Source organism: Clarias gariepinus, chromosome 23 (genome assembly GCF_024256425.1).
Source record: "Clarias gariepinus isolate MV-2021 ecotype Netherlands chromosome 23, CGAR_prim_01v2, whole genome shotgun sequence".
Taxonomy (NCBI): domain Eukaryota; kingdom Metazoa; phylum Chordata; class Actinopteri; order Siluriformes; family Clariidae; genus Clarias; species Clarias gariepinus.
This window is the reverse complement of record NC_071122.1, coordinates 2,864,901-2,936,188: the sequence shown is the minus strand read 5'-3', so window position 1 is coordinate 2,936,188 and position 71,288 is coordinate 2,864,901. Positions and strand designations below refer to the sequence as shown.

The 71,288-nt window shown below is 38.5% G+C and overlaps 6 protein-coding genes across 6 annotated transcripts in view; 4 read left to right on the top strand and 2 right to left on the bottom strand.

The window, feature by feature from the left end:
- sp1 (sp1 transcription factor) overlaps positions 1-1,515 on the top strand; it is a 5,748-nt gene extending 4,233 nt beyond the window's left edge. The window contains exons 5-7 of the mRNA XM_053483453.1: positions 373-566; positions 776-1,027; positions 1,118-1,515. Of these exons, the coding sequence (XP_053339428.1) occupies positions 373-566; positions 776-1,023 (442 nt within the window). The 3' untranslated portion in view covers positions 1,024-1,027; positions 1,118-1,515. The remainder of the gene's footprint in view (positions 1-372; positions 567-775; positions 1,028-1,117) is intronic.
- A 10,098-nt stretch (positions 1,516-11,613) lies between these two features.
- vps72a (vacuolar protein sorting 72 homolog a) lies at positions 11,614-16,340 on the top strand. Its single transcript, XM_053483459.1, has 6 exons — positions 11,614-11,884; positions 14,011-14,163; positions 15,062-15,173; positions 15,266-15,442; positions 15,610-15,748; positions 15,835-16,340. Exons 1-6 carry the CDS (start codon positions 11,768-11,770, stop codon positions 16,211-16,213), a joined length of 1,077 nt encoding a protein of 358 aa, XP_053339434.1. The 5' UTR covers positions 11,614-11,767; the 3' UTR covers positions 16,214-16,340.
- Positions 16,341-17,873: 1,533 nt separating this feature from the next.
- On the top strand, positions 17,874-30,821 carry ufl1 (UFM1-specific ligase 1). The gene is made up of 19 exons (XM_053484226.1): positions 17,874-18,113; positions 20,433-20,578; positions 20,670-20,698; positions 20,818-20,915; positions 20,988-21,102; positions 22,064-22,191; positions 22,315-22,373; positions 22,562-22,708; positions 22,897-23,072; positions 23,170-23,346; positions 23,441-23,561; positions 23,755-23,874; positions 24,007-24,121; positions 24,704-24,873; positions 24,945-25,075; positions 25,467-25,547; positions 29,854-29,939; positions 30,114-30,294; positions 30,405-30,821. The coding sequence occupies exons 1-19, from the start codon at positions 18,040-18,042 to the stop codon at positions 30,588-30,590; spliced, it is 2,340 nt and encodes a 779-aa protein (XP_053340201.1). The 5' UTR covers positions 17,874-18,039; the 3' UTR covers positions 30,591-30,821.
- A 2,328-nt stretch (positions 30,822-33,149) lies between these two features.
- On the top strand, positions 33,150-35,005 carry LOC128511721 (uncharacterized). Its single transcript, XM_053484700.1, has 2 exons — positions 33,150-33,458; positions 34,709-35,005. Exons 1-2 carry the CDS (start codon positions 33,150-33,152, stop codon positions 35,003-35,005), a joined length of 606 nt encoding a protein of 201 aa, XP_053340675.1.
- Positions 35,006-43,134: 8,129 nt separating this feature from the next.
- pla2g7 (phospholipase A2, group VII (platelet-activating factor acetylhydrolase, plasma)) lies at positions 43,135-54,390 on the bottom strand. The gene is made up of 11 exons (XM_053483575.1): positions 54,090-54,390; positions 52,242-52,377; positions 50,572-50,722; positions 49,739-49,832; positions 48,947-49,015; positions 48,313-48,484; positions 48,003-48,116; positions 47,778-47,869; positions 44,801-44,971; positions 44,521-44,669; positions 43,135-43,577 (listed from the first exon to the last, which is right to left on the bottom strand). The coding sequence occupies exons 2-11, from the start codon at positions 52,338-52,340 to the stop codon at positions 43,477-43,479; spliced, it is 1,212 nt and encodes a 403-aa protein (XP_053339550.1). The 5' UTR covers positions 52,341-52,377; positions 54,090-54,390; the 3' UTR covers positions 43,135-43,476.
- A 5,597-nt stretch (positions 54,391-59,987) lies between these two features.
- On the bottom strand, positions 59,988-70,057 carry adgrf3b (adhesion G protein-coupled receptor F3b). Its single transcript, XM_053484354.1, has 17 exons — positions 69,963-70,057; positions 67,497-67,557; positions 67,369-67,381; positions 66,866-66,997; positions 66,110-66,265; positions 65,953-66,005; positions 65,697-65,758; positions 65,462-65,580; positions 65,166-65,381; positions 64,348-64,566; positions 64,062-64,205; positions 63,760-63,947; positions 63,375-63,548; positions 61,243-62,556; positions 61,104-61,145; positions 60,979-61,011; positions 59,988-60,842 (listed from the first exon to the last, which is right to left on the bottom strand). Exons 1-17 carry the CDS (start codon positions 69,974-69,976, stop codon positions 60,795-60,797), a joined length of 2,988 nt encoding a protein of 995 aa, XP_053340329.1. The 5' UTR covers positions 69,977-70,057; the 3' UTR covers positions 59,988-60,794.
- Positions 70,058-71,288: the final 1,231 nt, after the last annotated feature.

The window sequence follows — 71,288 nt, the reverse complement described above, 5'->3', positions numbered from 1 at the left end:
TTATCATGTTTTCACAATCGCCCAAATCATAATTAAATGTAAAATTCGATTAAACACACAGCCCCACAAACAATCTGAGCAGTAACCTGGAGCATGTCCTGTCACCTTGTGCAGTCTGGGAGAAAATGTAAAACTTATGCAACATTCTATGTTTTATTGTAGACGAGTTATTTTTCAATAAAGAAAAGTTAAGAAAAAGTTTGTTTATTGTTAAAGTTAACAGAAAATTAGAATCGAATCAGCATCTCAGACTTAAATAAAAATCCGCTTCGGGCAAAAAACCTGCAGTATGTGTGTCTCTAGGATTACCTTGTGATACTGTCTCTGTGGAATGTTAACATACATTATTACTGTGTGTGTGTGCGCATACAGTACTGACCCCAGTAAGAAGAAGCAGCACATCTGCCACATCACTGGCTGCGGGAAGGTGTACGGGAAGACGTCTCACCTGCGAGCACACCTGCGCTGGCACTCGGGCGAGCGGCCGTTTTTCTGCACCTGGGCTCACTGTGGGAAACGATTCACTCGCTCAGATGAGCTGCAGAGACACCGGCGGACACACACTGGTATGCACACACACACACTCAGTTCAGTTCATATGAATTTTATTGTCCCTGCCGTCAGACTGGACTGTGTTTTCTGCAATATTTTTATATTTAGTTTTTAATAATATTCACTGTTGCAAAGCAGCTTTACAGAAACAGAAAAAAATTAGGGAAATGATTTACACACACACACACACACACACACTAAGTCTGTCTCTTTGTGTTTGAAGGTGAAAAGAAGTTTTCATGTCCAGAGTGTCCTAAGCGTTTTATGCGCAGTGATCACTTATCCAAACACATCCGCACTCACACCAAGAAGAAGCCGATGGGGAGCGCAGAGGGGACACAGGACCTTATCACCATGGATACACTGTCACCGGATGGCATGGCACGGTTAGCAAGCAGCGGCATCAGTGTGGTCCAAGTGGGAGACGGGCATGCCCTTAACCTCAACACTAACGGCTTCAACTGCCATTAACCAGGTAAGACGTCACACAGGAGTTACTACTACTACTACAGTTATTTACCTGTTTTTAACCCCCCCCCCCCCCCCCCATGGTCTCCTCTTGCAGGTTCCGATGGCTGTGAGACAGTTGTATATGGTTTTCCTTTTTAAACACACCCCTAAGCCATTAAGTAGTCAGTTATCTCTCATTAAGCCATGATGTCACAGGAATGTCAGAGTGAATAATTTAAACACTTATTGCTTTGTTTTTGTATATAAATTATATTTTTCTAAACTCTGTGCCTTTGTTGTGTATGATTTGATGCACAATCTTAAAATGTTTTATATCAAATTGATTAACTAGCATGAGAGCTTACTGCTGTGTGCATGTTTGTGCCTGTGTGTGCATGTGTGTTAGTGTGTGCGACCGCAGACACAAACAGAACACACGCTAATCTTACACACACACACACACACACACTGTATCATGCTAATTCTGAATAAATAATCTTTCTGTAATTAAAGATTAATGAATTGATTTTGTCCATTTCTGTTTACACACACACACACACACAAACACACACACAAACAGATTAGATATTTGCATAAACATGCAGCTGTTTAGGTGTTTAATAATAAAGTACTCAGTGAGTATAGCCTGTCTGGCCACAAAAGTACTATGTACTACAGTTACTATGGTTCAGCTGGAACAGGTTATTTTAACCCTAAATGATGAGTAAATGATTCTCATTTCTTAAACAACTATATCAGAAGACACATAACGTGTACCCTACTTTCTGGTGCAGTTCTACTCCTCGGTTAAAATTATTTAAAATAAATTGTCTGAGGCGATTTTTAAATAATCCCAATCATATCTGGAACAACAGAAACATTATTTATAAAAACATAAATAAAAAAAAATAAAAAAACAGTGGTCAATTTATACTTGTACTGAATTTTCTCTGTTTATTCCATTCCTGTATCTGTAAAGGAATGCTCCATCATGTTGGATGCCATTTCTGCCGGTGTGGTTATGTTGTTGAGAGGGTTTGTTTTCCGTTTCATCTTCTGTTGTTTGAGATATTCATCCAAACAAAACAGTTGTTGGCCAGATATGTTTTTCAGATGATCATCACAACAATAAGAGTTGGAACACTTTTTCAACAGCTGACGATCACTGTACCTTATGTGATGTTATATTATTATATTATATTATGGGATGGTTTTGTTTACAATATTCTGTGAAAAAGTCCAGACTTTACCTTATAAATATATTTTAACTAACGATATAATAATAATCTTATTTCGATTATTATTTAAATATTATCCTGTCATATATATATTTTTTTAGATTTAAAAAGGAAATCGACACCAGCTGCTCCTAAAACCATTGTGAATTTGTTTTGGACAAATTAAATCTTTATAATTGCTAAGTTTTTTTTATTTTATTTATAAATGTACATTTAATAATAGTACACCCTTTCTTGTATTGAAAAATGAAATTATGAGATACTTAAAGTATTAGCTTTGAATTTTTTTTCTTTAAACTTTTACAATTATTTGAGTTACATGATCTTAGCCAAGGCCACAGGAAAGTACTTTGCCCTGTTGTAGTCTAGCACCATCGCTTTGGCCACATTCTACCACTCATCTTTCATGTTATTCCTGGACATTGGGACTTTCAACACATTTTCCATTTGTGCATTTCAGTATAAATGTTTCCCAGTAATTACTCAAGGCAGTTTCTCAATTACCCCTTTTCAGCATTGCCATTTGAAAGGATCATCTCAATATCAAATTCAAATTTTATTTGTCTCATACACAGTACGATATGCAGTGAAATGCTTGTACGACCACCGGTGACCTTAAAAAGAAAATAAAAACTATATATAAGGAATAAATATTAATAAAAAGAAAGGAAATACAAAAGAAAATAAATGTAACTAGTAAAATAAACAAACTGTACAAATAAGGGCATAATAAAAATATTACAAAATATAGGCATATGGGGGGGAAATATATATATAAATTTTTTTTAAATGTTTTAAAGTGGCATTAAAATGTTTTTAAGTGGCAAAGTGTCATACAAAATGGCAGATATATATAAACGTATTGTATAAAGTGACTTATGAAAGTGACATGTGCAATGGTTTCAGATATGTAAATATGTATTGCATGAATGTGTCCATGATTGTCCAGTCAGTGTCGGTGTTTAAAAGACATTACTCCTGTGTGGTGTGATTGAGAGACCTTATCGCCTGCAGGAGGAAGCTCCTCCTCAGTCTCTCTGTGTTGGCCTTCAGGGAGCGGAATTGCTTCCCAGACCACAACAGAGAAAACAGTCCATTGTTGGGATGGCTGAGGTCCTTCAAGATCTTCCTGGCCTTGGTCCAGCACCGCTTGCTGTAGATCGAGTGCAGGTCAGGGAGCTCGGTGCAGATGGTGCACTCAGCTGATCGCACCACCCTCTGTAGAGCTCGTCTGTCCTGCATGGTGCTGTTTCCAAACCAGGTCGTGATGTTTCCCGTCAGGATGCTCTCTATGGTGCAGGAGTAGAAATTCCTGAGCACCTTAGAGGGCAGTCTAAAGTCTCTCAAGCGTCTGAGGTGGAAGAGACTCTGCCGGGTCTTTTTAATGTGACGGGGCCATGACAGGTCCTGCGTAATGTGAACACCGAGGTATCGGAAGCTGTCCATTCTCTCCACTGGGCTCCTGTTGATGACGGGGGTCTGGTAGTTCCTCTCCTGTTTTGTACTAAAGTCCACTATCAGCTCTTTTGTCTTGCTGACATTCAGGAGGAGATTGTTTCTCTGGCACCAGTTCTTCAGATTTACAATCTCCTCTAGGTAGGCCGACTCATCATTGTTGGTGATCAGGCCCACCACGACATGTCCGCCCATCCTTACTGCCTGTGGTCTGCCAGTCAGAAAATTGGAGATCCACTGACACATGGATGAGCTGAGTCCCAGGAGCTCCAACTTGGTGGTGAGTGTGGAGGGAATTATGGTATTAAATGCAGAGCTGTAGTCAATGAAGAGCATTTTAACATAATTCCCTTCCCTAGTGTCCAGGTGAGTAAGTGATGTGTGGAGAAGATGAGAGATTGCACTGTCTGTGGAACGGTTCTGGCGGTAAGCAAACTGTAGTGGGTCGAGTGTGTCTGGTGGTGAAGAAATGATGAAGTCTCTGACCAGGCGTTCAAAGCACTGAGTGAGGTGAGGGCTACAGGGCGATAGTCATTGAAAGAAGCAGGATGTGGTTTCTTCAGGACAGGAACAATGGTGGACTCTTTGAAGCATGTGGGGATCACCGACTGAGATAAAGAGATGTTTAATATCTCAGTGAACACAGGTGCTAGCTGGTCTGCGCGGGCTCTGAGGATACGACGTGAGATGCCATCTGGTCCTGCTGCTTTTCTGGTGTTCACTCTCTTGAAGGCTCTCCTCACGTCATGCTCGGTGATGATGAACGCGCTTCCGGTGCTGGCAGTGTCTTCCTTATATCCAGCAGCATGTCATGTACTGTTATCTGTCCATCCTTAAATGCAGCATTCATACACATGACAAGAAAATATAGAGTTTACGATGTGATGTCCTACTCCAAATTCCTTTTTTCTACTTTTATGCTACCTACATTTAACAAAACATCACAAATAATACAGTATAATGTGGGAACAGAGCAATATAAAAGGTCAATATAAGAGTTTGAAAACAATTTAAACATTTTTTGTAAAACCTTCTAATTGCGATGCACTTACCTTTTTGTTCACAAATATGGATATGATGCTCTGATCAAATCTATAAATCCCTCATCCATTCTGTGCAAAAAAGGCAAATACATACATGAAAAAGCACAAACTTTTCAGTCAGACTGCAAATCTGATTAATAACCTGCATTTTGCGCTACGCCATGCCATGGCCTGGAGCAACAGATGGGGTACAGGCCACTGTTTAAAAATATGCCACTTATCTACAAGCCATCAAGGCTTAGATAAAATGTTTAATTATTAAGTTAAAAGTTGATTACTAACCTAATGTTGTTGTGCTAGCTGTATCAACTCCTTCCTCTCCTATTTTTCATCCTAAATTAACTTTGATCCTGATTCCTACGAGTGATTCCTACGAGACACTTAGTAAACGAGACACTTAGTAAATACAGGCCAAGACCACTGAAAATGGTGGTCTTGGCCTGTCACCTACTATCAGTACTTTGTCAGAGTTAACAATTAGGTCTGATAGCAGATGTCCAAATTCTTTAAGAAAATCTGCATATGGCCCTGGGGGTCTGTACACAATGGCCACCGTGTACAGACCCCCAGGGCCATATGCAGATTTTCTTAAAGAATTTGGACATCTGCTATCAGACCTAATTGTTAACTCTGACAAAGTGCTGATAGTAGGTGACTTTAACATTCATGTAGATGATGCTAACGACACTTTAGCCCTCGCATTTATGGACTTACTAAATTCCTTTGGGGTTAAACAAAATATAAACGGATCAACTCACCGCTGTAATCATACACTAGATTTAATTATATCTCATGGTATAGATGTTTCTAATATAGAGATTTCACCTCAAAGTGATGATATCACAGATCATCACCTCCTGATATATACTCTACCCGTAGAACAGATTAGCTGTGTCTCTCCACGTTATCGATTTGTTAGAAATATGAATCCGACTACTAAAGACAGATTCACAAGTAATCTACCAGATCTGTCCCAAATTCTTATTAGACCCCTTAATGCAGACGATCTAGATGAGGTGACTAGCAGCATGGGTACTATTTTTACCAGTACATTAGACACTGTTGCTCCCATCAGATTAAAAAAAGTCAGAGATAAAACACTTGTTCCTTGGTACAATAGTCATACTCGCGCCCTAAAGAGAGCAACTCGTAACCTTGAGCGAAAATGGAGAAAAACTAAATTAGAAGTTTTTCGAATTGCGTTTAAAGACAGTATGTGCAGCTATAGACGGGCTCTAAAAACCGCTAGGACCGAGCATCTTAGCCAACTGATAGCAAGAAACCAAAACAATCCCAAGTTCTTATTTAGTACAGTAGCCCGCCTAACAAAACCTAAGATGCCTGCAGAGAGTACTCCACAACATTTTAGTAGTGAAGATTTTATGGACTTTTTTAATGAAAAAATCAATAGCATAAGGAAGAAAATAACAGAGGTTCAACCTCTAATAGCATCTCATGATCTAGTTCAGCCTAGAGCTTCACATTTAGATTTTCAGTGCTTTACAGGTATAGGACAGGAAGAGCTGTATAAACTTATCACCTCAGCTAAATCAACAACGTGCCTGTTAGACCCAATACCAACCAGATTTTTAAAAGAAGTGATGCTTACAGTTGGAGAGCCACTTCTAAACATTATTAATTCTTCATTATATCTAGGTCACGTCCCTAAACCTTTGAAGCTGGCAGTTATTAAGCCGCTTCTTAAAAAATCTAATTTGGACGCAAATGAAATAACAAACTACAGACCGATTTCAAACCTTCCGTTCATATCAAAAATATTAGAAAAAGTAGTATCAGCTCAAATATGCACATTCTTGCAGGAAAACAACATCCTAGAAGAATTTCAGTCAGGTTTCAGGCCCCATCATAGTACAGAAACTGCACTAGTTAAGATTGCAAACGACTTGTTTTTAGCCTCAGACCAAGGCTGCATCTCAATACTAGTCTTACTTGATCTAAGTGCTGCATTCGACACCATAGATCATAATATTCTCATAGATCGCCTACAAAATCATATAGGTATTCAGGGGCAGGCATTAAAATGGTTTAGATCATACCTGTCTGATCGATACCATTTTGTAGATCTAAATGGAGTACCGTCTGATGTAATGCCAGTGAAATATGGGGTCCCACAAGGGTCAGTTTTAGGACCTCTCCTGTTCTCAATTTACATGCTTCCCCTGGGAAACATCATTAGAAGGCATGGGATTAGTTTCCATTGTTATGCTGATGATACCCAATTATACATCTCAACAAAACCAGATGAAATACCCAAGTTGTCTAGACTAACCGAGTGTGTCCAGGACATAAAAGATTGGATGGCCAATAACTTTCTTTTACTAAATTCAGATAAGACAGAGATATTGCTCATCGGCCCGAAAACCAGCACACAACAGCTTTCACAATTCAGCCTGCGTTTAGAAGGATGTACTGTTACTACCAGCTCAACAGTAAAAGACCTGGGCGTGATATTAGACAGTAACTTGTCTTTTGAAAATCATATTTCCAATATCACAAAAACAGCCTTTTTCCATCTTAGAAATATTGCCAAACTTAGGAGTATCCTATCCGTATCTGATGCAGAAAAGCTAGTTCATGCATTCATGACCTCCAGACTGGACTATTGTAATGCATTACTAGGTGGTTGTCCTGCATCCTCAATAAACAAGCTACAGTTAGTCCAAAATGCAGCCGCCAGGGTTCTCACTAGATCCAGAAAATATGATCATATAACACCTATATTATCATCCCTGCACTGGCTACCTGTTCAATTTAGAATTAATTACAAAATAGTACTACTTACATACAAGGCTTTAAATGGTTTAGCTCCCACATACCTAACCAGTCTTTTGATACGCTATAATCCACCACGTCCCTTAAGATCACAAAACTCCGGACTTCTGATAATTCCCAGAATTTTAAAATCTACAAAAGGGGGCAGGGCATTTTCATATTTGGCTCCAAAGCTTTGGAATAGCCTTCCAGACACTGTTCGGGGAGCAGACATGGTTTCCCAATTCAAAAGTAGACTCAAGACGCATCTCTTTAATCTGGCATACGCGTAACTCATCCCATAACCACATACTCCACTACACCTATCCTGAATGGCAACTACGCTAATTCTCTAACTACGAAAATACTCTTTTCTGTATTTTTCTACCCATCCCGAGGCATCTGGAGATTGTGCCAGCTTTAGTAGACAAAGGCCAACCCTGCAAGGTTTCTAAGGCATCTTGAGAAGGACCTGCTCCAGCTAGATTCTGCTTTATGATGGCTGGAGCTACCATCCTGCTCCTGTGCTTCCAGTGATCCAGACCCCATCTGCCCTCTGCACCTACTGCTGAACTGAATCTACACAACTTCTGTTATATTGAACTTTCACCTGCACAACACACATGATGTTATTTCTATCTGTTATCACCCAGATGAGGATGGGTTCCCTGTTGAGTCTGGTTCCTCTCAAGGTTTCTTCCTATTGCCATCTCAGGGAGTTTTTCCTTGCCACTGTCGCCGTCACCCTTGGCTTGCTCATCAGAGACATTTCATTCATTTTCATTCATCATTCATTCATCATTCATTTCATTATTATTCATTCATTCATCATTCATTTCATTATTATCTTTTTTTTTTTTTTTTTTGTGAAGCTGCTTTGAGACAATGACCATTGTTAAAAGCGCTATATAAATAAAATTGAATTGAATTGAAAAAAAATCTTTAGGACGTGCTGAAGAAGACATTACATAGCGGTTCGACTCTCCTATCTTGAAGAGAAATTAATGTAAGGTTGCATAAGCTTATCAAAATGATGACATGGCTATAATCAAAGCAAAAGGCACTCTAATGAAATATTAGACTGTGTGACTTTTTGTGTGTCTGTGAGAGTCCTTTATGGATCTTGTTTACGGGATAATGGGAGTAGATAGTAAAAAAAAAAAAATATATATATATATATATATATATATATATATATATTTATTTATATAAAGTGACTCTAGTGAACATTAAGTCAGTAGGGATTCTGCCTGCATTTTCCTATGGTCCCTCCACTAGAGGACGCTCTACAAATCCACACAGAGTCCCTCGGATCCGGCCGTTTCACTCCATGCTATGAGTTCGACAGATTCGCTGCATCCCACGGTTTATATTAAACAATCAGGACACATATAATATTTTGAGTTTTTGACCATAAAAATACAAGTGACTGAAAATCAAGAATTATCATTACCAAATGTTTATTTCAATAACAAATGCAAATAGAAATTAGACAACAAATATAATAAAAAGTGCAAATCACTAAGAATCTAGCTTGTAAGCTATTATAAATATGCTAAATATTAAGATTATTAAAATTATTCATAAAAACCTTTCATTGTAAACGAATGTGCACTATTAATATAAAGAAAATTAATACAATAATTATAAATATATCAGATACCACCTAAACTTTCATGCACATAATACAGTTGTTATATCTGTTAAGCTAAATTCCACATTTTAGTGAAATTGTGTTGTGGAGTTAGAAACAGAGTTTCCAAGTTTGTCATAATACACAACTACATCACACCAACATGTAACAAATATGTGTGGTGTTTATAAAAGCAGATTATAGAGCACTACATCCAGCCACACAAGGTTGGAAAAGTGAAACAGCTGCAATTTTTTGCGTCATTTTGATACGGAATCTGCCTGCTTTTACCATGGTCCCTCCACTAGTGGTGCTCAACGATTCCTCAGAATCCACCAAATCCTTGGACTCGCCCGAGTCCGGCTGATCCGTTGAATCCCACATAGCCTTATTCAGTTAAATCGCTTTTTAGAGTCTCTTACGTCTCTGACCATGTAGGAAGCTTTCTTACTACATGTCTAACTTGCGAGTTGCGAGTAATGTGGTGTTGCGAGTGTATTTTTAATACATTTTGACTTGAAAAACTAACGTCTTGGTTTATAAGTATCGAGTATCATGTAGCACACCTGCACTTCTTGTTTTGACACCGAGCGTCACATGATCAGAACTGAGCCAATCGTTTCTCTCTCTCTCTCTATGTGTACTATAACACTGTGACCACGTGTGCATGTAAAATATATTTTATTTGGTGTTTGTATGTATGTATGTACAGTGCGCGTGTACTGTTTATTATAACACACATGCGTGCGTGTAAAGCAAAAGAAAGATCCATTTTCTCTCTCTCAGCCTGTACTTTGTCTGTGCGCGCATCATTGGACACCGTGCCCCTTCACACACACACAGAACTCGCCTACTTTCGCCTACTGAGTTTTTCTCACACACACACACACACACACAAACTTTAACAAGGAACATCGCTAATGACACTTGCGTGAGTGCATACTAACAATCACTGCTGTAAAGTAAAAATAAAACAAATTAACCTGCACTTTACCTGTGAAAAGAATCGCGACAGAGCAGCGAGAGAGGGTGTGTGTGGGGAAAGGCGAAAGGAGGAGGGTGTGTGTGTGTGTGTGTGAGAAAAACTCAAATAAGAGAGAAAGAAGGGTTATTGTGTAAGATGGTAAGAGGAAAAGGGGAGGGGCTGGTTCCTCCTCTCCTCTTCCTTCAGCTTTTTACACACACACACACACAATCACACAATGCCTGCAGGCTAAAACGGAAACACTTATCTGTCAGGATTTATTTTTACTTTTTTTTTTAAAAAGTGCAGGTTAATTTGTTTTATTTTTACTTATTTTGTTTTAATTGTTTTTATGTATTTATTTTTTGGGCTGTGAAACGAATATTTTGAGTTTTCATTATTTCTTACAGGAAAATTTAATTTGGTTTACGAGTTTTTTGAAATACGAGTCCGCATCCAGAACAAATTATGTTCGTAATCCAAGGTTCCTCTGTATTTATATAACTTTTAACTGATCTGAGTAAATGAAGAGAAGGATTAATGAGTCATATAAAGGATCGGGTTATTTAACTGGATGACTGCGGACTATCTCATCTCTAAACCCCTGGGTAAGATGGGACACTCTTATAGACTTTATTATTGATAAAACTCGTTCTTCTGAGTCACGTTGGAGACTCGTTCAAAAAGAACAAAAGGGTGATGGACAACCCATCACTAATTCTACTTAAATGGGCGTTTTGCGTTTTCATGTGGACAAAGATATTTTTAAAACGTTTATAAAAACAAAGTACAAAACTTTTGGTTTTTAAAAATACCCGGTTACGTGTGGACATGGCATTATTGTGCACTTGTTTCCTGTATACATGCATAAGACCATATGATTTCCCCCATGGGCGGCATGGTGGTGTAGCACTGTCGCCTTGCACGTCCAGGGTCCGGGTTCGATTCCCGTCTCTGTGTCCATAGAGTTTGCATGTTCCGTGCTTAGTGGGTTTCCTCCAGGTACTCCGGTTTACTCCCACAGTCTAAAGACCTGGGGATGAGGCTAATTGGTCTTCCCAAATTGTCCCTAGTGTGTATGCCCTGAGATGGATTGGTACCCTGTCCAGGGTGTACCCTGCCTCATACCCTAAGTCTCCTGGGATGGGCTCCAGGCCCCTTTGGCTTTGGTGCCAAAAGCCTTTCAGAAATCAATAAAACCAGCAAACATTTAAATGTTATTTTGAATAACATCTTTTTCGGTGAAGGTGTGTGGGGTGTAAATGTGATCAGCTGTGCTGTAGTTTGTAGACAGAAATCTGACCTGGGTTTCCGTGTAATTCATCTCCGCTCCACGCGGTGGCTTCAGTCTCTCAGCTTGGGACCTGTTTAACCTTTGACTCCGGAAGTATTTATTCTCTTCCAGCACTATCGGCGCGTTTCTTGTTAAGACGCGCTGCGATCTATTCGCATTTTAAACAGTAAAATAAACTTTAATGATTCTCTGTAACGGAAGTGGGAGTGTTTCCCCCGGCAGGTTGTTCTGCAGCGCGAAGCGGATGTCTGTTTGCGGTTGTTAGCCAGTTAGCTTAGCTTATGTTTGTGGCTGTGGGGAGGCGCTGAGTGTTATTGTTATTGTTATTGTAGTGTAATCGGTGATCAGTGAGAGATCGGACCGAAGATGAATTTAGCGAACAGCAGAGAGCAGAGGAGCACCGCGGGGAACCGCATGACCAAGATCCTGGAGGCGGAGGAGGAGGACGAGTTTTACAAAACCACTTACGGGGGATTTAATGACGTTAGTGTCTCTCTCTCTCTCTCTGTGTCTCTCTCTCTCTCTCTCTCTGTGTCTCTCTCTCTCTCTCTCTCTGTGTCTCTCTCTCTCTCTCTCTCTGTGTCTCTCTCTCTCTCTCTCTCTGTGTCTCTCTCTCTCTCTCTCTCTCTGTCTGTGTGTGTGTCTCTCTCTCTCTCTCTCTGTCTCTCTCTCTCTCTGTCTATCTGTCTGTCTCTTTGTCTGTCTCTCTCTGTCTCTGTGTGTGTGTCTCTCTTTCTCTGTCTCTCTCTGTCTCTTTGTCTGTCTGTCTCTCTCTCTTTCTGTGTGTCTCTCTCGTTCTCTCTCTCTCTCTCTCTCTCTCTCTTTCTGTGTGTGTCTCTCTTTCTCTGTCTCTCTCTCTCTGTCTTTCTGTCTGTCTCTTTGTCTCTCTCTCTCTCTTTGTGTCTTTCTCTCTCTCTCTCTCTCTCTCTCTCTCTCTCTCTCGATCTATCTGTCTGTCTCTTTGTCTGTCTCTCTCTCTCTTTCTGTGTGTGTCTCTCTTTCTCTCTCTCTCTGTCTTTCTGTCTGTCTCTTTGTCTCTCTCTCTCTGGGTCTTTCTCTCTCTCTCTCTCTCTGGGTCTTTCTCTCTCTCTCTCTCTCTGGGTCTTTCTCTCTCTCTCTCTCTCTCTGTGTCTTTCTCTCTCTCTCTCTCTCTCTCTCTCTCTCTCTCTCTCTCTCTCTGTGTCTTTCTCTCTCTCTCTCTCTCTCTCTCTCTCTCTCTCTCTCTCTCTCTCTGTGTCTTTCTCTCTCTCTCTCTCTCTCTCTCTCTCTCTGTGTCTTTCTCTCTCTCTCTCTCTCTCTCTCTCTCTCTCTCTGGGTCTTTCTCTCTCTCTCTCTCTCTCTCTCTGGGTCTTTCTCTCTCTCTCTCTCTCTCTCTGTGTCTCTCTCTCTCTCTCTCTCTCTCTGGGTCTTTCTCTCTCTCTCTCTCTCTCTCTCTGGGTCTCTCTCTCTCTCTCTCTCTCTGTGTCTTTCTCTCTCTCTCTCTCTCTCTCTCTGGGTCTTTCTCTCTCTCTCTCTCTCTCTCTCTGGGTCTTTCTCTCTCTCTCTCTCTCTCTGGGTCTTTCTCTCTCTCTCTCTCTCTCTGGGTCTTTCTCTCTCTCTCTCTCTCTCTCTGGGTCTTTCTCTCTCTCTCTCTCTCTCTGGGTCTTTCTCTCTCTCTCTCTCTCTCTCTCTCTGTGTCTTTCTCTCTCTCTCTCTCTCTCTCTCTCTGGGTCTTTCTCTCTCTTTCTCTCTCTCTTTGGGTCTCTCTCTCTTTCTTTCTTTCTCTGGGCCTTTTTTCCTCTCTCTCCTTGGGTCTTTCTTTCTGTCTATCTCTTTGGGTATTTCTTCCTTTCTGTCTATCTCTTCTCCTTCTGCGTCTCTCACTCAAAATGTATTAAATTAATTATTTTCCTCTAAATTCTACAAACAATACCCCATAATGACAATGTGAAAGAAAGTTCGTTTGAAATCTCAGATAGTCTGATAGTCCTTCTGGTGGCTTTTGGCAAACTCCGGGTGAGCTGTCGTGGGCCTTTTTACTGAGGAGTGGCTTCTGTCTGGCCACTCTACCATTGATGGGGTGCTGCAGAGATGGTTGTTCTCCTGGAAGTTTCTTCTGGTGGATTAGGGAGCAATGTCATCTGCTGGTGTTGGTCCATTGTGTTTCATCAGGTCCAAGGTCACTGCGCCCATCCAGGAGCAGTACAATTTAAGCCTTCATAAAAGTAATAAACTGTGGTTCTGCATGACATATGAGAAAACCCAAGGCCTTCCCCATAAGCGTTAAAAAAAATATATATTATTGGTCCAGCACTGTGTTGCCACACCAATCTGCACTGCTTGAGTTTTAATGGTTATTAAAGTATACTCTGTGTGTACTCTATACATTTCTCTTACGTTTTTTATGTTTCAGTACTTTTGACACTGTGTTCCAATAAACTAAACCGGATAATATTCAGGATCTTTATTCTAAATTGTTTCACAAAGTAAATATTAGGGTTAATCTAATAATATCTAGGGAGCCTAGGACCCTGGGAACACCAAAATGCTCTTCTCTAATTTAAATACTTAAAGTTAGATGTAATATTAACTTGGGCTGTCTGTACTGAATTGTGTGTGTCTGTGTGTAGGAGTCTGGTGATGATGAGTACCATGGTGATCACTCGGACACAGAGGACGAGGTGGACAGTGACTTTGATCTGGACGAAGGCGATGAACCGGACAGCGAACAGGAGGAGGAGACACCACGGCGCCGGAGCCGCATCCTCACTAAAGCCTACAGAGTGAGACATGGATGGGAGCAGTAACGATGGGGCTGGGGTCTGGGGGACTTCAGGAAACTCCAGAATCCATAAAAAAAAAAAAAAAAAATCTATATTTTTAATTCATATCTGATTACATTTAAGGTGGTAATATGTTGCAGTTCCTCAGTAACCCTACAGGTGGCAGGCATTGAACCATTTACAAACTGGCAGGCAGTGTCGTATGTTTTAGGAGAGACTTATTAACTGATCTTCTTTAGAGCTCTAATGTCACTCATCTACAGGTCAGCGGTTCCACTGAGTCTAAGTGGAACCTCTGACCTGAGTGCTAAATTAGTAACCGTGCCATCCCCAGGAGCAAATAATGTTGCACCTGTTCCACAGGTGTGTGTGATCAGGAGTAGTGACGATGAGGTGAAGCATCATTTATGTGTCTTAGCTTCCCAGCCAATAGTTTTACCTAAAGGTTCATTTCATGGAGCTTAATTAAAGGGCTCGTTGTACTTCTATCTAGTGGACAAATTTTGCTTAGCAGCTAGAATGCAACCTCGCAAGCCAAAAGATTTTGTGTGCATTTTCCTTCATACATAATATAAGAAGTAAATGTAAAGTTCATTGTGAAATGCAAAAAAAATGCTTTCTTGAATCTTGATTCATGAATTTAAATAACAAAAATCTCCAATGTAATGATGTCACATGACAAAACGCAATGCTTCGTTTGTCGTTGGTCACAGATCTCAGGGAACCGACACAAACCTCGAAGTGAGGTTTTATTTGGACACGGCCCCTTCAGCTCAATACAAGCTTCTTTGTCATAGTTATAACACTAATCAGAAGTACGGTTACACTCAATATATTTAAAGAAAGAAAGGTTACTGTACTGAAAACTTACTGACGTTTGTGTGTGTATGTGTGTCAGGAGCCTGTTAAGGTAATGAAGCCCAGGGTAAAACACCCGTCTGACGAGCCGAAGGCTGAGAAACCAAAAGCAGAAAAACGCTTAGTGCATGAGCTGCAGGAGATTGGAGAAAGTGTGTATACTCACACAAACAAACAGTTATGTATAAAAATGATTTTCTCTCACATTTGTGCCAATAAGGACTTTGATCTTCCCCCACTCCAGTGCGTAAGTCAGTGAGGAAGTCCACTAGTGAACACACCCGCAAGACCTTCGAGCGTCTGCAGGAGCGTCAACAGGAGGCACCGAGACGCCGCAAAGTTCACCGGGACAAACCCCTGAGTCAGGAGGAACTGCTGAGGGAAGCTGAGCATACTGCACAAAGCAACCTGGAGTCACTAGGTATATACACACGCACACACACACACACACACACACACACACACACACACACACACACACACACACACACACACACACACAGTGAAGGCTAGAAAGGTGTATGTATGGACTGTATGGGGTGGGAACATGAAGTGTCATTCTTTAATATAGGGGTAATGTGTGTGCAGAGAATTACGAGCGTCTTGAGGCTGATAAGAAGAAGCACGTGCAGAAGAAGCGGCGGTTTGAAGGGCCAACAATCCGTTATCACTCCATCCTGATGATGTCGGAGCCGCCACTCAAAGATGAAAACGTGGATGTAGAGGGGTACGTACACACACACACACACACACACACACACACACACAAGTATAATTTGGTTTGTGATGTCATCACCTGTTCTCCTTCTCTAGGCTGGACCAGGACACGCCTTTTTCAGTGCCTTCTTCCTGTCCCGCAGTACCAGGGGTCGGGGCTCTCTGCTCACGTACCTTCATCACCTTTAGCGATGACGATGCGTTTGAATCGGCATTCCCGCCATCGGCTAGCGTGAGCCCTGACCTCTCTGTTCAGGAAGTGTGTCCAGTTACCCATAATCCCGCTCTGTACCGTGACCCGGTCACTGACATCCCGTATGCTGATGCTCGCGCCTTCAGGATCATTCGCGAAGCTTACCGTAAATACGTTGCTGCACACGGCTTTCCCAACGACACGACACACACACCATCACACACAAACTCTGAGCCAGCAGGGGGCACCAAGAGCCTACGTCTGAAAGGACTGACTGTGTAAACACGCGCACATACACTCATACACACACAGACTAGACCATGGAGCAAAAAAAGACTAAAGTTACACACACACTGTGTTTTTATTGTTGATATTCTCACAGATTAAAGATGATCATACACACACTGCACTCCAGTTTCATTCTTTTATGTTCCTGTGTGTTCTGTGTTTTAGCAGCCACTTGTGTTTTAAGCAACATGTTTATAAAGGTGTGTATGACACACACTTCTTGTGAACAGATTAAGCACGTTTAGATTTTGCTTTTATTTGGTTTTGATTAATGTTTTCGTTATAAGAAATTAGTGAGGTGTGTGTTCAGTAAGAATGTAGCAGGGGAGGAAAAACAAATGGGTGGCACTGCTCACAAATAGAGGATGTGCCTATTATATATGAATAGTTTTTTTCTTAAACCATGCTAACTAATAACTATAACTAACATGCTATAACTGATCTGGAAGATGACCTTGGGTGACCAGAATATATACAGTAAATAAAATGCATTAATATTATTAGAGCTCACACTAACAGACAGCACCAGAGCAGTTTCTCACTGAAGTTAAAGTAAATATATTTCATTTGCTTATGGCACAATTAGTAGCTTGGTATTTGAGAAATACAGATGCTTTTGGACACGTTTGTTGTATTTAGCACCGCTAAGTTAAAGTAGCTGTTTTGCCAATAAATAATAATAATTATTGGTAGTACAAGTAATAGTTGTGATAGTGTTGAAACAGGCTGGCCCATCTCTGTTTATTCACCATTGTTTCTTCTGTAATAAATTAATGATTCGTGTTGTTTTAACTCATGGGTTTTAAGTGTTAAGTGCACATTGTACTGTTTTCTTTGTTCCCACATCTGATTTAACTAATCAGCCAAGCAATGGCACTGCCAGAGACTCTGATCCCCCAACCTTCACCATGCCAGTACGATTCCTATCTCCTTAACGGGCCGTTGAAATCATCCTTACTTACTCTCCTTTACTGCCCAAAGCAGGGCGTCGGACCAGGGTTGGGAACCATGTCTCTAGCATATTGATTCAAATGATGTATCAGTTAAAGTAGGTGGCGTGGTGGTGTAGTGGTTAGCACTGTGGCCTCACACATCCAGGTTGTGGGTTCGATTACCGCCTTGTTCTTCCTGTGTGCTTGGGGGGTTTCCTCCTGGTTCTCCCTAAACATGTAGATTAGGCTATTTGGTGTTTCCAAATTGCCTGTGGTGTGTAATTGAGAGACTGTGTCCAGTGTGTACCCCGTCACTCACCCTGTATACAGGATGAACAGTATAAACGATGAGTGAATGACTTCTCAACGAAGTAATGGCCTTGTTATTTCCACACAGATCTGAGGCACTGGTATCCCGATTATATTCCCTTACACACTATAAAGAGTGAAGTGGGGTCCAGTGATTGTGGGACAATTGTGCAGAGAAGATCCTCAGAGATGATCTCCCTTTACGTCTCATTTTTATATCTCTGCTTCAGGTGAGCTTTCTCTCAGGTCGGAATTATCTTTCTTCATGTGTTTTCCTGTCAGTGTGTGAGGTGCTCAGTGATGCCAAGTGGGTTCATCTCAACACATTTCACTGAAAGCAGAAGCAGAATCCAGACACTGAGTTACCGAAGCGCGTTTTGTCCCTCACGAGGTTCCGTACTGCACTGTGGGGACGCTGACGTGTGCTCGTGACAGTTAGCTTAGCATAGCCGAGCCTAGTGTAGCCGAGCTTAGCTCAGACAGCTGTATCAGACCTGATACAGTAAATTATACAGTAAATACAAGCACAGGGGTAATATTAGAGTGTTTTATGAGGTAAAGTGTGGTAAAGTCAGTGAAATGGCGGACTGGGAGGAAATCCGGCGGCTGGCGGCTGATTTTCAGAGGGTCCAGTTCACAGAGTCTGTGCAGAGGCGAGTGTTGGTTTATTATTCACTTTATTAAACTCTAAAGCGGGTATAAAACCTGTGTGTCTCACACACTAACACAGCTTCACTGCTCAGAGTCATCTACTGTTACATGTTCATAATTATACGTCTTAAACTCGTACATATTCAGATTTAACTGTCCTTAAACTCCTATAATACATATTCATACAGTAAGTAACGGGAAAGTGTGTAAGAGTTTAAAGGTTAAAGCTACAAATAAGCTGATCATGTTTTATATAATCAGTGATATTATTGTAAGTCCTTGTACACGTCTGTGTGTCTTTCTGCAGGAAAACTCTCTGTCTAACTTATTAATACTGAGAAATAACACTTTGTAAAGGTTGAGTATTTTACACCTTGTTTACACTAAGTTGTAATTCACTGAATCACAGATGAGTGATGGAAAAGGTAGATTGGATAAAGATTAAAACAATTCCAACCTGTTTAAATTCACTTCAGCGCTGATGTTTTAGTGGTGAAAATTATAAGTAATCCCAGTAAAAATACTGGAATTCTGTTTAGATTTTCTAATTAATATCTATTGGTGCAGGTGATTTATTAGTAGCTACTTAGTAGCTTATTTTAAAGCAAATTTCTGCAGTTCTTAAATCCGCCACATAGGGCTGGACGATATGGACAAAATTTATATCGCGATATATATTTCTTAATTTTGGTCGATACAATATAATTCCCATATCGATATGGACAATATTAAAAAGCCTCAGGAAAAAAACTGCCGAGGACACACACAATGGATGTCTGCAAACTGAATTTGCAAAGTCTATAATACCTCCAGACTCCTCCTATTTAAATTTTATATTTATATATATATATATATATATATATATATATATATATATATATATAACCCACACATATGGTTTTTACACAAACACTGGACATTCTGGACATTCGTTTACACTAGTGGCCACTGCACAACTACACCTGGTGGTCATCATATCACTCTGTCACTAGTCACTTTAAATAAATCACTTTTTAAGCATATTTTGCACCGCACTAGACACTTTAAATATGTGGATTGCACAAACGTTGGACATTACCATTCTTTCATTACTATTTATTTTAACACCATTCCACACAAAAATTACATAAATATATACCTACCCGTTCAGCTGCTCTTATTGTTTTATATTTCTTCATACATTCTTCAAATATTTTCTATATTGTGTATTTTTGTCGTACAGTTATTTATTTTTTAAACTTTAGTTTTTATATTTTTATATATTTTTATAATTTCTTTCCTAGTTTTATTTACCCTATATTTTAATTTTCATATTTATTTCCTATTACTATTCATAGTCTTCTATTTTAGGTCACAAGCAGTTGTCTAAGCATTTCACTGCATATCGTACTGTGTATGACTGTGTATGTGACAAATAAAATTTGAATTTGAAAATTTTAATTTGATATGATATATATAATTTTTTAAATAAAAAAAAAACAGTACAAAAAAAATAAGGTTCACTTTTTATTCGTATTTAGTCTTTACAAACAAGAAATGTGAAATAAACTATCAAATAATTAAAACTCTCAGACTCAGCTTATTAGTAGAATTAGCAGAAGCGCGCACACACACACACATGCACACATATACAAACTCGCCTTTACAGCCCCCACCCCCAACACCTTTCGGGTAAAGGTGAGTGTGTGTCTATGTGTGCGCGAAGCGCACACACACACACACACACACACTCAGCCCCCACCCACTCCCAACTCCTTTCGGCTTCGCACGCACATTGACACACACACTCTCTGCCTTACACACAAACTCCGCTCTGTCGCGAAACACGAGAGGAGAGGAAAATGGATTTTTGCTTTTGCTTTTGCTTTATACGCTAACAAACACAAAATCAAATATGTTTTAATTATGAGAGACGAGTACTAAGACCTAGCAGGGGAGGTGATTACCTACAATTCCACAGCGCAAGAGAGAGAAAAACCGTTGGCTCATATATTTAAATGTATATCGAAATATCGGAAATGTTTTTAAAAATCATATCACCGTTATTGAAAAAAATTCTATTGCGATATATATTGATATCGAATTATTGTCCAGCCCTACCACCACATAACTGTCATAGCATTTTGATTTCACTCCTGGTGTAGGTTAAACTTTAGGCAGATGTCGAAGTACTGTAAATTTCATCCAGACAGTTGCGAGATGCTGTGAACAAATCTGGCTAAACAGACGGAACGTTTTCGAGTCCTCCGGTGTATTGAACATTAAAGATATAGTTCTAACAATCATACAATGGTTGTGAAATTAATTGTGTGTGTATTCAGGCTGTCAGAAAGGAACTGTATTGAGATAATCACTAAGCTGGTGGAGGAGAAGAAGCTGGACGTGGTTCACACACTCGATGGGAAAGAGTTCATCACTCCGTCACAGATCAGCCGAGAGATTCGAGATGAGCTTTACACACATGGAGGTGCGTGTTTGCATGTGTGAGATAGATAGATAGAGCTCTAGTTCTGAATTAATCTAGTCCTGACTGTGTGTGTGTGTTTGTTTTATTTCAGGAAGAATTAATGTAGTGGATCTACAGAAGGTAAGTGTGTGCTCATTATGTCATCTCTGTAAATCAGACGCTCTCAGCTAATAGAAATCTTCCTTGATATCTTTGTGCTTATTGTGTGTGTGTGTGTGTGTGTGTGTGTGTACACATAGATCATTAACGTGGATCTGGTCCATGTGGAGAGTCGAGCGAATGAAGTGGCGAGATCAGAGAAAGGAACTCGGATCATACTGGGACAACTAATTACTGAGTGAGACACTCAAAACACACACACACACACACACACACACACAGTCTCTGACTCTCTGTCTCTGATGTTTAGACATTACCTGGAACAGATGTGTGAAGAGGTAAATGATAAACTGCAGGAGGCAGGACAGGTAAACATCACTGAGCTGAGCAAAACACACCAGCTACCTGCAGACTTCCTTACACAGGTAAGAAACACTCACTCTCACACACACACACACACACACACACACACACACACACACACACACACACGCACACACGCGGAGAGAGAATTTAAGCAGTTCTTGCACTACTGCCACCTAGTGGACAACAATGTGGCCCTCAAGATGGATAGATAAGTAGATAGCCAGTAGATACCAGACCTCGTCCCAGGTCATAAGCAGAAGATTTGAGAGCGCTACAGTCCTCAGGCACATTGTTAAACACACCTGCTACAGCTTTGCTAACGTGTGAACTCTGAATCTGCTTTGTCTGTTAATCTTTCTAGTGTGTGTTGTTTTTTTTTTTTTTTACTCCTAAACTTACCACTTAAAATTTTGTAATATTTTTATTACATTGGGCAGGAAATCACCTCTTCTTTATTACATAAACAACATAATGTCATAATGGTATTGCTGAAAGTAAAAAAGTATTTTATCTTGCACATTTTGAGGAAAAAAAAACTTGCATAAAAAATTCAATAAATAATTCAGTCTGTTTTTAAAGTGCGTTTAAATGCTGAAGCAGATTAAAGTGGAAGTGTCTGACAGCCTGATCACAGGCTGCACTGGAGGATTATGCATCTTCTTAACTCATGCTGACCTGATTGCTGTTTCAACAGACTGGTTCCCTCAGTTCCCTCAGGTTTATTTATTTTTTAAGATCAGAAACATAGCATCAACTTCAGCCTCTGACAGAATTTATCAACACTGACACTTGCTTTGACTCATGTGACTAAGACAAATGGTCAGACTCTGACCAGAAAGTGGTATCAGTGCAGCAGAATCAGAACAGAGTTACCTGTACATGAGTGCGGTATCAGTCTGTTGTATAAGTCTCTGCAGCCCTGATATATTACATTAGTAGTTCTACATTTGTTTCACACTGACATGTATCATACCTGTGTGTGTGTGTGTGTGTGTGTGTGTGTGTGTGCACGCAAAACAGGAGCTCAGTGCACGGTTAGGCCGGCTGGTCGACGGTCACATGGATCAGTTCAATGGGCTAATCTTCACCCAGAACTTCATCAACAGACAGAAAGCAAAAATACGAGGATTATTTAGTTCCATCACCAGGTAACACACACACACACACACACTGAAAAAATACTCACCTCTTATGTTAAGTAGTTAACTCTGTACATGAGAATGTTTTTGTGTGTGTGTGTGTGTGTGTGTGCGCGTGCTTGCACTTTTTAGGCCAACTCTAGTGAATAACCTGATCAATCAGTACGGTTTACAAGACAATCTGTTGTACTGTGAGTATATTGTCTTTGCTGCAAACTTTGCTTTCTGATCAGTGACCCAGTAACCTACGGTCTTAACCGTTTGAGACACCACTGTGCTAAATCAGTATGGTGTATGTGGTGTATAGGTTTTGTGATGAAACAGTGTGGGATGTGTGTTTTCTTGTAACAAAGCTGTGTGTGTGTGTGTGTGTGTGTAGCTCTGTTGGAAGAGTTGGTGAACTCAGGCCGAGTCCTTGGCTCAGTGGTTGGAGGTCGTCAGGATAAAGCTGTGTTTGTTCCTGATGTTTACTGCAGAGCTCAAAATGCCTGGGTCGAGTCCTTCCTGACACACAACTCCTACCTTGGTAATTCTGTAGAATAAGCAAAGTGTTTGGGAATAAGACATGTGGGGTGGGAGCGGAGGGGCTGCATGTGGGGCAGGAGAGTGCATAGTAAAGGGTTAAAGGAATAGAGAGAGATTTCAGATTGGGCAGTTGGGTTTGGATTTAGGAAAGCGTCCTGATGTCAGTCCTTTTGTGTCCTAATTCTTCAGAGTTTGAGTCTCTGTCCCGACTGGGGATTCCTGATCCGGTCAGCTACATTAAGAAGCGTTTTAAGGACAGAAAATTGCTGTTCCTGCAGTCGGTGTGTGTGGATGCGGCCATATTGGATCAGCTGGAGGCATCAGTGGAGGAAGCCATCAACTCTGAAACCTGGATCGACTTGCAGGTATGAAAATTTCAGATATGAGTATAGCTCTAGATCATGGGAGTAACACCCGTCAGAGTGTAATCAGTTAACCAGTGTATGCCTGCCCTCCTCCCAGCTGCTGCTGCCGAGCTGCCTCTCACTGGATGATTCAGCCACGTTGATAAGTCACGTGATTCACTCGGTGCGTGCTCAGTCCAGCGCTCGGGTGCTTGGCACTGCTGTCGTCAGCGAGAAGTTCATTAGCAGCTGCTTGGCGCTTTTTGATGACATCATGCAGCAGAAAGCTCAGGCGGTAAGAACACCCTCAAGCGGACATTATTATGGCCCACGCTACTCTTACAAAGCTCTGCTAATGTGTGTGTTTGTGTGTGTGTTTGTGTGTGCAGGAAGTGAAAAGTGATCCTGTGCTGTTAATAACTGAGGATGACATGAAAATGGCGCCAACATTGGCAGAGAACTCGAGCTCTAAGCGAGACAAACGAGAGGAGCGGAGGAAGAAGGCATCAGGTGATCTATAACTTTACATCTGATTGACCTTAAAGAAGCGCCGCCCTAAACTCATGGACGCACATTGCCAAAGCCACCAAATGTTGTACTTGTGTGGAGATGTGGTGGGCGGCACCCGGAGTACGGCTTTACACTCTCACAAACCTGACTCAAATTTGTATATTTTTTTGTGTGTGTACGTGTGCATACACAGAGGGCAGTGGCAGTGTGCGAGCAGGTGGAGGAGGAAATGCCAGAGAGGTCAGAATTCGAAAAACCAAAAAGAAGAACAAGAGGGAAGAAGAGAGTGATGATGAGACTGCTGCTGCACAGAGTAGAAACACACACACACACACACACACACACACACACCCTGCTCATTTTCTATACATACTCAGTGTTTCTGTATAATGCATTAATCCTGTTTGTCAGTATTGTAACTGTGTGTGTGTGTGTGTGTGTGTAGGTAAGCCTACAGAGCCGGTGTTCCTGTCAGTGCAGAAGATCGTGGAGGTGTTGGAGAAGCGAGTGTGTGACTGTCCTATGGAAACACTGGAGCTCCTTGCACAGGAACTGGTCAGGTACTGATTGACACAGGAGCAGGTTCTCTCCACTTGTATCATGTAATACAAGTCACCATGGCAACATCAATGATAACATGGCCGTGATAAGCTCCACCAGTAAACACTATGTTTGTAATGGTTTTGTTAGTGGGAGGAGCCTAATATCCAGGCTTATTCGGTACGGTACAGGTCCAGGAGGGTTTACCGCTCTGGATCTTGGTCGGTTTAAAGAGAGTGTAGTCACCTGCACGGCCATGTCCTTCACTTCCTGATGCAGACTGTGTGTGTGTGTGTGTCAGATAAATCACAGCACTTCCTTACAGGGTGAGAAGGTCTGTGGCCTTCTTTGGCACTGATAGTGTTTAGGTCTGTCCTTCTCCAGAAAGCAGCCAGTCTTTCGTTATCAGGGCAGGTTGCAGTAAGGTTAAGCGGAGACGTCCTTCTCCTCCATGGCCTCTTTTCTCTTTTTGTCCTCCACGCAAGATAGTACAGAAGGGTTTGAAGGAGCTGGGGTCAGTGTGGTGGCCATGATGTTCCGACCTGGAGAGGAGCCGCGGGATTGTTCTGGAATAGTATGTGTGTGTTTGTGTGTTTCTCCAGGCCACTATCACGGGTGTACCAGGAAGTGGTGCGCTCAGTTCTCCTGTCCTCTACTTCCACTTCCCCTTCAGCTGGGAAACGCAGACACACAGCCAAGGAGCTGCAAGAGGAAATTAACACCTTGTATGCGAACGTCCGAGCACTAGAGAAGGGAACCAAATACTTCTCAGGTGTGTATAACACACACCACATATTTCTTGCAGAAAAGACCCAAATGTTAAATTTGTATTTGTGTGTGTAGACGATGATCAACTCCACATGGCGAAGCACATCCTGAAATCTGTGTGTTCAGATCTAACCAATGCAATCATCGCCTTCCTGTCAGATGATCAGAGGAATTTCCTGGATAGTTCTAGCTCCATCACCCCAGAGGTCAGCAATGCTGTTTTGATGTTGAGAGGATGAATAAAGTTACACCAGAGTTCAGGAAATAAAGTTGCTGTTGATGGGAGAACAGTACCGTTAGAGCCATGTGTCAGTCTCTCCAAAGATATGTAACTAAATCAAGGAACAGCTTCCTCTGTCAGCAGTTCTGTCTGTGAAGTGTGTGTCTTGTGTGTAAATGTTTTAATAAGAGATATCGATTACTGAAATGACTGTAACCTCAATCACTCTATGGAGCTATTATGGTTGAGCAGTGGTCAAGTAAGCTCATATTACTTATTAATGTTACTCTTATTACTCATATATAAGCTCAGTGTTTCTATGAATCTGTTAGATGAGTTTAAAGGGCTGCTGTCTGTGTGTTTTCCCCAATATCTAGGTGAGGACAAAGATTCTGGCAAAGCTCCCTGATGAGATTAAAACTCCCCTGATGAAACTGAACACCAGCCTCAATGGAAAAGTCAGTGGATGCTAACAGATCACAACCACATTGTCACCATGTCACATCCTGACCCTGTCCCACCCTCAAACTATCACCCTGTCACTTTGTCACACTATCACTATTACCCTAACACAGTCTCTCTCTCACACCATTCACACTATTGCCCTATCAGCCTGTTACATTGTCACACATTCACTCTCTCACATTCACACTTTCAATTTTCAATTCAATTCAATTCAATTTTATTTGTATAGCGCTTTTAGCAATTTTCATTGCCGCAAAGCAGCTTTACATAGTCAAAAGAATTATTTAGGTTTGTATGAAATGTGAATTTGTATGAATCAAAATGGTCAGTTTGTCCCTGGTGAGCAAGCCGAGGGCGACAGTGGCAAGGAAAAACTCCCTGAGATGGTAATAGGAAGAAACCTTGAGAGGAACCAGACTCAACAGGGAACCCATCCTCATTTGGGTGAAACAGAAAGCAGTAAATGATCTGCATTTATACAGTGTGTAGGGTGGGAGGCAGTTCAGCTATAATAGCTGATGTTAATTGATGTTAATATGGAGTCCAGGTAGTTATTGAAGACCCAGGTAGACTTGTAAGAAGTTCCAGTCATGAACTATCGAACTGTCAAGTCCCCAGAGAAACAGTTGCCAACACCAGTCAAGGCCAGAACCATTTTCTAGGTAGAGAGAATCATTCCCAGACACCAGACGCATCCCAGAGAGACACACGGGGCAACCATGTGACGAGATCTTCAGCCAGAAGCGGGGCACCAGGATGGGTCAGAACAGGTCCGGAGGGCAGAGGGAGTCTGGATCACTGGCAGCTCAGGAACGACATGTGTAGCTCGACAGAGAGAGAGAGAAAGAGTGAAAGGGGGGGACAGGAGGAGAGAGGAAAAAGAAAGAGGAGGGGGAAGAGAAGAAGAGGAGAGATGGCAGTTAGGTATGGTCACAGTCACACAATGTATAATGTGAATGTATATTAACTGTAGAGTGCAAGCAGAGACTCCGGCAGGACTAACTATGACAGCATAACTAAAAGGGAGAGCCAGAAGGAAACACAAACATGAGGGCTTCCTGAGATGTAAAGCAAACAATCACCTCACCGTCAGCAAACCTGAGTGATCAATGAGAGTGAGGAAGACAGCATCCAAACATACCAGTTCACCATAATACTCTACGTCCATGAGTCCCCCAGATCTGCTCCTTTACCTATGGCAAATCTATTTATAAAAATGCTTGGCTAAATAAATAGGTTTTTAGCCTGGACTTAAACACTGAGCCTGTGTCTGAGTCCCGAACACTATTTGGAAGACTATTCCATAACTTTGGGGCTTTGTAAGAAAAAGCTCTGCCCCCAGCTGTATTTTTCATAATACGCGGTACTGACAAGCAGCCTGCATCCTTTGATCGAAGTAGGCGTGGCGGATCGTAAGACACTAGCAGTTCGCTCAGGTACTGCGGCGCGAGACCATTTAATGCTTTATATGTCAAGAGTAGTATTTTAAAATCAATGCGAAATTTCACAGGGAGCCAATGGAGTGAAGATAAGATAGGGGTGATGTGCTCATATCTTCTGGTTCTGGTGAGGACTCTCGCTGCTGCATTCTGGACTAGCTGAAGCTTATTTATGCATCTAGCTGAACAACCAGACAGTAAGGCATTACAATAGTCCAACCTAGAGGTGATAAAAGCATGAACTAGTTTTTCTGCGTCGTTTAGCGACAATAAATTTCTTATTCTGGCAATATTTCTGAGGTGAAAGAATGCTATCCTGGTAATATTATCTACATGTGCTTCAAATGAAAGGCTGGAATCAATAATCACACCAAGGTCTTTCACTGTTGCATTTGATGGAACAAAAAGGCCATCTAAAGTTACGGTGTGATCTAAAATTTTACTCCTAGCTGTATGCGGTCCTATGACTAGAACTTCTGTCTTATCCGGATTTAGCAGAAGGAAGTTAATTAGCATCCAATTTCTTATGTCCTGCACACATTGCTCAATTTTAGTAAGCTGTTTTTTCTCATCAGGTTTTGCTGAGACATATAACTGTGTATCGTCAGCATAACAATGAAAACTAATACCATGCTTACGGATTATGTTGCCCAGAGGAAGCATGTAAAGGGAAAAAAGCAGTGGACCTAAAACTGAACCCTGCGGAACGCCAAACTCCACTAGAGAACATGCAGAATAATCACCATTTAAGTCTACATACTGATAACGATGGGTCAGATAGGATCTGAGCCAGGAGAGTGCTGTACCCTTAATTCCCACTACATTTTCTAATCTGTGAAGAAGAATAGCGTGATCAACAGTGTCAAAAGCTGCACTGAGGTCAAGTAATACAAGCATAGTTACACAACCCTGATCAGAGGCCAATAGAATGTCATTTACTACTTTAACGAGCGCTGTCTCTGTACTGTGATGAGGCCTAAATCCTGACTGATACAGTTCATGTATGCCATTTCTATGTATATATGAGCATAGCTGCTCCGCTACTATCTTTTCCAGGATCTTAGAGATAAAGGGGAGGTTTGATATTGGTCTGTAACTGGACAGCTGACAGGGGTCGAGGTCAGGTTTCTTAATTATTGGTTTGATAACTGCTAATTTAAAAGATTTTGGAACATATCCAATGCTGAGTGAAGAATTAATTATTCTCAACAGGGGTTCTATTATTGCTGGTACTATCTGTTTAAGAAAATGTGTCGGTACAGGATCTAATATACAGGTTGATGAATTTGAAGAAGAGATGAGTGAAATTAGTTCATTCTCTTCAAGGGGAGTAAAGTATTCTAGGTTCTGGTTTGACATGGCTAGATTAACATCTGCATCAATTACATTGTTCGGTTTCAAAACCTCAATTTTATGCCTAATATTTACAATTTTATTAATAAAAAAGTTCATGAAGTCCTCACTATTGCATGATGTTGTTGTGGAGATTTCTGCAGTGGTCTTATTTCTGGTTAATTTGGCTACAGCATTAAATAAGAATCTAGGATTATTTTTGTTATTTTCTATAAGAGTGGAGAGATATGTTGATCTAGCTACACTAAGAGCTTTTCTATAGTTCAGGATGCTCTCCTTCCATGCTATTTGAAATACTAGTAATTTAGTTTGACGCCATTTACGTTCTAATTTACGTCTGTTTTAAAGTGCGCGTGTGATCGTTATACCAGGGAGCAAGTTTTTTATCTCTAATAATTTTTCTTTTGACTGGAGCTACATTATCTAGGGTATAGCGAAATGTCGACTCTAAATATTCAGTCGCCTGATCGAGTTCTGTGGGGTCAGACGGTGATCTAATCGAAGTTGGGAACTCTGGGAGATTACTGATAAAACTCTGTTTGGTAGTTGATGTGAATGTACGTTTCATACGGTAGCGCGGTGCTGTGCGTACATTATTACTGTGACACACTTTAATTGAGACAAGATAGTGATCTGAGATAACTTCAGATAGTGGTATTGTGAATAAATTTCTTATACTTAATCCAAATAATATTATTAAATCTAAAGTGTGACCTGCTTTATGAGTGGGTCCTACTACACGCTGATTTACTCCTACCAAGTCCAGTATAGACATAAATGCAGTTCTCAGAGGGTCTTCTGGGTTTTCAAAATGAATATTAAAATCTCCAGCAATTAACACTTTGTCTACAGAAACGACTAGGTTTGAGAGGAAATCTGCAAATTCACTAAGAAATTCCGAGTACGGCCCTGGAGGTCTGTAAATGACAATTAGCGGGATCGACTGAGCTGACTTAATATAGTTAAATACACTTATGTTACTATAAAGAATTTCAAATGAATTAAATTTGTGTCCGTGTTTTTGTACAATAGTCAAATTATCATTGTGAATAACTGCGACGCCTCCTCCTCTACCAGTTAACCGAGGCTGGTGTATGTAGCTGTATCCAGGAGGACTAGCTTCATTTAGAGCTACATACTCGTCCTGTTTAATCCAGGTTTCTGTTAAACAGAGTATATCAAACTTTCACCATGTCACACCATCACCCTGTCACCCTGTTATACAATCACCCTGTTTATTCACACTATAAATACATTGCATATGTATTTAGTCGTCTATCACACTCTCATCCTGTCACCTGATCAGACTCTCACCCTATTACCTTGTAACCTTGTCAACCAGTCAAACTGTCACCCTACCGTACTGCTACAGTATCACCCTGTCACATTTCCAGACCCTCACATTGTCACACACATCGCTATTCTGTCACTCCAACACTCTGTCACTGCATCACACTGTCATGCGGTCGTCTTTTTACCTGGCTCCTTGTCTGACTCTGTGTTTCAGAGCATTGAGGAATTCCTCTGCAGTGTGGAAGCTGCTGCTGAGGAGTGTGGCATCCTGCTTAAGAAAGGAGACAAAAAAAAAGAGAAGTATGTATACATACAGTGATGCACTATACAAACAATAATACAATAAACTATACAAATGCACAGACACACACTACTTACAAAACCACACACAGTGATACACTGCACTTATTCCACATACACACAGGTTCTCTCCATCAATTAACTCTCTTGTGTTTGTGTGTGCGTGCGTTACAGACTGGTTCTCTCTGTACATAAACAGTCTCTGATGGAGCAGCTGGAGGCAGCAAGTGATGAGGCACTTGTTCTGCATCTCACTGTTTTGCTGCTGTTTCAGCAACACACACACTGCATGCTGCTTGCTCCGGGGCGGTGTGTGTCAAGCATCATATACACACTGCATAGTAAACTTCCGCAGGTAGGCACACACGAACACACCCACTGTACTGACTGATCAATTTAATATTTGTGACCTGTTAAGTTTTTAAACAAAGTGTGTGTGTGTGTGTGTGCGTGTGTGCGCGTCAGGATCATTACGAGCTATTGATGCAATATCACACTTTGGTGGTAAAGCGGTTGGTGAAGAAGAAAGCTGAGCAGATGGATGTAGAGAATGAAGGATTAGCTGAAGAATTGAAAGAACCGACAGATCTCACAATGGACATTAAAAAGCTTGTCTTCTCACCCCGGAAAACTTCGACCTCAGAGCAATGAAATAGTGGAAGGGGCGGAGCCTTGAGGTGGGGAAAGAGGGAGGTAGATGGAGAAAAGGCCATGGCTGAGGGCGTGGTTGAAAAATGTAAAAATCTCTAGAAAAGTTTTGATGTGTAGCTGCTCAAATGTATCTTCACATTTTAATCTTCTCCACTGACTGTTGTGTTTATGTCTGATCCTGAGGATTAAACATGGGATTAAAAATAAACCCGCAAATGTGGGAGTGTGTAATTCAGTACAAATCTTTATAATTTACTGTAAACATTCTCTGGTCGTTAAAAAAAACATTGCATATGTATTTAATCAAAGAGGTCAAACGTAATCATTGCTGGGGTTGGATTCTCTGTGAATCATGTTTCTTATGATCTGTAGTCCATGAGCTGGACCTCTGATCTCAGTCTTCATGACATTTTTTTTGTAAAGCAACTTTAAAACCATATTTGATGTAGAAAGAGAGAGAGAGAGTGTATATACAGTGGTGTGAAAAAGTGTTTGCCCTTACTGATTTCCTATTTTTTTGCATGTTTGTCACACTTTAATGTTTCAGAGCATCAAACTAATTTAAACATAAGTCAAAATTAACACAAGTAAACACATCATGCAGTATTTAAATGAAGGTTTTTATTATTAAGGGGAAACAAAATCCAAACATAACTCTGGTTTATCACACCTGAGTTCTATTTCTCTAGTCACACCCAGGCCTAATTACTGCCACACCTGTTCGCAATCAAGAAATTACTTAAATATGACCTGCCTGACAAAGTGAAGTAGACCAAAAGATCCTCAAAAGCTGGACATCATGCTGAGATCCAAAGAAATTCAAAAACAAATAAGAGAAAATAATTAAGATCTATCAGTCTAAAAAGGTTATAAAGCTATTTCTAAAGCTTTGGGACTGCAGTGAGAGAGAGTCATTATCTACAAATGGCAAAAACATGGAACACTGGAGAACCTTCCCAGGAGTGACCTGCCGACCAAAATTACCCCAAGAGCGCAGAGACAACTCATCCAAAGTCACAAGAACATCCAAAGAACTGCAGGCCTTACTTGCCTCAGTTAAGGTAATTGTTCATGACTCCACCATAAGATAGAGAGACTGGGCAAAAATGGTTTGCATGGCAGAGTTTCGAGACGAAAACCACTGCTGAGCAAAAAGAACATAAAGGCTTATCTCAAATTTGCCAGAAAACATCCTGATGATCCCCAAGACTTTAAAAAAAAAAAAAAAAACTTTCAGGACTGACGAAACAAAAGTTGAAAACGTTTTGGAAGGTGTGTGTGGCATAATGTGTCCCATAATTAATAATAAAGACTTTCATTTAAAAACTGCATGATGTGTTTACTTGCGTTATCTTTGAATAATATTTAAATTTGTTTGATCATCTGAAACATTAAAGTGTGACAAACATGCAAAAGATAAGAAATCAGTAAGTGCAAACACTTTTTCACACCACTGTGTGTATAGACGCTAGTTTTATGCGTCAAAAGTAGTATTTTAAAATCAATACGAAATTTCACAGGGAGCCAATGAAGTGAAGATAAGATAAGTATGATGTGCTTGTATCTTCTGGTTCTAGTGAGGACTCTCGCTGCTGCATTCTGGACTAGCTGAAGCTTATTTATACACCTAGTTGAACAACCAGACAGTAAGGCATTACAATAGTCCAACCTAGAGGTGATAAAAGCATGAACTAGTTTTTCTGCATCGTTTAGTGACGGTATATTCCTTATCTTGGCAATATTTCTGAGATGAAAGAATGCTATCCTGGTAATATTATCTACATAGATCTACATATGAGCTTCAAATAAAAGGCTGGAATCTATAATCACACCGAAGTCTTTTACTCTTGCACTTGATGGAACAGAAAGGCCATCTTTTTTTTTTTTTTTTTTTTGTCCGGCCTGTCAGTAACACAGATAACACATAACAGAGTGTATATGTAGTTGTGCTATCATCATTCACAGCCATTTTATTTTATTTATTTTATTTTATTTATTTTTTCTTTTAATTAACAGTTTTTTTTTGTTTGTTTCTTTTTTTTGGTTTGTTTGTTTGTTTGTTTCCCATATTATGACAGACAAGACCGGGGGACCAAAAAAAGAGAAGAGAGAGAAAAAAATAAATAAATCAAATAAATAAATAAATAAATAGATAGACAAAAGAACAAATATTTAAGGAAAAAGAGGGGGTAAAAAAAAAGGGGGTGGGGGGGAGAGAATATAGTCAGAATCTGCTTCCGTACCTGCTGAAGAAAAAAAAGAGAAAACAACAAAGGACACAACAGCAGAGAAATTGCAGCCACAACCAACATCTGTATGATTCGCAGTAAATCATAAATCTTAAAACCTGTTGAGCAGCGCACATAATAAAATATTTTGAAATAAACATTTTGTTTTGAAGCAACAGCAAAGACAGTGTGTGTGTGTGAGCACCTGTTTGTACACCAGTGTGAACGTTTGTGTGCACACCTGTGTGTGTGAGCGCGCTTGTGTTCATAAGGTTCCTCCATGTAAATGTTTAATAGTGTGTGTGGGAACCACAGTCCCGCCCCGCAAGGCATGGAGCAGACACGGCGGAGACCCGGGCCCCAGACATCCAGAGGCCCCCCAGAGCACAAGAGTTCCAGGAGAACCACCACAGGGACAGCACCCCCACCTCGAAAGGGGCAGCGGAGAGCCCAGAGGGGGGCCATCCAGCAGCCCCAGTGCAGACGCCCCAGGGGGCTGTGGCAACAGGACCGCAGGCTCCGCCGGCGGCCGTCCACTCCGAGGCAGTCCGGTCCCTGGGTCCAGAGATCCCAGGGCCCCTCCACCCCCCAGCCGGTGCCCAGCCAAGCCAGGAGAGCCAGATCCCGCCCAGTGACCGCCGTGAGTGAGCCAACGCTCACCCGAGCGCCCCACCCCGGAGCGAGAAACCACCAACCCACCAGCGGCCGGGGGCACCCCACAGCTGGGTGTGGTGGCAGAGCAGGGGGGGCCTGGGATGTTGAGAGAGGTGGAGTCTAGGACCTGACCTGACACCTGAATGTAGACAGCCAGGCACACATATACACAAACATACATTCCCACCCTCATACACACAAACAAATATTCACACACTCACACATGTAGACACAAAAATAGACACAGTACACACACTCACACTCCCCATATATGCTCTATCCTCCTGGAACCAGGCACCGCCACTCCCGGAGGGGTGATCAGTGCCTGACCCCAGAGCTGGACCCACTTCCCTCCGCTGCGGGGACAGAAAGACCCCCCCGGTCCCCGCAGCAGCGGAAAGGACCACCAGCCCAGACCCCGACCGAACGGCCAGCTCCTCCTCTTAGCCCCCGGCCCTGGACCGCGGACAGAGAACGGGGGTGTGGAAAAAAAAAAAAGAAAAGAAGACCCCCGCTTCGCTCCACCCGCTCTAATGTAGTGTTGGTATGTGTTGTTCTAAATTGCTTTAAAACAAGGGAGGGGCAAGACACTAACCACCCTCCGGCAGCTCATGTCAGCTCTGCCCCTCCTAAGAACCCAAAATGTCTACGTGCAACTAAAAATTGGGAAGTGGGCACTGGCACCAGAGGTAAGGCTGATTAAACAGCCCGCCCTCTGGACGCCATCCAGTGTGCCCACCCCCAAGGCCCTATATGTATGTGTAACATGCCAGTAAGTAATGAGAGTGTCTAAGATGTGATATAAAATTGAGATGCAGGTGGTCACAAGGAGACAGGGGAGGAAACCCTCTCCTGCATCCCAGCAACACCCCCGCACCACAAAGCCCTACCTGTATGGTGTTGTGATGGAGCGGGAGGAGGGAAGCATCGGGGATGGGGAGGAAATAATCAGAGGGGGCAAGTACCCCCCCTTTGGAGCCAGCTCCCCTACTGATCCCCATAGGCACCCCCGTTGCCCAAAATCCGCCCAGGGCCGGGGGCCCAGGCCCATCCAAACCAGGGCCCATGGCAGTGGCCCCTCTGGCCACCGCAGAGCCCGGGGCAGCCCACCAGGCCCCACAACAGAGAAAAAAAAAAACTACTCCCACCCCCACATTTAGTCGACTCCCAGACTACATAGAACAATAGACACCCAAGTTAGGCCCGTCCTCCTCCTGTAATGGACCCCCCCTGCAGAGTGGATACTCGCAGATGGTAGAAATATACCCACCAGCTGAAGAGGCCCCCAGCTCCACCGATGCGTCGAAGGTCCCTGCCCAGGGCCAGGCACCAGGGCAAGCACCAACCCACATCCCGGCAGCACACCAGCCAGGACCCACGCCCCCCAGGCCCAGCAGGAACCCCAGCCCAGAGGCAGAGCGCCCCCAGGACCCCAAACCCCCCCGGACCTATCTCGGAGCGGTACGGCCGCCAGGCCGGCAACCTACGTCCGCCGACATGGGCCTCCCCAGCAGCGCCGCGTGCGGCAGCTAGAACAACACCGCCCAGGAGCCATCCGCGCCCCATCCAGGCCAGGACCGCGGCCCCAGCACCGGACCCCCCAAGAAACCCACCCCCCGAGAACACCCAGACGCCCCAGGCCCGCATGTCCCCCGCCGCATCAGCAACCAAGACCAAAACCGGACAGAACTGCGGCCCCCACCCGCACTAGGTAATGGAGCCGATCAAAGGAGCCCAGAGAGATTGATCTAATGTGGCAGCAGACGTCGTGTCAAGACTAATATAGTCTAACAAACGATCTCTATATTGGTTGATATTAAGATTATTTCTATTTTTCCAGTTCATGAGGACAGTCTTCTTAGCAATGCATAAGGCGGTAAAAGCCATGTGGATTGTGTTGACCTCTGTAGTGACACCTTCTAGGTCACCCAACAAGCAAACTGAAGGAGAGGCTAGAATGGAACATTTAAGACACTTTGATAAGTCTTCACAAATCTCATACCAGAATTTCTAAACAGGTGGACAGAACCATAGAGCATGTATGTAATTGTCATGTGTGTTGTTTTGACAGTGTAAGCAGTTGTTAGAAGCTGTAAGACCCATCCGGAACATCCGATGACCTGTGTAGTGCACTCTATGCAGAATTTTGTATTGTATTAATTGTAAACTGGGATTTCTAATCAGTTCAAAAGGTTTTAAACATATCTGAGACCAGAAATTGTGGTCCCAGCTGACTGATAGATCTGCCTCTCATTTTGCAATAGGAATCGATACTGATTCATCTATTTTGGATAGTGTCCTGTATATTTTAGACAATAATTTGGGGGTCCTGAGATTAAGGAATTCTGCCACTTTTGGTGGTATTTGTAATTTGGAACGAACAGAATTAAATTTCTTTTTTACTATAGATTTAACTTGTTGATATTCTAAAAATCTGTTCTTGTTAATCCCATATTTTTTGACCAATATCTCAAAAGTAATAAAATCTGTCCCTTCGAATATATGTTCCAAGTATTTAATACCTTTACCACTCCAGTCCATGAAGTTTATCATATTATTGTTTTGTACTATGTCAAGGTTGTTCCATATGGGAGTGCGTTTGTATGGGATTAGTGAAGACTCAGTCATTTTAAGAAACTTCCACCATGCTGTCAGAGAGGAGCTGATACTGATGCTTTTGAAGCAAACATGTCGTTTGATGTTTGAGCTAATGAATGGTAGATCTGAAATCGCTATATTATTGCATAGTGCCTGTTCTACTTCTAGCCAAGGCTCATCTAAGAGGGTGTGTTTTAACCACCCTGATATGTGTTGAAGCCTGTTGGCTAAGAAATAGTGGTGAAAGTTCGGCAGATCTAGTCCTTCTTTGTCCTTGGTCTTTTGTAGTGTTTTTAAGCTAATACGCAGGGGTTTACCTTTCCAAAGGAATTTAGAGATGAAGGAGTCTAAAGATCTAAACCAGTCAGTTGACGGTTTGCTTGGGATCATTGCAAATAAGTAATTAATTCTTGGCAAAACCATCATTTTTATTGAAGCTACCCTTCCCATTAGTGATATGGGTAGAGACTTCCATCTGGTTAGATCATCTTCTATCGTCTTCAAAAGTGGGATGTGGTTTAATTTTGTTAAATCTGCCAGCCTAGTTGAGACACTAATATCTAAATACTTAATATTTCCAGCTTGTAGTGGAGTGGAGGAGGAGGACTGAAAGGAGCAGTTAATCGGAAGAACAGTAGATATTAACCAGTTTATTGAATAATCAGAGATTCTTGAGAAAAAGTTTATTAATGTAATTACCTCAGAGAGAGTGGTTTGTGAATGCTGGAGAAAAAGTAACACATCATCTGCGTAAAGACTGACTTTATGTTCTATATTCTTGCATTTAATGCCTTTAATTGCTATAGTCTGTCTAACTGCTGCTGCTAGTGGTTCAATAAAAATTGCAAACAGTGAAGGGGAGAGAGGGCATCCCTGCCTGGTGCCCCTCTTAAGATGGAAGCTGGAGGATGTTTGGTCATTTGTCCTGACACATGCTGTTGGAGAATTATATAATATTTTTAACCAGTTTATGAAGGAGTTTCCAAAACCAAATTTGTGTAAAGTTGCAAATAAAAAATTCCAATTAACCCTATCAAAAGCCTTTTCTGCATCTAGAGACAATATTGTAATTTGAAGGTTTTTATTACATGAATAGTCTATCAGGTTAAGTAATCTGCGCGTATTCGTTGAGGAGTGCCTTCCTTTTATGAAACCAGTTTGGTCGGGATGGATTATGAGAGGGGTTACCTTCTCTATTCTTTTCGAGAGAGCTTTGCGGATTATTTTAATGTCAACATTAATAAGGGATATTGGACGGTAGCTGGTAGGCAGTACCGGGTCTTTACCTGGTTTTAGTAAGAGACTAATGTTAGCAGAATTCATATTTGGCGGCAGTCTACCATTTTCCTTAGTTTCCTGCAACATTCTGTAGAATGTTGGTGCCAGAATTGTCCAGAATTCTTTATAGAATTCTGCTGGGAATCCGTCTGGACCTGGAGCCTTTTTATTGGGCATACTGTTCAAGGCTTCCTGGAGTTCATCTGATGTCAGTGGAGAATCCAATGCCATCGCTTGTTTGTCTGATAATTTCGGAAGAGTTATATGATCAAGAAACTGGTCAACTTCTTCTTTAGACGGGTTTATCTGTGGTGAATAAAGAGATTTATAAAAGTCCCTGAAAGTATTGTTTATTCTTTCAGGGTCATATACTGTGTCCCCAGTTGAGTCTTTAACAGCATATATAGTTGTTTTTTCTTTATTTATTTTTAACTGGTTAGCTAGGAATTGACCAGATTTGTCACCATATTCAAAGTTTTGCCAGCGGAGTCTTTGTGCTAAGAACTGAGTATTTTTATTGATAATTTTATTTAATTCTAGTTTTGCTTTACATATTTTCTTCAATATTTCCTTTTCCTGAGAGGATACATAAGCTTCTTCTAGAGATTTGATTGTTTCTTCTAATTCCTGAATATATTTATTTTCTCTTTTCTTTTTATGTGATGAGAATGAGATTATTCTACCTCTCATCACAGCTTTGCCTGCTTCCCAGAGAACAGATGCTGAAGTTCCAGGCTGGTCGTTATAGTCTAGATATAAAGCCCATTCTTTCTTAAAATATTTAATAAAATATTCATCTTTAAGCAATGCTGTATTAAATCTCCAGTTTTTACTTGGTGGAGTGTCCTCCTTGTTTTTTAAAGTTAAAGATACATAAGCATGGTCGCTGACAGCTATGGTGTGTATTTTTGTGTCTGAAATGTCACTCAGCAATGAGCTGCTGACTAAGAAATAATCCAGACGAGAGTGACTGTGATGAACTTTTGAAAAAAAAAGTATATTCTCTACAGTTGGGGTGAAGAGAACGCCATGCATCGCAAAGTCTGTAGTCGCTCATGTACTGTTTAACTATATTAGTGGATTCCCAATTACGCTGAGTTCCAGCTGTGCTGAGCCTGTCCCTTTCTTTATTTAGTCCAAAGAAAGGCCATCTAAAGTTACAGAGTGATCTAAAATCTTACTTCTAGCTGTATGCGGTCCTATGACTAGAACTTTTGTCTTATCCGGATTAAGCAGAAGGAAGTTAATTAACATCCAATCTCTTATGTCCTGCACACATTGCTCAACTTTAGTAAGCTGTTTTTTCTCATCTGGTTTTGCTGACACGTGTAACACAAGTAGTGATGCAACCCTGATCAGAGGCCAATAGGAGGTCATTTACTACTTTAACAAGTGTTGTCTCTGTGCTGTGAGGAGGGCTAAATCCTGACTGATACAGTTTGTGTATGCCCTTTCTGTAGATATGAACATAGCTGCTATGCTAATATCTTTTCCAGAACCTTTTGCGATCAAGGGGAGGTTTGATATTGGCTTGCCATTGGACAGCTGACAGGGGTTGAGGTCAGGTTTCTCAATTAGTGGTTTAATAATATGCTAAGATTTTGGAACATACACACTGCTGAGTTAAGGATTAATTGTTTTCAACAGAAGTTCTGTATTGCTTGAGAAAATGTGTAGGTACAGGATCCAATACACAGGTTGATAATTTTGCAGAAGAGTTGAGTGAAATTCCTCAAGAGGAGTAAAGTTCTCTAGGTTCTGATTTGTTTATCATCTGCATCAATTAAATTGTCTTGGGCGGACGATTGGGGGAGATGGGGTTTAAGCTTGTGTTAAAGTTTTTTATAAAACGTTTCTAACAAAAAGTTGATACACCTTGTTTTGTGTTTGATGATTAACGCCCACTGTTAATGAAAACCAAAAATTCAGTATCTCAGAAAACTAAAATATTGTGGAAAAATTAAATACGGAGAACTCATGGTGCAACACTCTAATCAGCTAATTTACTCAAAAGAACCAAATGAGCAAAGGTTTCCTGAGCCTTTAAATGGTCTCTTAGTCTGGGTTAGTGGGCTGGCTGTTTACAGAGTAATATAGACAATGGAAGGAAACAATGTGGTAGACAAATGTGCACTAACAACAGGGATAACCGCAGCCTTGAGAGGATATTGAAACAAAGCCCATTCAAGAATTTGAGGGATATGGGCTACAACTGTCACATTCCTTGTGTCAAGTCACTCTTGAACCAAATAAGGCATCAGAGCTTTACCTGGGCTAAGGACAAAAAGGACTGGACTGTTGCTCAGTGGGCTAAAGTCCGCTTTTCTGATAAAAGTATATTTGGCATTTCATTTGTAAATCAAGGTCCCAGAGTCTGGCTGGAGGAAGAGAGGAGAGGCACAGAATCAAAGTTGCTTGAGGTCCAGTGTAAAGTTTGCTGTCAGTGGTGGTTTGGGGAGCCCTGACATCTGTTGGTGTTGGTCCAATGGGTTTACCAGCATTATGGAGATGCTGATTTTATTTTCCAGCAGGACAAAAGTACTGATATCTGGTTAAGTATTGGTTTAAGGACCATGGTATCCCTGTGCTTGATTGGCCACCAAAATCGTCTGACTCGAGAGGAAGATGCGAGACCCCAGACCCGACAACGCAGAAGAGCTGAAGGCCGCTATCAGAGCAACCTGGGCTATCATAACATAATTGGTCTTTTAAAGTAATATTGAAATTTTCTGAGATACTGATTTTGGGGGTTTTGTTGTATGTACTGTACATACATAAAATCTATGTATGTAATAAATCTATATAATGAGTTTCATATTTTAAATTGAATTACTGAAATAAATCAACTTTTCAGTAATATTCTAATTTGTTGAGATGCATCTGTAAAATATGAGAAACTACCAGCAGAAAGAATAAACGTACAGTGGTGTGAAAAACTATTTGCCCCCTTCCTGATTTTTTTATTCTTTTGCATGCTTGTCACACAAAATGTTTCTGATCATCAAACACATTTAACTATTAGTCAAAGATAACACAAGTAAACACAAAATGCAGTTTTTAAATGATGGTTTTTATTATTTAGAGAGAAAAAAATCCAAACCTACATGCACCTGTGTGAAAAAGTAATTGCCCCCTGAACCTAATAACTGGTTGGGCCACCCTTAGCAGCAATAACTGCAATCAAGCGTTTGCGATAACTTGCAACGAGTCTTTTTCAGCGCTCTGGAGGAATTTTGGCCCACTCATCTTTGCAGAATTGTTGTAATTCAGCTTTATTTGAGGGTTTTCTAGCATGAACCGCCTTTTTAAGGTCATGCCACAACATCTCAATAGGATTCAGGTCAGGACTTTGACTAGGCCACTCCAAAGTCTTCATTTTGTTTTTCTTCAGCCATTCAGAGGTGGATTTGCTGGTGTGTTTTGGGTCATTGTCCTGCTGCAGCACCCAAGATCGCTTCAGCTTGAGTTGACGAACAGATGGCCGGACATTCTCCTTCAGGATTTTTTGGTAGACAGTAGAATTCATGGTTCCATCTATCACAGCAAGCCTTCCAGATCCTAAAGCAGCAAAACAACCCCAGACCATCACACTACCACCACCATATTTTACTGTTGGTATGATGTTCTTTTTCTGAAATGCTGTGTTACTTTTACGACAGATGTAACGGGACACGCACCTTCCAAAAAGTTCAACTTTTGTCTCGTCGGTCCCCAAGGTATTTTCCCAAAAGTCTTGGCAATCATTGAGATGTTTTTTAGCAAAATTGAGACGAGCCTTAATGTTCTTTTTGCTTAAAAGTGGTTTGCGCCTTGGAAATCTGCCATGCAGGCCGTTTTTGCCCAGTCTCTTTCTTATGGTGGAGTCGTGAACACTGACCTTAATTGGGCAGATGTTTCCCAACATTTGCTGTCTATGATGCAGTAGTAAAAGCACCTTGGATGGCCATCTAAAGTCTCTCAGGCGTCAGGTGGTAGGGACATTGCCAGGCCTTCTTCACAACGCTATTGATTTGACAGGACCATGACACAGTAAAAAGGTTACCTCTCCATTTTTACATTATTCATGTTATTATTATACCTGTAAAAACAATGCAGAAAGTAATGTAATTTTTTTTTTATTGCTGAAGCAATCAATGTTTTAATATGTTTTAATAATATGTAGAAGTCCTCTTTGATGTACTATTCTACTGTGGCCAGGAAAAGTGATTAAATTCTTTCAAAGCCCACATAAAAATTTCAGATGGTGTAACAAATTGTTCCTTTATTTAAGTTTTTTGCATCTTCCATCTTCTAGATGCGCATGCCACATGGAAAGAAAGGTAAAGCAACATAGATCATTTGTTGATGGCTGATGAGAACATGGATCTGTGCTGGATTTTAGGCTTCCGCAGTCTGCAAAGGTAGCAGATGCAATTTCTAACCATCTCCCCATTATCATCTGCAATAATGCAGACACAGCTTGTGTATTTATTAAACCTCTGAGAACAATATAAACGAGAAAGACGTGTGTCTGCCAACTGAAAGTGATGTGAAAGGCCAGGGAGCAGGGTGTTGTTCTTGTAAAATGAAGAACATGGGCACAGGTACCTCAGTGGTCAAGGCATTGGACTACTGATCAGAAGGTCCCAGGTTTAAACCCCAGCACCACCAAGCTGCCACTTAATCCTCAACTGCTCTATAATGGGATAAATGTAATTCACTTTGTATAAGGGATGAATGAAAAACAAATGATGTATATAAATGTGTGTGTTCGACTTGTAAGAATGAAATGGCTATTGCACATATTGGCTTCCCAATAAACGGCTCTGTTTATTCGGCTTTGCTTAAATTCCCATGAATGGTGCTACATGCATGAATGATCAGCAGACAGCGGAAAGGTGATTATGACATTGATGATGGAACGTTATCCCAATGTGTTGCCTATACTTCACAGACAGTGAAACAAATAAAGACACTAAAACAAATAAACATGCAAAAAACAACTCACTTATTTCCAACCTGAGTGACGAGGCACATTAACTAGGATTAAGAGTCTACAGGAGTCTAACTGCACAGATGAAAGCTCCAAGCTGATTTATGTCCCACTGCTTTCATGAAACCAAGTCAAAGATAAGTTTAGGCAGGTTAATGGGAAAATCTGGACTTAATCTGTTAGCTTGTAAATTGGCCTTCTGATTTATATATACATTCATACACATTCACATTTCATACAAACTTAAATATTTCTTTTGATTGTGTAAAGCTGCTTTGGGGCAATGACAATTGCTAAAAGCGCTATACAAATAAAATTAAATTGAATATATTTTTTTAAATGTCAGAATTTTAGTAAAATATACAAGGTGTGCGTTTCACAGGTGGTTTTGAGATTAAACAATACTCCCAATGTACACAATAAATCTTTTATTCACCAGGTTTTATTATTGAAAAGTTATTAAAATAAACATAAGAAAAAAAAAGAATAAAAGTAAATATGTAAAATGGATGATGTAAAATTAAATATAAATTATATTTAATACAAAGTATAATTTATCAAGAATTTTGTCTAATTATTACAGTCAGTAATTTCATGTGTCAGTTTTAGAGTTTAGTTTTTGTAGCGAAGTTGCATCTCAGGATCATGTTTTCTTAAAATTAAGTAAAATGTATTTATTATGTTATTTATTAAATTATTTTGTTTAAAAATAATGTCTGTTTAAAATCTAAAATGTGACAAGCTGTATACATTATAGAAATATTTCTGTTCTTACTATAGGCAGTTTGTAGTGTGAAGCCTACAGTCCCAAGAGTCTAAATGTGAAGGCTTTATTCTGCATAACAGCAGCGTCAGAGAGATTAATATCCAGTGGGAGGAAGATTAATGCGATTTAACACGGCTGCAGAAACACAGTGCTGGATCAGCTGCCACTTACAATATAAGAAATCATAATTAAAATAGTTATGATTTACATATCCCAACCTGATGGGTTTTCATACACAATGGTCAAAATTCAGCTCCATAATATAAATTTAATTTAGCACCGTGACATGTAGAGATTAAACTCTTCTGTGTGTGTTTGCTACTTAGCAACAAGAATATGAAGCTTACAGAGTGGTTGTGGATATAGTGTTTTCTTTTTTTGAACAAATGATTAGATCGAGGATTGAAGCAGAGTGACGTTGGTCCCTGGAATTAGGTGGTCATCTTTTCCATCAATTAAATGATCCCACTGATTGAAGTCTCTCTCCAGAGCTGTGGAACATCACACATGATTATATTTCCTTTGTTTATTTGGCTGATGCTTTGCAGAAGAAATGACTTACATTCACTTTGTTACTGCACCTAAGCACAGTTTTCACATATTTGTCATTTACGAGAGTAGTTCGATTACTGGATACTTTTTACTTTTGCATTCTACAACAAATATCTGTACTTTTTACTTCACTACATTTCTACATAACCACAGTGGTGTGTAGCATTTAACATAAAAATGTCATGACATGCTGACTATTATACCCAATTGTGTGATTTGCTTCCCTCAATCGTAGGAATGTACGTGTGTTCAGAAGTAGACAAGTGGAGATGGTAGATGAAAGAGAGGGAGGTTTAAAACTCACAACCTTTCGATATTAGTTTGTGGACATGCTCATGACTATTACAACATTGAGATGCCATGAACTAATTTCTCGAATAAGCTGAACAGTATTAGCGAGCTACACACATCCATTATAGGCAACTTTTCAATAAGAATTAATGGCAGAACTTTACATTAATCATTAAGTTCAAGGGTGGCTCAGACCATTCGGACTCTGGGTTACTCATCAAGAGGCCAGGGATTGTATCATGGCTGATCCTGTGCTCTGACCCTACTTTACTAAGAAGCTGAGATACTGTACACAATGGAAAAAAAATCATTGTGCTGTAAAGTCTAGTGCACAAATAAAGTCTTCATCTTCTTACCTAGCCATGTTGCATTATCCAGCCTGTATCTTACTGTAGAATTTATGCCTACTTTTTAATTTAAATAAGTGATAACCTTGATAAAGCAGTACAGATTAGACATAACTAGAAAGCTTAGCTTGTTTAATTCTTAAGTATCGTTAAGAACACAATGAAGGCTGAGCAGGAATGATGCCAAAGTGCTGAAATTATCTAATGAAAAAAAAAAGAAAAAAAACCCACATTTCTTACTTACATAAGTGTCGTTGAAGGAATGCTAATGAAGCTTTTTTGCACAAATCCATTGCTATGTGAGGATCAATTTCTCCCTTCAGCTTCAGCATCTTTCCAATCCAGTTACCTGTGAGAAAGGTGAAATCTGGGAAGCTCTGATGCACAGCTCCCCTACAGAGAGAAAAAAAACAGAGCTATATCTATATACTTTACTTTTTTTTTCCCCTTTGGCTAGTTTAGAAGTTAGCATGGCTAAGACACATCTTATTCATAAGCATAGATTGTTGAATCACATTACTGACATGATGGTGATCATTTTTCTTGGAATGACAGCAGAGTCTAATTTCTTCATGCGGATAATATTCTCAGCCCACTGGAACTTCTCAGAGTTGATGAAAAAAATGGGTTGTTTCACATCCTGAAAGATTTCTTCATTCAGAGGAAGCATCCAGGTGTCCAAGGCAACACCACACCTGTGAAGGAGCCCAGTTCAGATGGTTAAGGTTAACCTTTACTCTACTACATTCTCTTCCATGTGGTCTGAGGAGATATGCCTGCAGCTGATTTCTGGATAAATGGCCTAAACAGTGATACAAAACAGAAAATAAGCACAGGTTTTCTAACTTGTTGGTCATTGATCACAGGACAATTCACTTTTGTTGTACTGAATCTCTACTTCAAGGCCTTTCCAAAGTATCTGTTTTTGATTGCTCATAAAATTATAATCATATATTGTTGACATTTTATATATGCATGAAACAGAGATGCATAAAAGTAAATAGATTAAAAACCGTAATAAAGATGAGGTGATGGACAATTTTAAAATAATCAACAAAAATAATATAAATCCATTTAAACCAAAATATATGCTAACAAATAAATGCTATGTTACAGCCGTGACGTTAGGAACACTCACCGTTCTTAAGGCAAAATTTCTTATTGCGAAACACATTTTCACATAAAAAGAAAAAGGTACTGAGCATGACTGTAATATACAAAGCATCAGCAACATGCAATTGTACATTTTACTAGGAGCAGCCACCAATATGGTTATTCCACTTCCAACTTCCACTATCCAACATATACCTACAGTACTATCTAATGAATATTTACACTCTAACAAACAGCTCAGTTTCCCATTATCTCTCCCTCATCAGTCCCACCAATACCAGGCAATGAAAATGCCACTTTTTTCTCACTCATTGCAAAACATCTTATAATAAAAGGCGGTTTTGTAGATCCACCTTTATTATAAGATGGATTTTAAGTGGATTTTGTCTCCACTTGAACCTTGCCATTTTGTGGAATATTTAATCCAGAATAATTGTTATAAAACAAGGACTTGGGAATAAGGACACCTTTTACACTAGGCCAGTCTGGTAACCCTGCGAGAAAAAACATTTCCATAAAATGTGATAGCGTTGTTACACAATGTTAATCAACTGCGACCTGACCTATACCACAACCGCTTTTTTTTTTTTTTTACCACAATTATTGTGATTTTATAAATAATTCACGAATTTATGCAAAAGTAGCGGGGAACAGCTGGTGATTTAAACAGAGCACACGGTCTCATATTGGTTCGTTTTCCACAATCCATGCAGTCTGTGTAGAAGTCGGGCCCTAGAATTGAGATGCATCTATATTCTGTGGAAAACACCGGAGGTGCGTTCTGGCCGTCCAGAAGTACCCTGCGAACACGGTGTTCAGCCCGTTAAATGTGATGCCAAACTACGAACCCTAGGAAACAACTAAACGAGTCTTTACTTCCCCTTTAAGGGGAAAAAAATCCCATAAACCATTGCTTCCCACTGGGGCATGAAAAAAATAATTAATAATAATTAATGGAGCTCGAAAAATAATTTATATAATAATTAGCATTATTATCGAGGGTGACATCATATTAATAGGACACTACAATTTTACATTTTAATTTAATCAAGAATTCATAGTATTATAGAGGCTAGTAATCTAAAAAATGTATAAATCTTTAATCAATTATTATTATGATTATTATTAATAATAATCAATCTATTTACATATTTTATCTATTTAATAATAGTTTTAGTTTTTCACACACACACACACACACACACACACACACACACACACACACACTCTCTCTCTCTCTTTCTCTAATGGAAACACTGCTCTGTCACGATTCTGTTCAAAGGTAAAGTGCCGGTTAATTTGTATTATTTTTACTTTACAGCAATGAATCTGTTAGGATGTTAACGATGTTCATTGATTTTTCATATAAAACAGTCTTTAATACATATTAATAATAATAATAATAATAATAATTAATAATATATTAATATGTGTGTGTGTGTGTGGGGGGGGGGGGGAAACTCAACTAAGAGGAAGAAGGGTTACTGTGTAAGACGAGAAGATGGGAGAGAGGTCTAATTCCTTCTCTCCTCTTACTTTAGCTTCACACACACAAACACACACTTATCTGTCGGGATTTATTTTTACTTTTTTTTTTTAAGGTAAAATGCAGGTAAGTTAATTTGTTTTATTTTTATCTTTATATTTTGTATTAATTATTTTGATGTATTTTTTTTGGCTGTGGAATGAATAATTTGAGTTTTCATTATTTCCTATGGGAAAATTTGCTTTGGTTTACGAGTGTTTAGAAATACGAGCCTGCTTCCGGAAAAAATTATGCCTGTAATCCAAGGTTTCACTGTATCCACATCAGCAGTGAGAGGTATCCGAGATGCATATGTTACCATGGTAATGCATGGGGGAAGTGACCTCTGCGAGGGTGACTTCGCAGGGTGTTCCAAATGGTGGAGTTTTGTCGAGGGATGTTCTCTTCATCGACATTTCCTGCAAGCTGAGCAGGGAGCACCCGGTGAAGTACACTTCGGAATGGACTCGACTTCTGTTTAACATTACACTAGAGTCAACTGATTTTTTGATAAGTAATATTTTTATTTTATATTATGTGTTAATCATACATGGCTTTTTTAATGTAAAACTGTACTCCCAGTGACCGCAGGGCTTTTTTGATTCACTGTCAAATGCTGAAATGTACATTAAACATTGATGATCAATCAAACCTATAACAAATGTTCAATGTACATCTCAGCCTTGGGTCTCAACACAGATCGGCACAAGGTACCATTTAAATATTTATATATTTATCTTCCTGAAATGTCTTTAGTTAGACTGTATCCTACAGATTTGACTTCCAATTAAACTCAGCTTAGGAATTCACTGACATGTGACCAGATTAACACATTATGATGTTCTTGCATGATGGACACTTACTTGAATTTGACTTCTTTACACAAACACTCGATAACTGTGGCTCCACCAAAGGAATGGCCCATGACTGCGATCCTACACAAGTCCATACTGTTCTGTAAAGAAGCACACAAAGTACTGTACAGAACAAACACCTTTCCCAGTAACCCCCTCACCCCCCAATGCATGCTCTAATTACTTGAAAGGAAGCTGTAGTATTTGCAGGTAATGTTTTTTCATTCTAATTACCTTTAATTTTGACCAGTCAAATTCAGACTGTAAAGTATTTTCCACAGAATTTCCTGAATTAATGTCGATAAGAAGCTCCAGCGCTCTGATGCACTCATCTGCTCTTTGCTTCACCTAAAAAAAAAGGCAATATATTGATAACCACTAATATATTGTTATACAAATGACCACACCTGTGCTTGTTTTTGTTCATTGTATGCATATTTATAATGCTTTTATATTTTAAATCGTGTTTCCTTTTTGCCAGGTTGGATAATGCAGTTTAGACAATTGGTTTAAAATAGGAGCAGTATTGTGGGGAGTCTCTCACTTGATTGTTTCTTAGAAGGAATTCATTCTCGCCTGTTTTCAGTGGTCTGTAGTACATCCACTCCTCCACCAGGTTATCTGACACAGGCTTGAATGCTTTCTTTGATGCATGATGGCATTGTTTTGTTTTGCTGTTTTCTTTATAGTAGAAGGTTGATGATGCTGATTCGTCTCTGCCGAACAGGGAAAATAAAAAAGGATGAACAGTTCCTCCAATGTGGAATGAATAAACATAACTCATTTGTATATTTTGTGTACGTCTCCAAAAATTAAATCTATGTGGAGTTTCTGTGCATTGCTTTTCCTGTCTCCTATAAATAAGTAAATTGGAAACATGTAATGACACCTGAAATAAACCCAAAACAATGTGGCTAATCTATCTAAACTTTTTTTTTTTTTATTCTTGATGAACTGAAAAAAGTACATGCAGGTGTAATACAAAACACAAGTTTACATATAAACCACCAAAGGTTACAAAACAAGTTTGAATCTCTCTCACGCGCACACATGCGCACAACCTGTGAAGGCTTTCAAAACAAACAGAAAAATATTTTTAAACACAAAGATGAAGTGGCTGAAACAGCATACCATGAAGAGAATGACTTTGTGTTCAAAACCCAGATTAAACAACCTACCTGTGCTCCACTGCAGCTACAATAAAGCCCTGTGAGGCCAACTCCACACATATTGCTGAATACAATGTCCTGTGAAACACACACCAGAACATCATTGCAGACCACAGTTCAGAGACGTCAAGATTTGCCTTGAGCAGCAAGTTCATATTATTTTAAGACAAAGCCTGTTCACCAACTAAATAAAAATGCTTCTAAATGATGTAACAGAAGCGGGCTGATCATACTGTTGGGAAATCTCAGGATCAAACCCTGAATCTATGGAGCTAAACCCGTTGTGCTTTGTGTCGGACAGCTTATACAGGCAGATCTATCACCAAATGTGTTACACTGCCCTGTGAGCAAAACGCAGATGACTTGGTTTCATTGTTAGACTTCACACTTCCTGATTGATAGTAGTCATGTGATAGGGGAGAGTACTGTACGTGAACTGATAGATGACCAAACCGAGCACAATAATCATATTGTAGAACAAGATATACGTTCAAGGTCACTTTTATCCAGGTAAAATGTTGCCCAAAAAGACAGGCACATGCTTGCACAGTCCTATCCAAATGTACTGGAATGACTAAGGCCAGTCGTTTTATTTTTCGCAACACTAAGTTTGAGATCAAAATATTAACATGAGACAATGGATCAGAATTTTTACATAATTTCCCATGCATTTACTTTTAAACCAAACCAAAAAAATGCTCGTTTTAATACTTTGAATGGGGACACCTATACTTTGTTGGGTTTTGTCCAAAACAATAAATAACTACATGCATACCTTTGGTTACTGTAAATTAACTGTACCTGAATGCTCCTAGACCATGGGAGAAAATGACTACTGGGTATTTTCCCTCTGTTTTAAAAGAGGCATTCCATGCGGCAGGGATTTTGTAAGACCCTATTGTCAACAAAAAAGAAAAAACATATATTTTAAAGAACTTATTATACATGTACACAATACAATGGAAAAGCTAAGAAGTAATTTTAGTGTGGACGAGAAAAAACAGAACTGAAAATTAAATACATTCTCTATTTGAGATGGATACCAGACAGTAGCAAAAGCAGCATTGAGATAAATCTAATATTGAATATTTTAAAACCCCCTTCAACCAATCATTTCATATTAATAACCCTGCAATTAAATACCTTTATGACAATTCTACTGAAACATGGGTGTTATAATAATATGCTAATAATAGAGCATCTAAAACTGACAGTCTGATGTTTGAGGCTGATGAAATCGTCATGATGTCTGTGAGACTTTGAGTCCTTTATAAGCATCAATAAAAGCACAAAAGGGGCATAGTATGTTATATGATATAACTTTGTTATAATTAATAAAATATTAATTAAATTAATTTAAATTAAATTAATTAAAGTGGGCAATATATAAGAATCATAAGGTAACTTCTTGCTGTATATAGATATAATAAATTTTATAAGCAATTGAGTCCAAACTTGTAACTGTCAGTGCCAGTCTCTCTCACAATCAGACAAAATTTTAGGTATACAGAATATAAAGTGTAAGCTTATATGCATGATCGATATGTTTAAAATTCCCCAGGTGATCTACTTCAGTAATAAGTCTATTTAGTATGAGGCTACATTTATTATTGATGCCTGAATAAGGAGCTTACCAAAGAGGTAGTTAAAAATTCTTTCGCTCAGTGCTCGGCTCATTTTCATGAAGTCAGCAAGGCCATTGAAATATTCTCTGCACGGGATCCAGTTCGGTTCTTCCGAACCCTCTGAAGTTTGGCATGGATAGTAAAGTCTAAAGAAGCTTCCCTGTGAACACATGAAGTTCAGTTTTGAAAAGTTTTATAAACTATAAAGCAAAAAGTATCTGGACACCTGATCGTATGTACTTGTTGAGCTTGAGTTGTTCCAAACCTGGTCCACCACTCTAATAATAATCATCTTTAATCACCTGGGATTTGTGTTCATTTACCCACAAATGCATTAATGAGCTCTAACAATGATGCTTGGCCTAATGCACCATCAGAATTCCAGTTTATCCCACAGGTGTGCGGTGGGGTTGAGGTCAGGTCGCTTTGAAAAAAAAAAAAAAAAAACTATACAATACAATTACTATACCGTGGAACCTTGGATTGCGAGCATAATTCGTTCCGGAAGCATGCCTGCATATTAAAGCACTCGTATATTAAAATGAATTTCCCCCATAAGAAATAAGGTAAATTTCAACGATTTGTTCCACAACCCAAAAATATTAATATAAAAATAATTAATACAAAATATAAAGTAAAAATAAAACAAATTAACCTGACTTTACCTTTGTAAAGAATCGTGGCTGTAATAATTGAGACCAGAGAGAGAAGAGGAGGGCTAAGAGGGGACTACGGTGTAGGGCGTTTTTCACGCACACACAGACACACCAGTTTACAGAATAGAGACTCTTACTCACACAAGAGCTGGCACACACATACAACCACAAAATAAAAGATGCTTGTTGTGCACACACGTGGTCACAGTGTTATAATAAACAGTACACGCGCTCTCAGATGCTGACTATAGGAGTGACACACGCAGGGAGATGATTACCCACAATTCCGCAGCACAAGAAAGAGAACAACCATTGGCTCAGTTGTAATCACATGAAAAAAAACAAGAAGCACGCGCGTGCCACATGATACTCGATGATGCGTTGTATTCATACATTAAGACTCCCTCCCTTTTTACATTTTTTTTGCTGCTCTTGCAGAACGCTTGCGAACCAGGTTACTCGCAATCCAAGGTTGCACTGTATAAGGAACTTGGGATATTTACATTTATGGCATTTACCTTTATCCAGAGCAACATTTGGTCTTATCCATGTGCGTGTACGTCGCATAGTAGGTGTAAAAACGTCTAATCAATTGAAAGTATGGCTTCTTCTCATCAGCCTTGGGGCCGATAGTACACAATTTATACAAAAGGGACATCATTGCCATGACAGACAACAAAAAACAGGTTTTTACATGAAACCTAGCAATATAAGGAACAAAATAAAAAAATAAAATAAAGAGAGAGATGCAAAGGACTGAACACTTCCTGACACTTCCTTACTGCTTCACCCTCTGGCTGGGCATTAAGAGGAACAGCTAGAACCTTACAGTTTGCAAAGTCTGTGAAAGGACTGTTTAAGATGTCACACAATTACTAAAAAGAATCACTTTCACTTTAAAGCTCAAAACAAATACATTTAAAACCTTACTAAATTCCAGACATAGTGCGTTTAACGCTAAACTTTGAACGTGAATGAATAGGTGATTTAAAAAATTAACCTAAAGCAAAGTTATTCACTGACCTGTACTGTGTGTCCCACCATTAGGTCTGTGCATCCCACCTGGTGTGGTCCTTTTCCTTGAGGAATTCCCAAGCTGTTCTGCCCCACTGAATTTCCCATTTGAGCAAACTTCCTCAAATCTCCTCCACGTGACTTTCTGTTATAACAGGAAAAAACAGGTATTACAAAACGTTAAACAAATCGAGTTTGAGCCATAATTTCATTCATTCATTTTCTGTTCTGCATTATGAGCCTGGAGGCCTTCTCAGAAAAATCAGGGCATAGGCACACACACGCGCGTACACGCGTATATAAACTGAAATTAATGTAGACGTGAAGGTTGTAACGTAAAGACGTCTCCTCTTATTAGTGTTTACTGCAGGTATCATACTCTAATGTTTTATTTTGTGTAAATAAATTATCAGATAATTTTCAGAACTGTTTTTGAGATTAAGATTTGGTCAATAATCGAAGAACAATTTCACCATTAATACACCGCAAATCTTGCATCGCTTGATTGATTTGAATTAGATGTAAAGTAATGTTTCATTCTGGATGCATAGAAGTGGAAGGAGTGTGGGTTGTGATTTTTTAGTCCTTTTGTTAGAGACACAGAACTGGTTTTACACAGACTTAACAACCTGCATGTTTCCAGAGTGTGAACGGTAGAGTTAGAGGGTTATTGCACAATTCCACAGATGGGTTAGATTGCACACTGTAGGCCACATGATGTTTATTTAACATCACTCAGTGACTCAGCTAAAACACCATGTTATTGTATCTTCAGATTGTTTTTACAGTATAGTATAGTATAAACCGAATTACAGCTACCACTATATTCGCAAGGTGGAATATTCGATACCTAGCTTATGCTAGTTGTACTTCTTTCGTCGTCAGCCAAATACACTGCCTGTTCGGTAATCAGAGAGTGAAGCACAGATGAGTCATCAAAAAAGTCGAGATCGTTTTGTCTCAAAGTGACTCCAGTAAGTTACCATTATTTTCAGTGAAGCTATTTCAGTCATGAAAATATTAATAAATCCGAGAAAAAATATTCAGTTTACCTGTTTACTAATTAATATCTAATTGGCACAAGTGTTTGTTTACACTGAGCAAGCAGCTTATTTTAAAGTATATTATTAAATCCGCCACATACAGTAAATGTTCATAACATTGCTTACTCAACATTAAATTTTTTACGTATGATGCAGGGTAAACTTCGGGCAAATATCGTAAAGTTTCATTAATTCTGTCCAGCGTTCAATTAAAGACATACAGTAGCCGCAGTTTTAATGCCTGTGCAGTACACTGTCAAAACGTGTGTGTGTGTGTGTATATATATATATATATATATACATACATAAATACATACATACACACATATATATATATATGTATGTATATATATGTTTTTGAAATATAAATATATATTTATAAATATATAAATACACACATTTACGGTATAATTAATATTTATTATTATTATTTACATATATTATATAATAATTAATTAACATTATATATGTGTGTGTGTGTGTATGTATGTATGTATGTATATATACACACCAATATACATACATACACACACACACACACATATATATATATATATATATATATATATAATTTTTATTATTTATTATAGAATATATGTATATAATAATAATAATAATAATAATAATAACAATAATAATAATAATAATAACAAATATTAATTATATCGTAAATGTGTGTGTGTGTGTATTTATATTTCAAAAACAAAAAGCCTAAGAGAATAAGTGTTTCACTGTCACATGTAAAGTTTTAGTCGACATTCTATTTCTATCATCATACAGAATAAATGTAAAACAGATATGTACAGAGCCCTACCTGAGGGCACGCGCCCAGGTGTGTATCCTCTGAACACTGTGGAACTCTCGCTTAAACTTTGCTGACTGTCCAACCGGTTCCACAGCACTTCCGGGTTCTGTTCCCCGGATGAACCTGTGAGTCCGCTGGTCCACCTTACATGTCCTACACGAACTCACCACCTCCGACTCTCTGCTGCGTTCGACATTCTTTTATGGAGCTCGGAATGACGTCATCGTCGATGTACACAGTCTCTTTATTTTATTTAGTAACACGCTAACAGTTAACTGCGATAATAACGTGATAAATATTTTACTCGCATAAGTAGTGAAACTTTAACAACTTAACATGTCTGTGTGTTTTTTAATGGTTGGAAGTAATGATGTGTTTCATGTTAGGGCTGTGCGCCGCCATGTTGATATGACGTCACTTCCTGAACTGGGAGTTGAGCGCGAGTGTGTTGTGATGTTTTTATTATTGTTATTATTATTATTATTATTATTATTATTATTATTCGCGAATGATTTTCAGTAGATTTTGGAATTTCTTACATGTATTAAAGAAAACCACATATCTTTAAGAAACACTGTGATTGTTTTTTTTATATTTAGTTGAAGTGAAGTAGAGAGTGCAGGCAGTACATTTTATATTTCATGCAAAATAAATAAAATCACTGGTTTGAAAAAGGCCCTTAATATTGATATTTTGACTTTTGGGTCGATGATTTTCGATACAACCCCTATATTGAAGGGATCGATATTAAGGATCGATACGCCCACCCCCAGTGCAGGCAGGGTGGAATAGGTGGAGAAGAGTAGCAGGAGTTATCTGTAGGAGAAAGATATTATAAGAATGGAAAGGAAAGTTTGTTGCTGACAAAAAGGCAGAAAGCAAAGCTGGAGGTGGCAGAGCTGAAGATGCTGCGATTTATTTCTTATGCTGCTTGTATTTTATACTTTTATTCTTTATTTTAATTTTTTAATTATTACTGTTATTATTAATATTATTAATAGTATAATGTAATCATTAATATTAATATTAGTGTTTCTCCTCGAGTTCGGTTAAAAGCAGTGGAAAGGACATTACTCTTGGTATAATTTTGAAGATCCATCTAAAAGAATTGGCAGTACAGTGAAACCTCGGATTGCGAGTAATGCGGTTTGCGAGTGTTCCACAAAACGAGCAAAAACTTTAAATAAATTTTGACTTGAAAAACAAGCAAGTCTTGTTTTATGAGCACAGAGTATCATGTATCATGCATGCGCTTCTTGTTTTGACGCCGAGCGTCACGTGATCACAACTGAGCCAACGGTTTTTCTCTCTCTTGCGCTGCGGAATTGTGGGTAATCATCTCCCCTGCTGGGTCTTAGTGCGCGTCTCTTACTGGTATAATCAACCTCCGTGCACACGTGAACTGTTTACTACAACACTGTGACCATGTGTGTGTGTAAAACATATTTTATTTTGTTATATTTGTTTATAAAATAAAGGGGTTTAAATAAAGGTATATAAAATCAATAATTTGAAAAAATCAGGTAATTGTGAGTCTCAGGAAATGCAGTTTATTTTTTAGGACAGATAATTTTAGAAAAGGCACAGTCATGTGAAAACCAGAGCAGGCAGCAACACCACTGAGATTATATTTTAGCGTGTTTGCACACAGGGTTTAATCTAGGCCTAACTGTTACAACCTGCAAATAGAAACCAGGATGTAGCAGAGTAATGAGAAAAAGTCTGATACCTTCATCTGTGCAGCTATTATTTTAAACCACACAAATATTTGGAAAGGATGCAGGCCTTCACATAAATGGAAATTGTACTACATGATGTAAATGGAATTATAAGTACCTTTGATTCAATTTAATTCAATTTTATTTGTATAGCGCAATTGTCATTGTCGCAAAGCAGCTTTACACAATCAAAAGAATTATTTAAGTTTGTATGGAATCCTCATCTGGGTGAAACAGAAAGCAGGAATTGATCTGCATTTATACAGTGTGTTAGTTGGCAGGCAGTTCAGCATAACAGTTAATGTTAATTGATGTTAATATGGAGTCCAGGTAGTTATTGAAAACTCAGGTAGACTTGTAGGAAGTTCCAGTCCTGAACTATTGAACAGTCAAGTCCTCAGAGAAACAGCTGCCAACACCAGTCGAGGCCAGAACCGTCTTATAGATAAAGAGAATCATCCCCAGACACCAGACGCATCCCAAAGAGACACACGGGACATCCATGTGACGAGGTCTCCAACCAGAAGCGGGGCACCAGGATGGGTCAGACAGGTCCGGAGGGCAGAGGGAGTCTGGATCACTGGCAGCTCAGGAACGACATGTGTAGCTCAACAGAGAGAAGAAAGAGAGAGAGGGGGAGACAGGGGGAGAGAAAGAGCAGAAGAGAAGAGATAGTGCTTGCCCTATCATCCGGAGATCGCTGGTTCGAACCCCGGGTGGTGCTGTTTTCCTCTCACAGCCGGAGGCACAGAGAGAGCTGATTGGCCGAGCTCTCTCAGGGGGGAGGGATGAGAGGTACTTGTGCTCCCACATTAATCACGGCTCTACAGCCAATCAGGGGCGTCTGTGAGCTCGCGCACGCGGAAGGAGCGGCTAGCCCTTTCCTCCGAGTGTGTTACTCCGCCCCTAACGGTGCGTGAGCAAGCAGTTCAATAAGATGCGGTTGGCTGACGTCACGCGGTTCGGAGGAAACACATGATAGTCTTCGGCCCTCCCGGCTGAGTGGTAGTAGTAGCCTTATTGTGGGAGCCCCCTAGTGACGGGGAGGAATTGGACACGACTAAACTAGGGGAGAAAATTGGAAAAAATCCCCCCCCCCCCAAAAAAAAAAAAAAAAAAGAAGAGAAGAGATAACAGTAGGTATGGTCACAGTCACACAATGTATAATGTGAATGTATATTAACTGTAGAGTGCAAGCAGAGACTCCGGCAGGACTAACTATGACATCATAACTAAAAGGGAGGAGCCAGAAGGAAACACAGACATGAGGGGGAACTGAGATGTAAAGCAACCAATCACCTCACCGTCAGCAAACCTGAGTGATCAATGAGAGTGAGGAAGACAGCATCCAAACATACCAGTTCACCATAATACTCTACGTCCATGAGTCCCCCAGATCTGCTCCTTTACCTATGGCAAATCTATTTATAAAAATGCTTGGCTAAATAAATAGGTTTTTAGCCTGGACTTAAACACTGAGACTGTGTTTGAGTCCCGAACACTATTTGAAAGACTATTCCATAACTTTGGGGCTTTGTAAGAAAAAGCTCCGCCTGATATTTACAATTTTATTATTAAAAAAGTTCATGAAGTCCTCACTATTGCATGATGTTGTTGTGGAGATTTCTGCAGTGGTCTTATTTCTGGTTAATTTGGCTACAGCATTAAATAAGAATCTAGGATTATTTTTGTTATTTTCTATAAGAGTGGAGAGATATGTTGATCTAGCTACACTAAGAGCTTTTCTATAGTTCAGGATGCTCTCCTTCCATGCTATTTGAAATACTAACAATTTAGTTTGACGCCATTTACGTTCTAATTTCCGAGCGGTCTGTTTTAAAGTGCGCGTGTGATCGTTATACCAGGGAGTGAGTTTCTTATCTCTAATAATTTTTCTTTTAACTGGAGCTACATTATCTAAGGTATAACGGAACGTCAACTCTAATATTCAGTCGCCTGATCGAGTTCTGTGGGGTCAGACGGTGATCTAATCGAAGTTGGGAACTCTGGGAGATTACTGATAAAACTCTGTTTGGTAGTTGATGTGAATGTACGTTTCATACGGTAGCGCGGCGCTGTGCGTACATTATCATTATAACACACTTTAATTGAGACAAGATAGTGATCTGAGATAACTTCAGACAATGGAATTGTGAATAAATTTCTTATGCTTAATCCGAATAATATCATTAAATCTAAATTTAAATCTATTGTACAGGATTATTACTGTATGTTAACATGGGGTAACATTTTCATTTACTTCACACTTACTTTAAATAGTGAGCACACAAGTTGTCCACTTTAATAGGGATAGTTAATGTTCATATCTAATGTCAGAACAAGTAAAAAAGCACATGCATGTTTTAATTGAGTGAAGATTTTGCTCCTAATTTAAATATGCTCGTTCAATAATCATATATTTCAGTGTAATTAGGATGTTACAGGCAGACAGTGACAGTCCAGTAAAGGCAGATGAGTTTCATAATTTTAGACTTGATCAAGATCTCTTGTAATCAAACTGTCTGGTTCATTTGTCGGTGTTATAGTACAGTAATACACAGTTTTTGAGTATTAATTTTATTAAAATTATTATTTGTTATGAAAATTAATGGTCCACTTTAATAACCTAAATTATGGGTCTATTTTAACATTAATTCTTTATAGTCTCCACTTTAAAGTTTTAAAGAGTTTTTGTTCTTTAAATTTTATGCACAACGTGGTAAAGGTTTTATTAATTCATCTTCAGTAACTGCTCTATTCTAGCCAAGGTTGCAGCATATCAGTCAGTGAAGCGGCAGTGTATCCTCGAGAGGACACTATTTAATTACTCTACTTAACAGTTAAATTACTTCACTTTAACTCACAATTTACCAATTAGTGGTTTAGACTTTGGAACCTAATGAAAGTTTTATACAATCATTTTGTGTGTGCAGATTTTGTGAAATTCTACAGGTAAGTGGTTTTCCAGCTTTCAGAGAGAGAGAGAGAGCCCAGATGTAATAAGAATATATCTCCTTTTGATCATGTGTCTTAGGAATATATAAGGGGGAGTTGGTTCATGTGGGGGTCTTTGCTTATTTTACATTATTTTTCTTTCAGTTTGGTTCCCAGGTGGCATAGTGGCATAGGGGTTAGCACTGCCTCGGGTCTGTGTACAACACGAAGTTTGCATGTTCTCCCCTTGCTTGGTGGGTTCCACCGGGTACTCCGCTTTCCTCCTACAGTCCAAAGTCATGCAGATTAGGCTAATTGGCATTCCCCATAGTGCATGAATGAGTGTGTGAGTGTGTGAATTGGTGTGTTCCCTGCAATGGATTTGCACCCTGTCCAGGGTGTACCCACATCATGCCCTAAGTGTCCTGGGATGTGCCCCCTGAACGAGACTGCATCCTGCATTGCAAAAAAGGTTTGTTTGTTTTTTCTTCTTTTACTAACTTATCCTCTACCTTGACCTTTACGGGAGATAAATGGTAGATTGTAAACTAACATAACTAGTGTAGCAAAGGCTACTGATTTCATCTTCTGTTTGACCAACAGATGAGAAATGCCAGCTTAATATGGTTGAGCAATGTGTGAAGCACATAAGAGACTGGATGTTAATTAACTTCCTTCTGCTTAATCCTGACAAGACAGAAGTATTGGTACTTGCAGCTTGAAGTAAGCTTATTGATCCCACAGTAAATGATCAAGTTTCATCAAGTACAACAGTAAAAGACCTCGGTGTGATTTTAAATTCCAATCTCTCATTTGAAGCTCATGTAGATAATATTTCCAGGATAGCTTTTATCTTAGAAATATTTTTAAAATAAGGTATATATTGTCACTAAATAATGCAGAAAAAATAATTCATGCTTTTATCACCTCTAGGTTGAACTATTTTAATGCCTTACTGTCTGGTTGTTCAATATTACGATGACTTACTTACTTACAGACGGACAAAAATTCCCAGTCAGTGTTTTTTTTTTTTTTTTTAATGCCTGAAGTAATATTATATTTAATAGGTTGGACTTGACCACTGCATTCCATACTGAGGCTTCGATGATCAGGAAGACTATTAGTGAGCAGATGGAGCCAGTGTAAGTTATCTGGTTTACTAGTTTACATGTTGAATGAATTTACCCGATGTTTGGCCTTTTAGATCTACAGTATGTATCTCCATAATAATAAAATCAGGCTAGTGAACAAGAACTGAGGCAAAAATAAGGGGTTTATTTGGTCATTTATGAAATGATGTGCTTAATTATATTCTACTTTCATAAATAAAAACAAACATTTCCATACGTTTTTCATAAACAGACTTTCACTGACACATTTTACCTCACACCAGCACAGAAAGTGCAACTGGGAAATATTTACTATGAATTTTTAACAATTTTCTTAACTGTATAAGTCTCCACTGTCTGTTTAGAAAAAAAAAAATATATATATATACTTTGTACAATATATGAACAATTATATTACTGCAGTCAAACTGCCTTCAGAAAAGCAAAAGCACATGAAGCACAACTACAGGTAAAGGGCAAAATATGGTGAAAATGTGTGCGAGTGTGTGAGTATGTGTCCGTGTGTGTGTGCGTGTGTGTGTGTGTGTATTTATATATTAAGCACGCAGTATCAGCTCTTTGGCAAAGCGATATAATCAAAAACAAATCTGAAGTCTTGAAGGGAACTTTGCCAAATGGCTCGACCTGTACATTAGCTAACGCAAAGTGCCGCATACTGCATTGTGCTAGTGGTCTCGAATATTAGCTAAATGAGTCTCTATTGTTTTCTGTGATTAAATTTGAATGTACAGTATCCTGTGGGCCATTGTTTCTGTTGCTCTGTGTTCTGCTGCTGTCTATTTGGCAAATCTTCAGCCTTTGATTTAGGCTGGTTTAATCCCTGCAGTGTAAGAAGGAAAGATGGTTACTTGTGCTTTAAATTTGAAAAAGCGTACAAACTAGTAAACGCATACACTGTGCAAAATGCATAAATTATTGTCACATACCAGTCTTCATTTTTTAGCTGTAGTTAGGTTTGTCTTGCTTTCACTTTTGGATCCCTTATAAAGAGCAAAATAGATTGGTTTAAATTTTATTTAAAATTTGTATTGATAGATAGATAGATAAATAGATAAATAGATAGATAGATAGATTTTATAATCACTCTTTTATTAATTTCTGAAGTTATTAACTTACCCCAGTAACAAGTTTCACAATTTCATCTCGAACCTAATGGAAAACAACAGAGTAAAAACGTGAATGTTCTGCTTTGTAATTATACCACATCTTTAGAGGTTTTGCAGAAGAAAGAAAAAACATACTCTTTTTTCTCCAAAGCATCCAGTCAGCAAAATGAAAAGGCCCTGAAAAAAAAAGGGGGGGGGGGGGGATGAAGCATTATATTTCCTTGCTTGGAATTAGATGTAACACAAATGTTTGTGCAGTATGTCCAACATTTACCTGTAAGGAGTTAACAATGGTGAAGGCGTAATTGATTAAAACCTTGGTGAAACTGTTGTCATCCATCAGAAACACAAAAAGCCCTAAAATCCAGGTCCCACCAAAAACTGGCGTTAGGAAAACAATGACTTTGACGACACTCTTGGCTGCCTCTTTGTCATCCTTTTTAGTGTTCTGGGTTGCGGAAGGTTTCAGGAGAGTTGAAAGGACCACTCCCATTGAGCATAAGTTAGCGAACACAATGACGCCGATAGGAAAGAGAAAACCGTAGAGGGAACCCTGCATTGATGATGCATACGTCAACCAGCATGAAGATCGGTTGAAGTAGGTTACGTCCGTCCTCCTACTGTAAATCAGATAGGTCACTGCCACCACCACCAGTGGGCATAAATACCCGACAACGATAGCAAGAGGCATGTACACTTTTTTCCTCAGTGGATTGAAGACGAAAATTAGCTGATGGACAAGCATCATGCTTAAGCAGAGCATCCAGAAAAACATGCCCAGGTAGAAGAAATGCTTTGCAAGTGTCAGTACAAGGCATAAAGTGTTATTCAGAATGTTTGGGAAGGAAGAGGCAACAAAGCTGCAGTCAGCTATGAGAAGACACAGAGAAATGTTGACCAGTGAAGTGTGACGGAAGTGAGAGAGGTTGGACTTGACCACTGCATTCCATACTAAGGCTTCGATGATCAGGAAGACTATTAGTGAGCAGATGGAGATTCCCAAGCCAATGTAAGTTATCTGGTCTAAGAAAGGCAGATTAACAGGAGTCTTAGACAACAGCATAGAGAAGGAGGTCAGGTGATTGCAACGGCAGTAACTCATGTTGTCAGAACTGGTTTCCAAGAAACAGCCATCCTTTGACCACTTATTTTCTGTCATGTTCCAAAATATGCATGATGGTGTGTTCCCATTAGAGTCATTTATAGGAATCGGATAAGCCATCCTGATGGTTACAGACTCGTTATTTTCGATTACAGCAGAGACAACCAAGGACGGAAATATTGCCTCTTGATAAATACCCTTTGGGAGACGTGCTGCCATGCCATGAATTCCCATAGTTTTCACTACGGCAGATGTTGAGTCCAATGCAAGTTCGACATCAAAAAGGGTTTTATTGCATACAGTGTTGTTCTTGCAGACTTGAAGTTGGATGTTTGACGAATTATGCCCCTCACTATTATTAAATTCAATGTTTTTCACCAAGTTCTCAACAGATGATAAATATGATATGGCAATCCCATAATCACGCTGTTGATTCGGTGATTTCCAGGTTGTATTCAGCAGACTGCTTGCAGACTCAATGAAATTCTGAAAGACAGTATTTAATAAATGATGAGTGTCAGTGTAATTATTTATTTCGATAATTGTTGAAAACACTATTAAAAAGCATGTCGGCGATGGATAAATATCAAACACATACTGTAAATTTGGTATATTTGGTATTTAGATGGTGAATTTATCATTTAACAACTACGAAATGATTAGTTAGTAACCAAGGCACACTGAAAAATTATGCTTTTTAGATTCTTAAATCTATAGATTATTTGAATATATTTAATATGTCAGCGATAGAGATTTATGAATGATGAATTCTTAAATTATGTGCTTATTTGTAGTATGTCTGGGTGTAAGGAGGAAAATATTGCAGATCAAATCAGCATCCTTTTAAAAAGTCCCTACACAAGGTTGGTTGATAGACTGGTTGTTCTGGAACTAAACCTAAAACCTTATCATTCTGAAAAACACTGGAAAGTTTATAATTGCTCTGAAATTGAAAAATTATATGTGCTAATTTATCCTAGTTCATACCAGCCTGTGGTAGGAATCTATTTGAATTTCCTGCCTGTGAGCTCGCCCTTATGAGGATAAAACCTCCTGCTCCTTGGTCCTTGCTGTACTATTAAATGTGCATACTTTGTAGTAAAAATCCTTGTCTTCAATAAAACATGAATTCTCAAAACTATTACAGTACATTGACATCTTGATCTGCACACACTGTTTTCTACTTCCAATACACAGACTAAATTAGCTAATCATCAATTGATCACATTTTGGGGTAGCAAACTATACAGGGCAGAGGGCATCGCAGAACTAGACCTAACAACGACTAATTCGGAAGTGCTTACTGGTAGAAGGGAATCTGACAGCGTGACTCTACCAGATGCACCACTCATTATTGAAAGAACAGACACCGTGGCCATCACATCACCATAGGAGTTGCCAGATGAAGTGCTATTCTTCAGACCCTCAAAAATGCTAATTGCACCTTCTGTTGTGGCACCAATTCCTTTTTCAAAATCCTGAAATAAAATCCAAAAAAAAGAGATTTGCGTACATTCCTATATATTACTTTCTCATAGCAATTTATTTGTATATTGCTTTTAACAAAGGCTATTGTGAAAAAGTAGCCTTAAAGAATTTAAAATGAATGGTGGAAAAATCAGAACACGTACGGGCTATAAATATATAAATATAAGTATAAACCATAATATAATAAATATTTTGTCTTACCGATGTTACAGAGAGTAATGCATTCAGTGATGCTTTTGTGCAAAGATCAATTGGGTCAGCCCATATTGTGCCATTGCAAAACCGCTCTTGAGTTCCTACTCTCCCTGTTGCAGAACAGGTTGTAGTTGCTGTTTGTGCACCCTTGGTCATTGGCCAGATGGTATCATCAGGACAGAATGGATCCCCAGCTACATAAACATTTGAATAGTTAATGTACAGATTGTCAGAATAGACAATGAAATAATATCTATAAACACACATACACAAAATTATATATTTTTGGACCTAACTCAGGTACTCACGATATATTATTGGTATGGTTGTATTGGCAATTTGTAACTGGGCAAGAGTGTTTGTGATCTGGCACACAGCACTGATGGATGGTACCTTTGTTCCCACGCAGTTGATGGGAACAGTTAACGTGTAGTTTATTATTTGGGCATTTGCTGAAAAAGAACAAGAATCAGTCAATTCAATTCATTTGAATTCAATAGAACAACAATAGAACAACAATCGTATAATTTAATTGTAATAATTGTTTATACGTATCTTAATGAACATGTAAGGACACAATAAAGGTATGGATACCTGTTTTCTGTGTTGGTAAATCATTGATTGTAACTGTGTAATTTTCTGGACCTGGAAAGATTGAACATGTCACAATAACTGATGTGGATGAACCCGTAGAGCAATCTGCAGTTTGTGGCACGCTTGTGACATTAATTTCCTCTGGCAAGAGGGCAACGTCGAGAACTCCTGAGGCTGAATGTGACACTGTGCCGTTGGTAAGCAGACAAGTGTATGTTCCTGAAATGCAGCAATAAGAAAGGGAGTTTTAGGAGGTCAGGATCAATTTCTTATTTTGCATTGCAAAATGTATTTAGAGTGTAAATTTGTTTTGTAATTATTATAGTACAAGTCCTTGCTCATAAGAAATACCTAATTCAAGCTTGTGATTTAGCTTTAAAGCTGTGTGTCAAAGTCTTGTGTATAAAAACTTATACTTAACTATATTATATTATATTATAAATAAAAACAGATCAATTAATTAATTCATTCACTAATGCATGGATTTAAATAATGTATTTATTTATTTAATTAATTACTTATAATGAAAAATCTACTTACCTAGTTAGCTTAATTAAGTATAAAACAAAGTTTTAAGACAAGCTAATTTTAAATATATGTCTTTCAACATGCAAGTAAAGACTTAGACATTAAACTCTCTCTCTCTCTCTCTCTCTCTCTCTCACACACACACACACACACACTCTTACAGACACACTCTTACACACACACACACATGTGGTGCTTATAACAATGTAAACATTACACATTTAAACATCTCATACTTATTGTAAGTGAGATTATGGATAAAATCTCTGATACTGTATTTGGAAATTCACCTGCCCAATAGGCTTTTATGTTGAGAAGGTCGATTGATGTTTGGTTTGAACAAGGCATTTGAATCACTTCTGTCCCAGTTCCAATGATCTGTGGGTACTGACCAGGATAACCAATCATCCATGTGCATGTCTCCATTGTTTCAATTGTGCTGCAGTTTAGCATGTATCGTGAATTATAGCACACCTTTCCTTGAGGAATTTCTATATCAACCATTCCTGTGGGAGGGAAAGTTGAAATATATAGTTAGTTTAATATATAGAAATATCTTACAAATGTACTCATGTGTTTTATTTACCTATCGATGTCGCATTAATATCTGTGATATATGCCAAGGTCGCCTTCAGATTTGTAAGTATGTTGTGGATTTTGATAGACTGAAATGTGGCATTAAGGCTCAAAGTGAAAGTCTGACCACTGTTGAATGAAAGAATACAGAAAATAGATTTAATGCATATAACATGGCAATGATATGAAATTAAAAAAAATTAAAGGACACTAAAAAAATAAGACTAAGAAGATATTTTCAGTACGTGGTAAATGGTGTCACGGTGATTGAGTTGTATCCATTCAAGGTCTGGAATTTAGTTTTTAGCTGAAGCAAATAATAATAAAAAAAGCATAAATATTTGTTGACATTTTTGCTGTTTTTTTTGTAATCAAATAAATGTTTATTTCTGACAAAAGTACATCTGAACATTAAGTTATTTATATATTTATACAGTTTTTCTTTAAAACTAGTTAAAATCACAAACATTTTAACATGGTCATTGAGTAATTCACAATTACCGTTGCTGTGAGGTCGTTATATGCTGACATCACTATAACCCCATTAACGGTAACTGTAATAAGGGGGGGGGGGGGGCAGATTAAAGGTTTGCAAAGTGTAGAAAATGGCTTTATTACTTTAAACATATGCTTGAACATGCATGAGCTGTCAGCTTACCATTCACTTGGGGCACACACATTGGTGTGAAATTAGATATATTGGCCACACACTGTATGGTGTTGCAGCAGGTTGGTTCAGTGTCGCACACTAGGTCACTCCAAATGTAATTAGGCTGACACCAGCATGTTGTCTCATCACCAACCAGCTCACACTCTGCATTAACACATAGGAATCCAGTCAGAATCACTAAATTGCAGTTATATGTGTTATCATATCTTACTGTAATTCTATCGATTGCTATTAGATTTGTATTTGTTTCCAGGATAATAAAAATTTAGCTTTTATTTTTATTAAGGACACAAAGTAGGGAATGTTTTTTGTTTGTTTCATTGTAAACACCTGAATGTCTAAAAATGCCAAAAATGTGAACTTTGCAGGTCCCTTTAAAACGCTCTGTAAAATTTTGTTTACATTGGATAAAATCTTTGCATTAAAAAAGTTTAGTAATGATGAAATCACCAATATTATAAATTTACCAACTAAAGAAATGCCATAAGTTATTACACAGTGCTACAGTGATCTTAGCTACAAAATGAAAATTAGTTTCATTTTATTATATAAAAAATCCTAAAAGAAAATAATTAATAAAAAAAATTATAAATTGGAAAAAACTTATTGTTTAATATTTCATTCTCATGTTTGCTATTTATTTTCAATTAGGAAAAATCTTGAAAATCTTTGGTCTTACTTGTATATTAACATTAAGAGCGTCCATATTTTGTATGTGTAAACGACAAAGGTTGTCATGCTTACCAGCTATTATTTCAGCATCCACAATGTTTACAGTAGCTGTGATTGGCATTATCATTTCAGACACGAAACTTGACACATCCATGGTTGCATTTCCTTCAATCATCAATTCTGCCACATATATGTCTTGTGCCCCTTTTAAAGCAAAAGCATAAAATTGATAATTTGCATCCTGCTCTGTAGTTAATAAAACCGTGCTGGTCATTAAGCTTTACCACATGCTTACTGTTTATGTAACCATAGTGGTTCATGTCTATTATAATGATGTGTATTCATTAAAATGAAAAATCAACACTAGAATATTTCAAAAGTACAAAAAAAGTACTCCATACAAACTAATGTTATTATATACCCAAATTGTAAACTGATATTATCAATTATAAACCGATGTTTATCAATTGAGAATTTACTAATATATTCAATTATAATAGTACCATGTTCCATGGTGCTAATAATAAAAAAGGAATAGGAAAACACAGACTGATGCACAGAAGATGCTTACTTACCCACATGTGTGACCTATTAAATAAAAGATAGGACAAAGAAAAAAAAGAAAAATCATACACATATCCAATGCACAGGTACAATGCTGTGGATGTTGCACAGGATTAGTGAGAACATTAGTAAGCTTTACCTGGCAGTAGATCAGCAGTAGGCCACAGAGGAGCATGCTTGGGTATTTCATTGTTTTTCCCCTGAGAAAAATGTGAGGGAGATTTAATGGCAAATTTTGAACAAAAATATGAATATATTTTTATTTTATTTTTTTAGTTATTTTTAATATGAGTATAAGATTCGTAGAAGGCTTTTAGAAAAAAAGTTTAAATACATTAAGAGAAATATTGAGTGATTCAGGAAATGTAATGAAAACAAATTAGACTTTTACATGCACACAAAAAGAAAATGATTAGAATTGTTTAAATAAAAAAAAAGTATATTAAATGAATACATGCAAATGTGCAACTCAAATTTGTGTATTTTACTTTGCTGTCTTACATTTAATATTATTTTGCAAGTTCTTACGAAACTAGAACTTACTAAAAAAAGTACTGTTAACTTGGAGCGATTGCATGCTAAATAGTGGGTGTGGGTTTTAAACTCAATTTGCATATGTGTTCACAGAAAATCTTTGCAAAATAAAGACAAAAATTGTTGTTGCTGTTGTTTTAAAATATATGTCTTGCTTTATGCCAGCTTTAAGGCTGAAGGTATTATTTGAAGGCTGTATTTGTATTATTAAATGTACTAGTGTAATGTGTACCAGGTTGAGATTTGTGTGGCTCATTAAATGCTTTGTTGTTGTGTGCTGGTTTTCAAATCCGCCAACAAAATGGAAATCAAGTTAAAGGATATTCTCTTTTAATGTAAATGAAATTATTTTTTATTATAATTTTTTTAAATATATTTATTTTTTATGTGAATCCATGTTTAGTAAGTGTTTGGGGTGATGGGAATCTAGTACTAAAATAAAATGGACAGTTAAATGTTTTATGATAGTAAAATAAGTAAATTAATAAATTATACCTAGTAATCTAGGCAAAAAAGAAAGATAAAAGAACTACTGCAAATCATTTTCATATGAACTTTAAACAGTGGCTGTGGTAACTTGAGACCACAAATAAATTCAATGCAAAACACTGGCTCACCAAAACAGGTGGAAGGTCAATTTAAAAATGTAAAGAAAATTTAAAACTTTAAATTCACTAAAAGAATTAACTAAAAAGTTTCTAAATTTACTAAAACTAATTAACTCTATTCAAAAAAATATTTTATTGTTTTATTTATTTATTTATTTATTTATTTTTTGCAGTTTGGAATTCATGTAGACACCTTTAAAACTTTGGGTTAAAGCCAAGCCAAATTATTGGTTATGTCAATTTTACCTCAAGTCCACCAGAACCGAATCAGATACTAATTAGTGAACTAGTATCCAGCTATATATTACTAACCAGCCATATATTATCTTAAATGCAGTCAAGAATTTGGCAGTGAATTCTTGGTTCACTATAATGCGACTTTATTGTTAGTTGCAATTGCAAAGAGAAATGGCAGTTATTGATCTATTGTGCAAATTAGTTTTATATGCATTATTATTATTATTATTATTATTATTATTATTATTATTATTATTATTATATATTTTTTAATCTTCTAGAAATAGATTTTCTGGAAAGTTCAGGTCAGTTGGATTTAGGCTTCTTCTGTATTAAACAATTGATCTGGTTTTAAGCAAATAAAGAACTGTGCTACTTGTTGAATAATTTACTTTATCTTTTTATTGACTTTAGTGTGGTAAAGCAAATGTCTTTTGGTTTATTAACTTGTATGTCTCTCTGTTTGTTTGTTTGTTTAATAATAAAGAGTGATTTTGTGTCTGACAAAAATGTCTGTGCACCTCTGTTTGTCATGATCTCTCCCTAAAATAGTTCAATCATGCCTAAAGTTACCAAGTTTTATTTAATTACCCTATAAAATTAAATAAAAATTATTTTGACACTAAAAAAGATTAAGACAGATCCTGATTAGGAATCAACTCTACATTTTATTTATTTATTCATTAAGACATTTGATCCTCTGTAGTCTAATTGTTGTCTTAACTAGTCTGTGATTCAGGGAAACATATTAGGAATATTCACTGGATTCTTATAAATATGTTTTTTTTCTCTTTTTGTGTTGAGGTTTACAATATAGTTTCATAAAACCCGGTTGAAATGTACACTATTGTCAGCGAGAGCTGAATTTACAAAAGTACAACAAAATCGATTACAGTTTTAGAATGCGTAATGAGTTGTTCATGGATTGATCTCTATTCTGTAATTGTGGTCCAGAGAACAGTGTTATTCAGACAATTAGTAATTAAATAAACAAACAAAATAATTTCTCTACATCAAAAACCTCATTCAGTAGCACAGAAATATTAATCTATTACTGTAATTTAAAACAGGGCTTTTTTCAGACTAACATGTACATATATGTGGGACTTTTGCACTTGTTTTCTTTTTTGGCACGCCAAATGTGTTAATATAATAAATAAAAAACTAAAATTGTTCCTACAAAGTGAAATATAAAATATTTAAATAAATAAAGAAACAATTCTTACCTTATAATCTGCATTTTGAAGTTAATGTGAAAAGTGATTGTATGGCATAACCTCAGTGTGCTTGTTTCCTGAGTGAAAGGGAATGGTAATGAAGAAAACTGCACAATTCGGGAAGCTAAGGGGACAGAATGAACAAAATTTACAAATACCTCACCTGCATTTGCATTTTCGCATGCTGGAGCTTCGTATGCCATCTGCTCAAGATTCATTGGCTCAAGCTTTCCATTGTCGTTTGCTTAACAAATCTAGCTGCCTTCTTGTTGGGACTTGAAGGGCTTTACCACTTGGTTAAAGCATTCTCTGGTACTTTAATCCAATGTTCTGCATTATGATTCTAACCAAGTTTCAATTGCGTCCTCAGCCTGTTCCCCCATGTCCACTGATTCTTTCAAGGTTAAACTGTATAATTAAGACATTATTATTTATAAATATTTATTAATATTGTTTATATTTTTTTGTAAACTTGCAACCACTAGAGCCCCAACTTAGGGAACTGAACCAACTTTGATTAAAATCATTTTTAATTGTAGCTCCTTTTGAAATTCCAGTGCTTGTTATGGCATAACATCATTAATTAGGCAGAAGTAAGAGATTTTATTTGACTGTATATATATATATATATATATATATATATATATATATATATATATATATATATATACTATGTATATAAAGTATATAAAGATTGGAAATGATAAATTTGTACTGAAAATAGTGTCATAGTGTAGTTTTTAAAATTATTATAATTTATTTTTTTTAGTAAACTTTCTCAGAAAAAATACTTGACAGCTAATACATTACATAGTAGATGTTGAGTCATAATAAAAAGTGACCTACAAGAGATCTTTTCCATCTGCTATTTCTCAATCAAATATTCATGAATTTCTCTCTTGCTGTGTTAATACAAAGTAAAAAAAAAAAAAAGTTATAAGAACCATAAAGAACAAAAACCAATACATTTACAATACAGTTATACAATCATTTGTGTGATTTAGATAATTTTACTCAAAAAGCTTCATTTGAATAATCTATAAATAGTTTGCATACTGTCTGACTCTGATGTGTTTTAGAAATAGTCACATCAAGATCAATTGGAAGAAAAATAATCCTACAATAATCCTGTTACCAACTATTTTATTTTTTCTTTGTTTCAAGCCATTTAAAACTTTTTGATTTTATGATGTGAGTGAAAATGGCTAAGACAAGAACATAAGAACGTATGGGTAGATTTTATTAATACAAATGAAAGATTCCTAAAAACCCTCACCATTTGAAAAAAAAAAACCAAAGGTATAAAACACAATTTAAATACACATACAGTATCTC

Coding starts and splice junctions, on each gene's coding strand:
- vps72a (XM_053483459.1), top strand. CDS start 11,768: ATGAATTTAGCGAACAGCAGAGAGCAGAGGAGCACCGCGGGGAACCGC. Junction 11,885..14,010: donor CTTACGGGGGATTTAATGAC/GTTAGTGTCTCT, acceptor GTCTGTGTGTAG/GAGTCTGGTGATGATGAGTA. Junction 15,443..15,609: donor AAGCAACCTGGAGTCACTAG/GTATATACACAC, acceptor ATGTGTGTGCAG/AGAATTACGAGCGTCTTGAG.
- ufl1 (XM_053484226.1), top strand. CDS start 18,040: ATGGCGGACTGGGAGGAAATCCGGCGGCTGGCGGCTGATTTTCAGAGG. Junction 22,192..22,314: donor TTATTTAGTTCCATCACCAG/GTAACACACACA, acceptor TGCACTTTTTAG/GCCAACTCTAGTGAATAACC. Junction 24,874..24,944: donor GGGAACCAAATACTTCTCAG/GTGTGTATAACA, acceptor TTGTGTGTGTAG/ACGATGATCAACTCCACATG.
- LOC128511721 (XM_053484700.1), top strand. CDS start 33,150: ATGGAGCAGACACGGCGGAGACCCGGGCCCCAGACATCCAGAGGCCCC. Junction 33,459..34,708: donor GATCCCGCCCAGTGACCGCC/GTGAGTGAGCCA, acceptor CCCCCCCTGCAG/AGTGGATACTCGCAGATGGT.
- pla2g7 (XM_053483575.1), bottom strand. CDS start 52,340: ATGGGAAATTCAGTGGGGCAGAACAGCTTGGGAATTCCTCAAGGAAAA. Junction 47,870..48,002: donor TTGACTGGTCAAAATTAAAG/GTAATTAGAATG, acceptor GCTTCTTTACAG/AACAGTATGGACTTGTGTAG. Junction 44,972..47,777: donor TGTAAAGAAGTCAAATTCAA/GTAAGTGTCCAT, acceptor GCTCCTTCACAG/GTGTGGTGTTGCCTTGGACA.
- adgrf3b (XM_053484354.1), bottom strand. Junction 65,382..65,461: donor TATTAATGCGACATCGATAG/GTAAATAAAACA, acceptor TCCCTCCCACAG/GAATGGTTGATATAGAAATT. Junction 64,567..65,165: donor CATAAAAGCCTATTGGGCAG/GTGAATTTCCAA, acceptor GCTGCATTTCAG/GAACATACACTTGTCTGCTT.